The sequence below is a fragment of the Anguilla rostrata genome, chromosome 14 (genome assembly GCF_018555375.3).
Source record: "Anguilla rostrata isolate EN2019 chromosome 14, ASM1855537v3, whole genome shotgun sequence".
NCBI classification, from domain to species: domain Eukaryota; kingdom Metazoa; phylum Chordata; class Actinopteri; order Anguilliformes; family Anguillidae; genus Anguilla; species Anguilla rostrata.
This window is the reverse complement of record NC_057946.1, coordinates 15,907,192-15,978,954: the sequence shown is the minus strand read 5'-3', so window position 1 is coordinate 15,978,954 and position 71,763 is coordinate 15,907,192. Positions and strand designations below refer to the sequence as shown.

General features: G+C 38.7%; 5 protein-coding genes and 3 non-coding genes across 13 annotated transcripts in view; 2 read left to right on the top strand and 6 right to left on the bottom strand.

Annotated features, from left to right (window-relative positions):
- egfl7 (EGF-like-domain, multiple 7) overlaps window positions 1–504 on the top strand; it is a 15,349-nt gene extending 14,845 nt beyond the window's left edge. For both annotated transcript variants that reach the window (XM_064308565.1, XM_064308566.1), the window contains exon 9: window positions 1–504. This exon is cut by the window's left edge and continues 209 nt beyond it. The gene's annotated coding sequence lies outside the window, so the exon portion shown is untranslated.
- A 216-nt stretch (window positions 505–720) lies between these two features.
- Window positions 721–22,280, bottom strand: agpat2 (1-acylglycerol-3-phosphate O-acyltransferase 2 (lysophosphatidic acid acyltransferase, beta)). 2 transcript variants are annotated; one of them, XM_064308567.1, is made up of 6 exons: window positions 21,795–22,280; window positions 14,800–14,933; window positions 10,738–10,913; window positions 10,169–10,264; window positions 7,118–7,190; window positions 721–4,826 (listed from the first exon to the last, which is right to left on the bottom strand). In XM_064308567.1, the coding sequence occupies exons 1-6, from the start codon at window positions 21,968–21,970 to the stop codon at window positions 4,669–4,671; spliced, it is 813 nt and encodes a 270-aa protein (XP_064164637.1). In that variant the 5' UTR covers window positions 21,971–22,280; the 3' UTR covers window positions 721–4,668. The 2 variants fall into 2 exon arrangements, with proteins under 2 accessions (XP_064164637.1, XP_064164639.1); XM_064308569.1 differs by lacking the exon at window positions 21,795–22,280 and adding an exon at window positions 17,262–19,393.
- A 9,674-nt stretch (window positions 22,281–31,954) lies between these two features.
- On the top strand, window positions 31,955–45,190 carry dipk1b (divergent protein kinase domain 1B). 3 transcript variants are annotated; one of them, XM_064309112.1, is made up of 5 exons: window positions 31,955–32,009; window positions 36,978–37,112; window positions 40,898–41,005; window positions 41,355–41,531; window positions 42,048–45,190. In XM_064309112.1, exons 2-5 carry the CDS (start codon window positions 37,056–37,058, stop codon window positions 42,858–42,860), a joined length of 1,155 nt encoding a protein of 384 aa, XP_064165182.1. In that variant the 5' UTR covers window positions 31,955–32,009; window positions 36,978–37,055; the 3' UTR covers window positions 42,861–45,190. The 3 variants fall into 3 exon arrangements, with proteins under 3 accessions (XP_064165182.1, XP_064165180.1, XP_064165181.1); XM_064309110.1 differs by having other exon boundaries at window positions 32,003–32,728; XM_064309111.1 differs by having other exon boundaries at window positions 32,005–32,099.
- A 341-nt stretch (window positions 45,191–45,531) lies between these two features.
- Window positions 45,532–52,557, bottom strand: mrps2 (mitochondrial ribosomal protein S2). 2 transcript variants are annotated; one of them, XM_064309115.1, is made up of 8 exons: window positions 52,398–52,557; window positions 52,023–52,130; window positions 51,732–51,861; window positions 48,613–51,337; window positions 47,593–47,659; window positions 47,230–47,299; window positions 46,573–46,979; window positions 45,532–46,105 (listed from the first exon to the last, which is right to left on the bottom strand). In XM_064309115.1, the coding sequence occupies exons 1-4, from the start codon at window positions 52,420–52,422 to the stop codon at window positions 50,800–50,802; spliced, it is 801 nt and encodes a 266-aa protein (XP_064165185.1). In that variant the 5' UTR covers window positions 52,423–52,557; the 3' UTR covers window positions 45,532–46,105; window positions 46,573–46,979; window positions 47,230–47,299; window positions 47,593–47,659; window positions 48,613–50,799. The 2 variants fall into 2 exon arrangements, with proteins under 2 accessions (XP_064165185.1, XP_064165184.1); XM_064309114.1 differs by having other exon boundaries at window positions 46,573–46,624.
- Window positions 46,802–46,928, bottom strand: LOC135240250 (small nucleolar RNA SNORA17). The gene has a single exon (XR_010325638.1). It is a non-coding gene; the product is annotated as a small nucleolar RNA SNORA17 (small nucleolar RNA).
- On the bottom strand, window positions 47,424–47,557 carry LOC135240249 (small nucleolar RNA SNORA17). The gene has a single exon (XR_010325637.1). It is a non-coding gene; the product is annotated as a small nucleolar RNA SNORA17 (small nucleolar RNA).
- On the bottom strand, window positions 47,761–47,894 carry LOC135240248 (small nucleolar RNA SNORA17). The gene has a single exon (XR_010325636.1). It is a non-coding gene; the product is annotated as a small nucleolar RNA SNORA17 (small nucleolar RNA).
- Window positions 52,558–54,497: 1,940 nt separating the features above from the next.
- ppp1r26 (protein phosphatase 1, regulatory subunit 26) lies at window positions 54,498–67,711 on the bottom strand (the record flags this gene model as incomplete). The annotated part of the gene is made up of 4 exons (XM_064308842.1): window positions 67,328–67,711; window positions 60,145–63,697; window positions 56,121–56,235; window positions 54,498–54,608 (listed from the first exon to the last, which is right to left on the bottom strand). Coding segments are annotated over exons 2-4 (3,720 nt in total), but the record flags the coding sequence as incomplete, so codon positions are not given.
- Between the last annotated feature and the right edge of the window lie 4,052 nt (window positions 67,712–71,763).

Sequence of the window (71,763 nt, the reverse complement as noted above, 5' to 3'; positions counted from 1 at the left end):
CTGTTACCCTGAAACTGAAATAGCCAAAAATGGCCTTTTTTCCATTCAACACCTCATATGTTTTTAGTTTTTTTAAGTTAGTGTTGATGATGCTGTAAATGTGACAAGTTTTGTCACACCCACATAATTTGGACAGCGGCACCAGATCTAGTTTTGTCCTGTAGTTTATGTTCCTCAGCACCCCCTGAACAGACAGCTTTAACACTGAACAGCGTGGTGCGGCATTTACTGATTTACTGTAGGTCTGATAAATTCCAAAAAGAAAGCAGGATCAAACTGGAACCTTGTGCTGCTTTCCGTTTTTATTGTCTCCATTTCACCGTCTTTATTCCATTTTTATGCGTCTGGCCCTTAGTCAGAACTAGACCCCTTTCTGAAGGGCAGACTTGGATGTCTGTATTTATGTATTTAAGTTATAAATTCATGTGCTTGTGTAGATGTGATAGATGAATTGTGTCTGTCTTTTTTATAATAAAACAAATTTGCCAGAAAAGAGCAAAAAAATTCCTCTGTGAGTTCCTTTATCAAATTCTACATTAGTTTCAGCAGGAAAAGAAGAAAAATATTTGGTCTTTAAAACAACAAGGAGGCATAATAAGCCAAATGACTTATTGTGCTGATATTTTAAGGTAATCCCAGGAGAGGTTCATTTGAGAACATTACTCTTAATTAAAACCGCATGTGTAAGGCAAGAAAAAACACAGAAAGGGGAGCACTGCATTCCCATAGGAAAAATGAACTTTATTTTTTCAAGGCATTCTTAAACAGGTTTAGCCAGATTCTGTGAAATCAAGACCATTACATCTTCAATATAACCAGATACTACTATGGGTTTATACATCACGTATATGTGCCGTGTATGTACATGTACACAGATTGGACCATACACACACAAGGCTCTGTTTTATTTGAAATGCAGACACTTCTGACAGTTTGTCTAAAGCTACCACAAAGTCTACACTTTTAATAGCTTTGGTGAACTTGATAGAGTATTTTGCAAATTTGACATATTTCCAATACATTCTTTGTTCACTTTTACTTTCTTCACTACCTCCCTATGAATGGAAAGAAAAATTCAAAGTGCTTCACAACTTTATTCAAAACAAAACCACATTAAATCTATTTCAGCAGACAGCCTAGGCTCTTACACACAAGACCACATGATTTATTTGAAATTTGTAGGCAAATTGTCAGAAACGATGAGGTAGGCAAAACACTAATCACTGGTTTGTTAGAGTTGCACAGAAGCAAAAAACAAAAAAACTTGAATAGCAGAATCAAAATGGATACTTCTAGTTAAATAGCTACAATTTGTATTCAGTCAGCTACCTAATGATTCCAGAATTTCATAATCCATTTACTTGCTTTTTGGCGAGATAGCTTTTTTTTGGGAAACATTTGAATGACTGTGTAACAATCAAAATTAACACAGATTTTACTCAATTTTATACTGGGAGCTAATTTTTTCACGTCGCACAATGTCACAGTAACTAGTAAGCTAAAACTGTAGAATTTCACTTGATACACAGCCCAATTTTCATTGAAACAAATACAAAATTACTTCAGTTACATGACAGAAACAGACACAACATAATATAATAGTTCAATAAACTTATCTTAGGCTTGTTTGTAGATCTGATAATCATGTGCATGCATTATAAATATTTCACCCATGACTAATGGTGGTAATAATATATTTTAAGAACCAGTGTTTAAAATGAAAATAAGATCAATAAAAATTGACAAAAAGTGCAAAATACTAAGTGAAATATGCATGCTCCTTTTAATGTTTCCTTGTGAAACCTTCATATATATATACATATATATATATATATACGCCGTCAATCACATCAACCTTAGAAAAATTGCTCCCGTGACTCTACTCATGCTTAACAATGACCAATGTGTTTTGCCTACAAAAATGTTATGAAAATCATAAAGATCATGTGATACATTACATACAAGCAACAGGTTAACTGGTGCCATAAACGTTCACTGGCATAGTAGTTACAACTCCTGTTACTGCAGAATAATGTTAGCTGTTATATCTGAAAAACTTTTGGGTGTGCAGAACAGTCAGGAAAGACAGTCTGTTCACTTTCTTCATCCAAAATAAATATAAATACAAGTGTTTTGTTATGAATGTGTTGAGAATCAAGGTTACACTGCATTCCATTCAATTAGATCAGTTAGAATACAATACAGTTTATTGCAATTAGCAAATCCAAATTTGTTATACAATACAGTTTATTGCAATTAGCAATTTCAAATTTGTTTTAAATTAGATCATAGATTCTAAGAGGAACCTCAAAAGCCCAAAAATTTGTTTTTCCACTTCACCACCAACCAGACTGTAATGTTATCGTACAGAAGTAAATGTAAATTATATGTGCTTGCACAATGGTCTTTCATATAATAGGTTCAGCACTACACTGCAGAAACACTCCCTTTTAAGAGGATCTTCTTATTCTGGCATTGAATTACGATGACATTTCTATTAAGAACACGCTGCCAAAATATCATAGAATTAAGAATTATTCTAATTTCAAAATATGGTATATTACTATTGTTTTAAATAAATATTAAAATGTTTTTTTTTCAATAGACTCTTTAATTGTAACAAATTTGTCGGATTATATATTCTATATGATTTCATTCTCTACTGACGATATCTCGGCAGATAACCAAGTGTTTATAGGCATTCCATTGTGGCTAATTGCTCTTCATCACTCAATTCAAAAAAGTTAAAATTATGTTATGGAATAATATCTGCTGTACATTTGCAACACATTGTGTTGCCTGCAATGGATTTGAGTTATTTCAGGTTCAGCAGTGATGACATGGCTCACTTAACCTGATTACATGTACCCAGTGAAAAGGTGAGACAGGACACAATCTAATCGTATCAACTCCTAGCACCGGCACCAAAATATTAAAGTGATCATAAATTAATTCTGAATTCACCATTTTCACGAATCTGTAAATTTCCCGCAAGGTTTCAGTGTGCATGGATAGTCTTGGTCTTTATGGTAGCTCTGCCCCGCACTGCTCATTACTCCCTATAGCCAATTGAAACACTTGAAACATGTATGTTCTGCACACAATTTCTGTGCAGGAGTGAGAGCAGAATATTTATCAGCAAAATAAACAGGGCACATGGTCACTGCTAAAAATTCAAGTTTCAAGTAAAATGAAAATATTTGAGCCCTAGGAAGGAGACCCCAACTGAATCATGGGGGGGGGGGGGGAAGTAGCTGCAACAATCTGCTTTTTACAGCAATGAAACCACTGTTTGTCATTTTGAACATTCTGGCAATGTCTTTTCACCATGCTTAAACCCTTTCTGTGTTACATAGTAGTAAAGCACCTGTAACTAAAGGTTTGACATGGCACAACTGGAAGCTTGTACTTTGGAATGGTAACATTGGTACAGTGTAATCTGTACTTGACTAAATTACCTTTGACACTTCAAGCAGGTTCACTGTTGGGGCTCTTCTACGAAGAGGAAAAATGCTAATTTTATAAAAACATGAATCTATAAGTACACCGTTTGGAAACACTTGCATTAGGTTACATGCAGAATCTTGCAAGATTGTTGGGAAACACTGTGGTGCACAAACTATGCAGAATATTAGAATAAACTAGTCCAATTAATGGTTGATCTTTTTCCTTGCAGTTTGGCTTAATATGTTGACATTAACCATTCAGTTGGATTGCTTTCATGATAACTGAGAATAGATGTGGTAAAAGGATGTTGGTTTGCTCTAGTCACCTTTAACTACTCCCACTCATCCCCTTCCTCATCCTCTTTCTTCACTCTAACCCACTCCTCTTCTCTTTCATAGTAGAGAAAATCTGGAATGTAGTCAGCCGTAGGGGGGGAAGACTAGAGAGGGAGATAATGTGTGCGTGTGTGTGTGTGTGTGTGTGTGTGCATGTGTTTGGAGGGTATGTGTGTGTAAGGCGCAAAAAGAAAGTAATACAAATATACACTGAAATTTTACAACTAAAAACAAATGCTTATAAATCTGGCTAGGACAATAAACTTGGAACTACAATGGAAAAGCAAAAGCACAACCATTGATAAACAAAATAAAACAGCTTGGACCGAATGGTCCAAAGGCATGCATGATGAACGCACATCCATAAAGAGTCCTTACAGCAGGACGGGGCCCCACCCGACCCAACTGGACCCAACAAGCAATAGTATTCCTGGAGGATGGGTTAAGGACAAGGCTGACGAGAGTCCAGGCCCAGGACAGGCTCACAGAGCAAGTTGGTGGCTGAAATTGAGAGTCTGAAACCAAGCACTTCAAACGGCCTCCCAAAAAACCCCAAGCCCTCACCCCCCACCCTCAAAAAAACTCACAAAGTCCACTAAAAGACCCCGTGGGGATGGCGAAAACGTTGTGTTCTGTACCTCTAGCGCTGCCGCGATTGTAGCTCTGGAAATAAAAACGGTTGGTTGGTTGGTTGGTTGATCGGTTGGTTGGTTGGTCGTCCTCGTCAGTGCCGCGTCTCGTTCGGGAGAAAACCTGCCACTGCTCTGCCCTGCGTGTCCTAGGAGCTGCTGGAGAAAGGTGGGGCGGGGCGGGGTGAGGTGGGTTGAGGTGGGCGGGAGGTCAGGGGTGTGGGAGAGGGTGGGGGTTCTGGGTACCAGTGGAATGCTCAGTGACCTAAAGGCCCGTTGCTCTGACTGGCTGATCCCGAGATCTCCATGAAAACAGAGCGCATGATGTTGTAGGATTTGTCAGAAAGGGCAGACACATCGTCTGTCGTCATGCCCTTTGTCTCAATCTTTGGCAGGATCTTCAGCGTGATGGTACCTACACACAGGGAGACAAAATGCACAAATGCATGGTTTCAACATGATGAAAAACATCAACAAAACCTGAAGTATTTTAAAAATTATAACATGCACTGAACCCACATATACAGTACGTATTATGTTAATATACATCCTTCACGTAACACATGACCTTATGCAGCTACATTACCAGAAGCTGGTGTGGGCAGAGGCCCAGGCGACTATAGAGCATCACTCTGTATGTCCTCCTGCTGGTGAGTTATTAGTATTGCAGGACACCAGTGACATGTTCTGATTCCCAGATGCATGAGGATGTAGGAAACAGGTCATCATCTGGCTTCAAGGCTGCTTGCTTTGTTTTTATTCATTTGTTTAATTAATTTATAGATTTGTTGTACGTTGCTCTGGATAAGAGCGTCTGCCAAATGCCTGTAATGTAATGTAATATTTATTTATTTACTAGATATTGGAATTTGGGTTTAAAAAAAGATTTACTAATATAATACATTGTGCGCTGAGCAAACCTTCTTACCAGATGCTAGTGTGACTGCTAGCTTTCATTTTAAATTAAAATGAATGTGTTTTGCATTTCACTGTTAACATGCCTTTTTATCATTAGCATGCCTTTTGTAACCTTTTATGTATCAATGTTCTGCATTTCAAAGAAAGGGAAATGAACAAAGAAATAAAACCTCTAAATTCATGGACATTAATATTCACTGGACAAAAGTGAGCACCTGTTTCTCAGCTGTAGAATATGTAAATTAAATATAGCGTGGTCACATCTATGTACACACATTTCAGAGGGCCTTGCAGTTTGAGCACAGTCCACTCTATCAGAAACTATTTTAACAGGGAGTCTTGGAAGGAAATACAGTATACTGAGTGATAACATCTCAATGTACACACAGGGACAACATTTGGAATAAATGAAATGGATGCGTAGCCTCAATAGACATAGTAAATTGTTCTTCAATCCTACGTACACAACTAAGAAATGTGATATATTTTCATATTTCTTTAACTGCTTCCTTTCATTTTTTGTAAGTTGGAAAGCTCTTTTATCGGTAATTTATGTAATTTGTATTGTTTAACAATCATAATGTAACTGAGGGAAAACCATAAAAACAGCTGTGGTTTAAAAGCTATAGTTTGTCTACTTCATATCTGATATATTGAAATAAACCAATTTTACCTGCAAATAACTGCGCAACAGATTTTTGTTGTTTTAACAAGATGTTTTGACTGTTAAAATACTGCCACCCCCTGTGATGCAAGCTACTGCACCTTGTTTGCACAGTTACAATGACTGGACGCATCATTTCCCTACATGCATATACAAGCCCCCTCTGTTGCACAATGACATCATCAACTGTGGATGCTTACGTTCTCACTACCAGCCTTTAGGCAGTTAAACAAACCACAAGTGCACTATAGTGCTGAGACTAACCTCTTGACAAAGAGTCCATTGTTGGCCTAAGAGAGGAAAATACCCCAACCTCATTATTCCTACACGTGCACGTGAGAACAAATCAAAATGTCATGCTCAGACTCAGTCAAGAAACATTTAATTTGTCCTCCAAGTTCCCTAGGCGGCTCATATCCCCAAACCGCAGACCAGTGTAAGCATGGTGTTAAAGGAGCACATTCTCTGAGTATTTCCCTGGGTTAGTGGTGCCTCTGTACCCACAGCTTTCACACAGGCCACTGACGGAATGATGAAGAAATGAGTGTAATGAGTCTGTTATCATAGGATAATGGATATGCTGTGGATGAATACAAAATAAACAGTTTTCAAACTGTAGGGGAAAAACAGTTTTCTTATCATTACAAAGTTCCTAGTTGCGTCAATCAACTATCTCCAAGCACTTGGATCATCCTGAATTTAAATATTTAATACTGAACATTATACACATTCTACATAAACTACATTTAGAAAATAAAAAAGATAGATATTCCATACTGGGAAAATGCGATTATGCTTGAAATAAGCACTGCTACAGAGTACTGCTAACTGCCAAAATATACTGAATGAAATTATTTCAGACTATTTTTTTTTCTTAGACTGACCACATGCTTAACATTATGTAGCTGCTAATGGGCAACTTAATTAACTGCATGTCTTCTGAGGTTTCCCTCATTTATTTTTCCAAAATCAAGCTATAACTACACATTATACAACTGCCACATGCTGTGAGATGCAATTAACTTTTTGAAATTCAAAACCTCTCTCACACAAACAAAATCTTATAAACATTGGACCTTCCAATTGTATTAGTACATTTACAAAAAAGCAAACAAGATTCATACCAGATTTGAACTGCTTTTCTTTCCGTAAGTAGAAGTTGCTGTAGGAGGAGAACACAATTGGTATGATGGGGGCCTAAAAAGAGAGTGAGAGAGAGCACATTAAAAAGCAGACACAGCCCATTTCAAAGGAGGGGGGAGGAGGGTGTCTGAGGATAAGACCCATAACAGAGTTTAACTATCAAGAGTATCAACTCTACCACAGGACTGTGACCACCAGACTACTTTGTCTGCCTCCTGCTCTTACCAAATCACATACTCTAGATCGGAAAATAAATACTGGGAGCAGATTCTTGGAAGTGAAACAAACATCCACACACATGCGCTCACACAAACAAAGGAATTCCCAAGTACAGAAGGATAGATCTCCTCTTCAGCTAATAATAGAGCTGGAAAAGTTCTCACAAGGACGAAGCCCGCCCCAGACACTCCACCGTCTGGGGGTTTGCTCAGCATGACATGCGCTCCCCCTGGGGGCACCCTGCATATATCCAGCCCTTTGGACATGAACACATGTTAGTCTTGGCACGGCGCTAACCCTTTCTCACGTGAGTCGTGGGGGCTGGAGGGTTCACTTGGCCCGACCGTGTACTGTGGCAATTTGAGGGCCTCGCCAGTTGGTTCTCAAGCCCCTGAGGTCAGTGCACATGCTCTGGCTAATAAACCTCAGGGCTGGTACAGCATTATGCCAATGTTGCCCCCCTGCCCCCCTCCCTTTTTTCTGTCAGCCCTGGCGGAGCTAATGGAAACAGAACGGAAGCCTCGTTTAACCAAATGAGCAGCCGGGGGACATTGCAGACCCAGATAAGCATCGGAGGCAGGCACAGAAAACCCCCTGTCAAAATAAAAGTCTTCCTGTCAATGTTGTGCCATGAGAAGTGCTCATAAGACAACCATTTAGGGACAAGGAATTCCAGATGTGCATTATGAGACAAATAAAAACCTTCATCTGAGATCTCTAACCACGTGTTTAAAAAAGCAGAGACAGCAGATTTTTTTTGGTTTAAAATTTTCATTACATCTTTACACAAATAAAGCTCATACATAATTTAACAGACCATAATTGAAAGCAGCAATTTTAGCAGCACCCAAGTTACTCATGTAATGATGTGAAGTATACAAACATAAATGTATGTATGTATGTGTGACTGTGTGTAAACAATATACTGCATATAATATGACTGCATGAGCTGACACACTCTACACACGTCAGTGAAGTGTAGCCAAATACTCGTACTATTGTGAGTAATAATAATAATACTACGAGGTCAGGTACATCAGAAGCAAATGCAGTGCAGAAGAGGTACTACCCCTGGAACTACACTGCTTATGTGCAGCTTGCATAGAACATGCATGTAATAGTAAAATGACTCCAGCTGAAGAGATCCCTGCTCATCCTAGCGCTAACAAAAGGTCAAGCACCTTTCATTCCTACTGTGAAAAGCAGAAGCATTCTCATCAAATTGTGTGAAATTCAGTGATATCACAGTGATATCTTCCTATCACGTGTAACTTTTCAAAAGAATGGTGTTGATTCTTTAGCCTTGTATGAACCCCCCCCCCCATGTTTTGCGGCTGTATTGCGCTTTCATTAATTCCTTCCACCTGTGTTTCACTCTAGTGATCTGCAAGAATGCACCTACCGCTGCATAGACGTCACACAGCCGTTTGGGTGGCTGAATATCCCACAGTCCTTTGCTCTCAACAACACTGTAAAGCCAACTCTAAGCATTCCCCAACCTGAAATGTTTGCTGATGTTCAAGCCACTGGGTCTTCAGTTCAAATGATATTCATGCTTTCATCTGGCTGTAAACATGCAGAATGTAATGTAATCTAGTTCAATCATATAAGAACTGGGTTCTCAAGTTGCAGAGGACTATTTGCCTATTTTTCTGGACATTGATGGATTGGTAGGAACAGATCAAAGCAGGCTCCAATATTAGTATACCAAATGTACAAAATGTGTGCTCATTAAATTGTGTAAATGAGCCATTAGAGATTTTTACCAGAGGCAAGTTAGAGGGCAACACCACAAAGGGAGTAAAACAGTGTTGCTTTCATATTTGGAAATTTATTTGGTGTTTGTCTTCATTTTGTGGCCCTGTGTAAAACTACCAGCCATAATGACTGAGCCTGTGACAAGAATGTTGGTGAAGAAGCCAAAGTGTTTAAAAGCATCGGGTTCACAAGTCACCCTGAACATGAGGTTACCATTTGTGTTAAAATGCACTGGGGTATACGCAAAATGTATAAAATAAACTGTCAAATCCTTTTTTTTTTTTAACTGTAAAAAAGTTAAAGTATATATTGGGAAAAATACATCTCTGAAGATTGGTGAACTCCTTTAATTGTATTTCCTTTAAAAATGTTATGCTTTACTTTCATTCATCAGTGTGTTATTAATTTGTGCAGTCATTTCCAACATGGACAGTACAAAATTGTCTAGCTCCCTCTAGTGTTTGGCATTGGCACTGTGTCGCTATTATGGAACCTAACCTAATGCAATAAACTAAACAAGCCTGCTACTAGTAGACTTAAGTCTGATTCATGAATATCTATTTTCACAATTACAATATTTTATTATTTGCTATTCCAACCCCAGCTGCAAAGCCATTTAATTCACATATCTTGGTCCCAGAGCCCCAAAAAGTTCTTTACAGTGTAATTCTCCTCTTGTAGACCACTTTTGGCACAGATACCATATTAATACTAGCCAATGTACTGCTGCTCTAATGGATCGCTGTTTGGCACCATGTGAATCTTATGAAATAATGCAATATTGCTCTATAAACAGATTATAATTAAGTAGGAATCTAACTCTTGCTATGGATAAAGAAATCTGCTAAATAAAGAAACAACAGCAATGGGAAAACTAGCATACCTCAGCATCAGAACTGGGAATCTCTTAGACAAATAAAAAGCTGAAACACTTAGGACAAGCATAAGTGAGGGCAGGACAGAACTTGCAGGGAGAGGTGGGACATGTTTTAGTGTTCTGGGCTGATATGCTGTTACACCCCCCCCAGCACTTTTCTCCAGGAGAGAGCTCTAACCTGCGCCTGTATCGCCAGGTGGAATGCGCCTTTCTTGAACGGCAGGAGGTCGCCCTTTTGGTTGCGCGTGCCTTCGGGGAACACCCAGAGACGGATCTGCAGGGAAAGCATAGTGAGAGAGTGAGAGAGACGCACAGCGAGAGGAGAGAAGAAGCACTATCAACTATTAAAATAATCCAGCCATTCAGTCATTTATGAAAATAAACATACATTTCTCAGCAAGTAACTTGCCAAAAAGTGTAGGTTTACCATGTTATTAGTTATAATACAGTCAAACCTACTAATGTTATTAGTATGTTTATAATGTTATTAGTTATAATGTTTCAATAAGTGCTGCATTAAATTTCTTGCATATAAAAAAAAATTATGGATACTGGAATACTGGATCTATAACTTTGCTTTTACTTGCATGATTTTTCATCTACATTTTCCTGACATGTTTTCATCAGCTTTACTTTTGTAGTGGTAGCCCTCACTGTCATACCATCCAATAAACACTTTGTCAATATGTGAGGGTCATGGCAGCTGGAACACAGGGGAGGCGAGGAGGCGAGGAGGCGAGGAGCTACCTGGTCTTTCAGCATGGTCTTGGCAGCATCACCCATCACGCTCTTGGCGTCGTTGGTCTTCTTGCGGTTTATGAAGACGATGCCACCTAGCCAGCACACAATGCCCACTGTGCCTGCATACACCAGCTCCTTCTTAGCGACCATGGTGCAACGGTCAGGAAGGATCTCCATCAGGCCTAAGGAAAATGTGGTGAGAGACGGTCACCCAAATCACCGCCAAACAGTGTATGGTCATAGCCATCACAACTACAGAGTAAAAAGGTTCTGTAATCCAGTCATTATACATTTTATCGGCCTCCCTCCATGGCTTTCCTGTGCAGTCGCTGTCCTGCCTACACAACAGCTGTTTCAGGGCATCGGAGAGTGATTGATTGGAAGCCCATTTCTGGCTCATCACGAGGAACTTCCCTGTGGATCTCTCATAATAGCCCACCGCCTTTCTACCGAAATAGCAACTGAGCTCAGCAGTAGAACACTGTTCATAAAACTCATTTTCACTACCAAATCTTCAACAGAAAAAAAGAACAACGCCTGAGTCCAAGTAAAACATTGACTCAATAAGGAGTTGACCCATCTGGTGCACATCACAAGTGGTGACGGGTGGAACTAAAAAAAGAAAAACATCTCAGGGGCATGACTGCCATTACTTTAAATCAAATGATTCAAGAGATTGATGTAAATCCAAACCTAAGTGAATGCAGCAGTTCAGACAACAGGTGTGTGTTAAACTCATTACAGCAGTAAAATGACTGTTCAGATATTCCCATGTCAACAACAGTGCAACACTATCCAATGTTACCCTGAGGGAACAGTGAATCTGGAATCCTCAAAAAAAAAAAAAAAAAAAATCTGGTTACAATTACTACACTTTTACCAGGAATAGATTAGATAAAAAGAACACATTGAAGGACCTTTAACTAAACTGTTACCTCACTACCCCAAACTGTTCACACGGGTTTACAATCACAATTTAGAGGTTGTGTATGAGTTGTGCTTGAAGGATAGTCCAGGTGAGAACAGACGGGCCTTCTCTAGGATATACCAGTGAAGGAGACAAAAGGTGTCAGATAAACAGTGCCACTGCATCAGCAGTCCTGTAGGCCTCACGTCTCATTGTCAGCTCCAGGGACAGCCAATGGCAAATTCCATTACCTTTCTGACAGGCTGAACAGGGCACTGGTGGTGGTGGTAATGATAATAATAATAATAATAATAATAATCACAATTACTATTTTTATTTATTGAATTTCACGAGCCCAAAGGAACTTCACATTATCCAGAGACACAAATAACAGAAAGTATCCTACAAGTTTAAAAACAAATAAATAAATGAAACATTGAATATTGGTGTAACTGGCTAGTAAGGTAACCCAGTTTACGCCTTATGACACCGCGGCTGATCTGTGGCCCACAGATGCAGGGGCCCCCGGTAGAACGAGGGCCAACGCACTGCTTTCAGTTCTAATTAATTGCCCAAATCTCTCTTGCCATCTTCTGGCAATGAGCCCGTCTGCATCCTTCACCATTGTAACACTTTCCTTCTCAAGCAGTAAATTCAATGGGGCAGAATTAGCAAGGTCACTACAATGCTCGGCAGAAGTAAAAAAAAAAAAAAAAAAAGCAAGCCTTTAGATTCCCACAGTCATCAGCTTCCTGGATTGAAATCCAAACATCAAAAACTGGACCAGGATGTGTGAAACCTGCACAGAAGTCACCAATGTACACAGGGCTTGGGGCAGAAGTACGCACAAACCAAGGAAAAATTTGGGGCAAAACTGCTGATATAACCACATTTTCTGAAATATATAAAGTGAAAAAATCACACACTCTGTTCTTGGCTCTCATTTTCTTTGAGTGGTCCTTGGCTGAGGAATAAGGCTCTCCTATAGCATACGATGGCTTTGTTTCCTTTCTCATCATTTAGGCACTTTCCTTTTAGCCTTCCATGAATAATATGAAGGGTTAAAAGTCTTTCTCAGATGAGTTACCTTCAGACAGAGCAGATAGAGAAACCGCCACAATAGAACTTAACAAGGTACTCAATAGATCAATGCAGCTGATTTCTTAGGCTTTAGTTCACAATATTCCTTGACACACAATAATCACAGACATGCCTTCCCTCAGGACCCTACACAGGGACCAACAGGACAGCCCCATCCTACCTACAGGACATAATTCAACCTTACACGACAACACGACCACTCCGCTCTTCCTGCATTCCAGGTGTTCGGTGCTGACCATGGAGCTTCTCCACCCTAGCTCCCCAGTGGTGGAAAAAACTCTATTCCTCTACGTACCACTCGGTCCCTGCCCATTTTCTGATGCAGTCTGAAGACGCATCTTTTCAGACTGTACCAGGGTTAACTCCATCACTACTCTGCAGGGCACTCCCAATACAGAATCATTGTATTCTTCTATCTTGATCCTCTAGCACATTCATGTTACACTTGTATCTTCATCCAGCACTTATATTGCACTGTGTCATTATCTTGATGTTGTAGGTCTATCATACCTTGTCTTCATGCCTCATTCTAGTTTGACTTGTCATAACACTCTGACCTAGGCTATGCTATGTTTATGGCTATGGCTATGGATAACTGTTACATAATACATAGTACCTTATCAAACCTGTGTTTTGTAGTTGTTCCAATGACCTTCGGTATGCACTTGCGGTGTGCATCCAAATAAATGTAATGACCCTAGTGGTCTTGTCTACCAGTTTTCCCTGGTATAAACCTGGGAATAAAATTCCTATCACATCCACACTTCCACTGGTGCATTTTCAAGCAGTCAAATAGGAGACTGAAATGATTTTATCTTTGTGAATATCTGGGGAAAAATGGAAACCTGTTGTATCTTATATACTCACACATGTAACAGCTTTTACAAGTGATAGGCTAATTTTCGATCCACACAATCCAAAAAATAAAGAAAAATCCATCTAAATCAAGGGAAACGTTTAAAAATTGACTCTGAGGAAGGACACACAACTGCATTTGCACAAAAAATTGGAGTTAAGACATCATTATTAAGATTGGTACAACTACAGCTAACCTCCACCCAAGGGCACGTTAATCATAAAATTATGTTCCAATCCAAATGCCTGGCATGAATCAGCCTTTGATTCAATTACACAGTCTTTAGTGCCATTGATCAGAGCCACTTTGATCCCATGTCATTTGGCAGTCAATTCTCCCACTTTGCCTCAAGTGAAGATTTAATGTGAGGTGTTTCCAGCATGCCGCTGACAGTTCAGTTTTATAATGCTCTTGCAATTAGAAAGCAATGCCCCCTCATTATGAGAACATTATGAGCATGCCATCCCTTTCAATGCCTGTGGTGATCAAATACATTTTTTAAATTTATTTGCTTTTTTCTAGAAGACCATTCTGTGCACATGAATCATTTATCATATATGTAGCCTATACTGGTATAAGAAAAACAATAAAAGAAAAATTTAGGTTAGGAGCAGCCTTTTACAGCATGGCAAAGCAAGCGTCAAAATCCACATAAATCAAATGATCCCTTCTTTCATTGCTCATAACACTGTTCCACACTACAATAAGACTAAAAGAAGTGCTGTTTAAAAGATAAACCACGTCAATTTAAACTTGTGGCTGTTCTTATCTATCTTCCAGGGAATCCAAGGCCTTTGAGCCTGTAGATTCTGCACAGGTGATCTGTTATGTTTTCATAGGCTGTGATCCAGATCTCAGCTTCACACTGTCATTATCAGAATGGATGTTCTAGCTCTTTATCTTTACTGAGATATTCCCTGTCAGGAACACTGCAGCATATATCTCCTATTTACACAATCGACAGCACAAATACAGAAAAGTAGACAAATAGATTTTGAATGGCTGCTCTTTATGTAATACTGAAGAGGATTGGTAGGGACAGTTGAAAGGATAAAGGGAACACTAGAGGCATTTCATGTTGATGGAAGAAGAAACAGAAAAGCAGATGAGGGTGGTTTGGGAGGGGACACACTCATGGATTATGCAACCTTGATAGGTGAAGGGGGCATAGTGTCTGGAAGGTGGTGGTAGATTAAGTACATACCCAAGACATCCAGTGAGCTCTGGTGGTTGGAGATGATTACGTAGGGTCCCTCTGTCTGCAGGTGCTCCCAGCCGCTCACCTCAAACCTCAGACCCAAGAAGTACTTCACATGTCTCACCAGGGAGCGAATAACTCTAGCAAAAAAAAAAAAAGAAAATGTATAGCCTATAAGTTTCCTAGGATGTGAAAATTCTTGATGTTACTTGATGTTTCTTATGTTATCTTAATGTTGTAGCTCGTTGTCATGCCTCCTTGTTTGATATACCATAACTTTCTGACCTAGCCTATGTTTATTGTGTGAACTGGACTTAATGTGTTCATGCCTATGAATAACTGTCACACAATGAGTATTGTACCTTATCAGACCTGTGTTTTGTAGTTGTTCAAATGACCTTTGGTATGCATTTATTGTTTGTCGTTTTGTAAAAGAGCGTCTGCCAAATAAATGTAATGCAATGAAAAATTGATATGCAATAACTACTACAGACAATGAGGAAAAGGCGTTGATGTCCCTCACGGAAACCCCCATGCGAAGCTAATATTATTAAACATAACACAAAACAGGTATCCAAACAGATTCTGAAAAACCACAAGAACTTCTTGGAGTAACTGGTAACTACACACTTATTATTGCATATCACTGTTCAAAAATTAAAGGAAGCAACCATAAGCTGATTTTAACAGGACTTTGGTAGTTCTTTGAGTTTACCCTAGCTGTTACAATCCACTCAAGGCTTTAAACCTGTCCTATGTCACGACGAGATTTGCTTATTATCTGTGGCCGGTCATTTTGTAACCCTGCTTCAAGTCCAATAACTGAAAACTGCTATGTTTGCAATATGGGTGAAAATAGGCCTAACTCTCTCCAATTTTACATAACAAGATATTGACAATGCACTGGGCATACTGCCAAGTTTAAAACTATAAAGAAGAAAAGGTCTGATTAAATTATGCAACTTAGAGTGTTTGCATAGTGTGCTATACTGAACAGTACTGAGACCACAAAAGAAGCAATCAAAACTGAGCTCAACGGCCAAGACAACTGGGTGGCTACGTTTAACCTTCAGCTGAAGACACTAAAATATACACACTCTAAGCAGTACTGCCAATTTGACACCTGCATTTGACATTTACTAAAAATTTCTATGCTAAAAAAATCATAGCTTGAATCATGACTGAATAACAAGGCCAAGCATTAAGTAAAGACTTCTGACTTGTTTTGTTTGAAATCCTTATTTGTGATAAATATCATCCAGATAAATCTATGATTCTGGCTTTAAACTGGCTGAAAAACTGTAACTGTAAACTGAAAATGTATGACAGGGATTTAAAAACTGCCATGTCATTTGACCTTTGAGCTCAAAAAATCACAATATAGCATAACTAGATGATTTCCCACTCTTATGCGAATACAGTTCCATGTACAATTTTAGTGGGCATGAGCCTGTGAGCCACATGTCAAAAAAGTTGTAATGTTATTGGAAATGGATACTCCTGAACCTGAATACTTTTACTCTTTTCCCTTCTCTTCTAAAGTAGCCTGATTGTACCTCTACTATAATAATAATAATAATAATAATAATAATAATAATACTTTAAAATGTAGCTACTGATATTTTTAATAAGATTTGCGTGTGTCGAAAATAAAGGAAAAAACTGCATGCACCGCTAGCCTGTTTGGGTGGAACTGAGAATAGCAGTGCCATTTCACAATCAGTTTATCTCCATTTAACACAATTCTGGGTCAACCATAATAAACATGACTGCAATTCATAACTGGGCAATAGGTTACATACTGAGGCAGTGATCTCATTTTAAAAGATGCAAGCCAACAGTGGGACAAAATAACATCAGCAGATAATACATAGCCTAATACTTAGAAATGTATAAAGTTCATGCAGCATAAAGGAATTAGGCTATGTCTAATACTGACACTTCATTAGTGAAACAGTGACCTTGAGTTTAAAACATTAAAACTGTCATGTGCATGCTCTCGTTCCTTGTTTTCAACTAATATTTTATCCCTTTTTGTCCTCTCAATCTGTAATGTCCTGTTACCAACAGACATGTCCAATAACGGCTTCATCCTCCATCTAAAGGGACAGCCAGCTTGTTTCACTCTGCAATCAACCGCCTAAGCTGTGCAGACACAGTGTTGCACAACTAGACTGCATGCACGCACCTGAGCAATAAGAAAACCTACCGACTGAAACCCTCCATCCCTAAGTGAGGTTCTGTCAAATCTTGCATTGCACCCAGGGCTTTTGGCCTCAGTGTGCACTGCCAGTTAGCCTATATGAAACCACATCAGCATACCTGTTCCCTGAAATCACAAAGGAACTCGTGAACTGATGGCTGATTTCCAGTGCTGTGATTTGCATTTGAAAACTTTCAATTTGCATCGATGCTGAATCGCTGAACAAATCTTCATTGTCTCAGATTTTTTCCCCTATAACTCTCACCTGCGGTATTCCAGATCATTCTCTTTTTCTGACAAACATGGTACAAGACTTCTTCTCTGATGTAAGGTACATTGGCAATGCATACCACCACTTGTTCAAGATTGTTTAAAAATTAAAAATAAAAAACAAGCATATCAGCATTAAGTTCATTTGGTGGGAAAATGACAAACAGTAGACCTGAGGCAGCTAGCTAATGTAGGCTAATTCAGATATTCATAGTAATCTAAAGCTAGCAAGCTAACAGCCATTCCCTGCAACTCTCCAACAACTTTTTTGTGTTTTCTGTAAACCTTTGTTCTTTAACTGCATTTGATGGTACAGTTGATAAAGTTCTGTTTAAGAATTGCTGGTCCTTTTGCGGTGTTTACAGATAAATTTATTTCCAGACAAGCATTGCGTAAGGTAGCCGTCAAATAGCCTCAAGAAACCAAACAAAAAGGGCAGATTAAAGGCCACTACGAAGAGAATGCCATACCTACGTGCTGGTGCAAGGTGACTGTGACATTAGACTATTCCAAGTACTGTTGTGACAAGAACAAAAAGGCCAAAGTTCCAGCTCAGCTGACCAGCAGGGCTTTTCCGTTAGGCTGGGGATCGGTTTGTTTGAACTGGGTGTGAAGGGGGGCATAGAGAAGGGGATTTGTACTCTTTTACAAGAGAGTGGATTGATGGCTTCCATCAAGGGGTTTATGCATTCCAAACCAAGCCAGTCATAGCAATGTGCACATTCTACTTCGGAATCAGCTGGAATTCAGGGTAGAATTTGCCTACATCTCGCAATGAAGATTCAAGATTGGTACCTGGGCACCAGCAGTTGTACCATTATACGGCCAGTCACCAGAAACCTTGGTGCTATGACACAAGGGGCCATACCTTTCAAGCTGGCAATTCAAACGTAGGCTCACAGTTTTCTGTGGCATTTTCAGAGTGTACTGAACCACTCTTTGCCTCATCAGAATATCCAATCCAAAAACCAGATTATACTTTCATTCTACAAACTGGGACAGCAGAATAGGAGAGACTGCTGGCTAGCGGTGGAGCTTCACATTAGACATGTTTCTTTCAGAGATATGTGGGTGTTTAAGACACAGTTCTATATATTGAATCATTAAACCCACAAACAACCACATAACAGACTTTTTGTCTATACCAATGATCTCAAACGCCAACAGCCTCAAATTCAGGTTAAAATAGAATGCTGTGCTGATATGACATGATCGTACCACAGTCTTTACACAGTTGTACAACAACTTGGTTATCCTAGCACTAAATAAGACTGTCTTTGCTAACCAAGATAAATTACTGTATTAATTATCCAGGCAAAATTTCAGTGCTGATTTTTAAATAAATGGTCAATTCAAACAGCTCAATTTTTTTCTTAAGCAATTTGAGGAAAGCACCTTGCGCAAGGGAACAACAGCAGTGTGCCACTAAGAGACTCATATCTGTGTGACCTTTGGGTTACAAATTAAGTTTCACAACACCACACTGCTACTAGAAAATGGTTTTCTCCTGATCATATCCCCCTAACAAGGAAGTCAATTAATAAATTAATAAATAAAGACACATTTTCCATGCCCTCCACACCAAAAAACACAAAACTAAAACCTCAAGCACCAACATAATTAAAGTTAAACGTGAGAAATTCTATGAGTAGACTACACAACATTTTGTTTGTCAAAGTTCTGCTAACAGGACATTCCATCTTATCATTCTACCAATTTTATCTACAGGATGAAGTCACTTGTGTTCTGTTAGCTTAACTTTCTAGACCAGAACTCAGTTAAGCTATAGTATCCTCGAGTGGACTAAACTAACCCCCAAAAATTAAACTTATGTTGAGCCCATTTCTGGCCCAAACAAAGCCATGCACTTTATTGATAATGTTAGCAACAGCCTACAATGCATACTGAAAGAATTCAAGTCGTACAGAAAACAGAAAATGAACAAATAATCTTTAACAGATGCAGCCTACACAATAATAGTGGGGTTGTATCTGTATCAGCCAATATGACGACAGCATACATGCACAAGAAAGGTGATGTATTTATTGTGCCTCTGTTCTTGTAATGCTAAGGACAGTGCCAAGCTCAAACAGTAGCACACTCATAGCAATCTAAACCTCTTTCAATTATTTTGCATTTTTAATGTACAATGTTTTACCAGTCAAACTCGCAAGTAATTATGCAGACCTCTATAGGCTCTCGGCTTAACCATAAAATAAGCAAGGTGAAATATTGTTTTACAAATTAAACTTTTATAGATTCCCTTCACAGACTGATGTCTGTGTTCATCCACTTAAAAAAAAAAAAAAATTGGAAATTTGGTTGCAGTTTGCATTTCTGCTCTAATGTAAAAACAGAGGCATCGGATGGACAGCCAAATACCCGTCATTGACATCAGCCATGACAGAATTTTTATATCGTGCTTTTTTAAGGGAGAACATTTCGCTGAGCGACTTCCACTCCGAAAATTCTTGTGAAAACTCCACTCAGTTTTTATTAGATTTTCGAGCCTCCAATAAAGGACGAGTGGCACATCACTCCACAGTTGCACCAACTATCTCGGATCCCATGAATGCAATAAAATGTGACTGAAGGAATGGAAAGAAGGCTAGTTCAAATGTATCGGCTCCTTGTTTGCGATAACAATAAAGCTGTGTGTAGCGTAACGATTTCTGGCTGGAATTCATCATCATTCAGCTCTTGATATTAAATTATGCACATCTACTGGACCCAAAGCATTGCCCCGTCTTCAGTGCACATGACTGCACTGACATTTTATTAGCTGTATTTCAGATTTTCCATATAATTATATAACAATCTGCCCATCGTTAAAAAAATAAATAAATGTTTCTCGAGATACACAATGTGCTAGTCTGAAAAGAATCGTCTAACATGCTTAGTTAGGCAGGTATAGTTAAAATGTTGCATCCGAAACCTGTATCTTAATCTACATTTAGCTAATGTAATCAGTTGTGCCATAGAGCAAAGACATATTTACATTATGACTCATATTGCCATATTATTACTATTCCCAATGTCTTAATGAGAAAAAAAAAACTTTACATATTTCACAGCTGCTGGTGAAAAGAGGAATTAAACATGTTGCTATTCCACAACAACCCAACTGGCTAACGGTCAACGGAAATATGAACTCCCCTGCTCCCACTAGCACTTTAAACGCATTTCTCCAAGTACTGGCCTGGCAACCACATTTTAAAACATGTCTGTACGTTTGTTGCTCCACGAAGTATGTTTGTTGCTATTCTAAGCTTTTTAGATACGGTTTGTTTTCAGTCTGGAAACCTGCTTCAATCAGTTGCTAACAACCACTGATAGATCACAAACATTTCCGGCAAATTCTAAGCGCCCTGCTACTAGCTAACTACGTCAAATTTATTGAATGTCAATTGTTAGCTTAGTTAGTCTACCTAACTATTCATCAAGCCAGATACAAGTATGATAATTAGCTACCTTCAGAAGCATCTAAATGTACAGTTACACAGGTAAAGCAATTACACGCCAGATAACGTTACCGTTATTTTGATTTACTGTACAGTTCAAAACAAGTACGTGTGAATAATATTCGTGCAGCAATAGTATTAGCCATCAATACATGTTCTTGCGATGAGACCGCAATCTCGCTACATATTATTGCATAGATGGTCAACAAATGCTACCGACCAAACTGACAGTAAGTTGGCCGATTAGCTAGACATGGTATCACTGATGTAGCCAAGATACCTATAGCTACCTCAAAAATAAATATGCTCATTTTACAGTTATGTTACATGCGACATAATGTAACGCTAAACAAGGTACCAATTAGCAATGCATTGCAGATAGACTACTACCAGAAGTGTAGCTGATCAGCTACCATTGGATAATTGTGTTACAATAGGCTATGAAGCAGAAAAATTACAATTTTAAATAAAATATTTTATATTTGTGATGGTCAGCAATATGATCCCAGCTGCTATGATTTGCCAAATCTATTTTAAAGTTATCGATAGTCGATATAGCTACATCATTAGGCCCAAAACCACGAGTCATGTCTTCATGGAAAATAAATGTAGATAACGTTAGCTAGCCAGCTAGCAAACCAACCCTTAGGAAGACTGTACAACAGTGAACTAGCTAATCCACATGTTTTGCAAACACCGCTGGATTTAGCAAATTTATCTAGCCGTTCAACATAAACATCAAACACAATTACCGTTATGTATCTAGCTATCATTTAAAAGAGGACTACACAGGAAGCCAGTGTTAACCATCGTTAATTGGCTGGTTAGTCGGGATACTAGCGGCGGTGTTTGAAAAAATAAATTAAGCATGTGATTCATAATTACACTGCTAGCAAAGCAAGCTAAACCTTACGCCGTATTTTGAATATTTGCACCCCTATCAAAGATAAAGCTGTGTTATTTTCCACACAATGTCAGTAACGTTAGCAAACTACCCATCTCACAGGCAGCTGTGATAGCTAGCGGCAATTTATCATGGCTCGCCGTGTTCCGGGTAGCTAACTTACCTCATGTTTTCTATGTCCCTGCCTCCGCTTTTCAGAATACAAATCGGAATAGCAAGTACGGCCAAACCCATCATCCATGCCACATAGAAACACTTTTTGAAATAAAACGCAAATGTACTGCTGGTCCATAAGAGAACTGGGATCAGCAGCAGCAGTAACATCCAAAAAGCATCCATTCTGATCCACGAGAGCAGAAATGTTTAGTGGTACTGTGTCTGTGCTGCTGCTACCGCGATCGGCAACACAGCTCTGGCTGACATTACAACTTCCTAGACAAACACTTGAGCAACTTTGGTGGTGTACAGTTCGACCTTTTCCCCCAATATAGTGCAGTCCAAAAACGTAAGGAGCAGGAGCGCTTTACCAAATGTTTGATTTTAGCACATTAAATTTATTTTTAACGTGCAACACGGGTCTTACGTTTACCCTGTTACAAGAGGAAACTGCCATTGTGAAAAAAACACCAGTTTTCTTCTGTTTCCGGTTCTTGCTCATGATATTTCCTCTTCCCTGAAGAGCTTCACATGTACTGCTACGCAATGGCTAATGCTTTACACAACGAGTGGACGATGAGGACGGACAAAAATAGAATTGTGTCAGCTGTAAATAAAAATACAGACAGTTTGATGGACAGAATTAACCAGTAAATGAACACCATTGTTAATGTAATTTAACCTACAATCCAACGCCATTGCAAGAGAAGGGGAAAACAAGGCAAACCATGGTTATTTAGTATTATTATTATTATTATTATTATTATTATTATTATTAATAATAATATTATTATGACATTCATAGCTTAAACTAATTGCCTGTGATAATTGTAGGAATTGCGATCAAAGTGGCATTGAAAGTAATATTTCTTAACTAGTTTGTCTAGTTTAATCTTCTTAAAAAGCTTAATTAGTGAGAGTCAATACAACAGATTACAATAGGCGATGGTTAATAAGATTAACTTCAGAAGTACTGCAGAACACTGCAGAGGTCTTCAGATGTTAAACCCTCCAAACAAGGGTTTAAACACCTCTAAACAAGAGAGGCTCGATAGCGCAGACTGGGGACTCTGCCCTGCAGATCAGTAAAAAAACAGACAAAACAAACAAACAAAAAAAAAAACATTCAATTACACGTTGATTTTTCTCTGTTTCTGCATATGTACCAAGGTACCAAAAATTAATGCATACCCTTGATAAAAATTAACAATACAAGTAATAGTATATTTTGCTAAAATGGGAAAGTTATATTATTTTAATACTAACACTGTTCTCTCTCAGAAATAAAAGTACAGTGGAGGTACATTTTAGTTTTTTTAGGGAACTAATTTCCCAAATATACCCTGAAAGTGCAACAGTCTTCTATTTGCATACTACCTTTTACAAGCAAAAAAGGATAAATGAATTTCTGAAAGATGAACAAGTTATGAAGGTACTGCTGGCTAGGGGGTAATATAATTTTATGTACTTATTGGGTACCAGTGAAAAAATAAATAATTACTGGCACACCTATTTTCAGTCATTCGTGTACCCTCCATTCACAAGGATAACATTACTTATGTGTATTCTATAGTGAGTTTAGTTTATAGTTTATGAGTCTGCTGAAGTAATTGTTTTGGGGGTGGGGGTCCCCGATACAAGATCTTTAAATGTCCTTTTTTTGTCAGCTAACCAACATTTTGTTGTCTCCTAACAATTTCTTGGTTGATTTTAAAGTATGTTTGAGTTCCTTTTCTTGCTGTACAGTCAGCTTGTGGCCAAATTTGAGATGCTTACCATTGGGAACTAGTATTTTTTTTTTTTACCAAAGTATGTGGATACTTGCAGGAAATAATGATTCCATTGAGCTTTGAAAGAGCCCCATGACCAGTAAATGCAAAGCAACACTGTCACATCAAATATCCATCCCATAATTCTGTAAGTACTGTATGTATTCTGTTCAGCATAAGAGCCTTCTTCATACACAAAACCCACAGCTGGTGTGACTCAATTTTGGTGTCATGTGACCATAACACCCTGTCAGACATCTAGTTTTTATATTATCACCTTTGAGAAACAGACTACAATAATTTGATCAGGCAAACCTGTGCTGTGTAACCATAGGAATGTTGTCTGTTCTCTATCCCTGTTCTTCCATCCACAAACATCAAAGATCAAAGGAAATGTCTTTGAGGCAATTTAAAGTCACACTACCCTAATCTAGGCATGCATTCTATGGGTTCATCCTCCTACAAAGTTTGTCTCTGAAGAGACCCTAGAACATAAAGCTGTTTAGGGGCCATCAGGGCCCAGTGTGGCTACAAAACGCACAAAGATCATGTTCCTTTTGATTTTAAGTTTGATGGCAATCTGTGGCATTTAATTGAAATCACTGATTGAAAATATTAATGTCTGTATATATTATCATTGTTGAGGCCTGATAGTTGAAATCTACATTCTTCCAGGCAGAAATTTGGTTTTGTTACATGTTATTGTTGTCTTACAGCTCATCTGGCGTTTTTAAATTTTCTCCTATGGCTTTTTGGAATATTCTGCTGTCTGTTGGTTTTTGAACTTTGGACTTGTCTGCATTATCTTTATTATTAGTTTAAGTTAGTCAACCTTTATCTTTAGATTAGGCATAGCCTGTTGTGAGTTGTATATTTTGATATGGGTTAATCCAACAGGTTGCTCTGGCGACCAACACATTTGTTTAATTGATCATTTATATCTTTAGTAATAATTAACCAATTAAATTAAATACATTTATTTTACATGTTGGATAAGTGAGGAGTTTTAACTGTAGATGCACTTGTGTGCGGTATTCAGAATGGCAGACTTTAAACAAGAGTGTTAGTGGATTCAGGTTAAAAGTTAAAAAAATTCAAGTTAAAAAAATGGACTTAATCCTCACTTCCCCGACAACCCACGTCCAATTGAAGTTTCAGGGTCATCTAGTGGTTGTTTTTTGTTTTGTTTTTTTTTTTTGTTTTTTTTGGAGAATTGTGGCCCCAAAACACAGCCACTTCATACTCTATATTACATTATTTAACTGATTTAACTTGTGGACATAACAATTGATTGATTGAGCATTGGATTAACTATTGAATAAATTTATCTGCCAAACAATTAAACAAGTTTTGAAGTATATGTACACTCCTGGGCAAAAAAGAAAATGGGCCAAGCCCAAAATGGCAAACAATGAAGCTTTTAATGGTCTTAACAACAAATCATTGGTCAGAAAATTAGCAAGAATTAAACAAATGCGCTCCTGAGACCTCCTGAGGCCTCAAACCACCGTGCTGCTGCCAGATATGCAGTAGATACTACAAGCATTGTTTCTCCTGATTAATTTTCCTGTTGAACTCAATGGAAAAAATATTCAGAAGAAACAATGAATATCAGGAGTGACATTTCTGTTTTACAAGAAATGTAAACATTAAGATTAGGAATTTTAATTTTTTTAATTTTCCAGTGCTTGCTTGATTCTCTGCCTTCAGTAGAGTTAAAGTTGCAATCTATATTACAAGACAACCCCAGTATGAACCACAAGGAGGAGCTGTGCAGCCAGAGAAGAGGTGACTCATTTTGCAAACAGAACGGCCACCAAAAGTTCTCAGCTGTGAGAAGAGATGATGCTGAGCGTGTTTCTGAATTCTGAAAAAGTCAAGGAAGTATAGTTATTAAAACTCACAATTTGAAATTCAGAAAATTAATTGTCCCAAATTCAGTTCAGATGAACATTAAATTTGTGCAAGATGATTCCTGGTTTTATATAGACAACTGATTGCCCTTTTCTGTTTGTGCACAAGTATGTGTGTGTGTGCATGTGTGTGTGTGTGTCTATAGCTTCACTTGTGCAAGCCCATTTAGAGAAACAAATACATTTATTGGGATGTGTAATTTGTAATAATTCACTGTGTTGCTCCTGTCTGTTTGGCTCCCTCTGTTGGTAATACAATCTGAAGCATTCACGATTTTCAAACAACGATTTTTCCCAATATTTAGTTTCTTAAATGGGGAACATGTTTGCCACCAAGGGAATTACTTGATATTTTCTCAGTATACATGGATACATAATGTTAACAGTATTGGTTAGTTAAAAAAAGATTTTATGCTTCACATTCTCAGCTAAAGTGATCATGTTGATGTAAGGTGCATTCAGTGCTATGCCAATATACAGATATTTGGTATTGTAGCAATGCCTTGCAATCCTCTGCAAAAAAGTGTATTTTATAAGTTTGTTTATTCCCGAGCAGGGTTGCAGGGTCCAATGAGAGGCAGGAATACACCCAGCCAGGCCGCCAATCTATTGCATGGCATGCATACCATTCACTCACACCTATGGCCAATTTAGAGTCTCTAATTAGCCTGCATGTCTTTGGACTGTGGGAGGGAACTGGAATACCCAGAGAAAACGGGGACAAAGGGAGAACATGCAAACTCCACACAGAAGGGCCATTTCAGTACAGTCATAAAACATCATTTTTTTGCATAACATTTCACTGCATGGCTTGGCTGGGCTCAAGTCTTTCCACACGTTTTTCTACATTTTCATAAAATAAGTTACATTGTCACTTATAATAGTTACATGGTCCAAGGCCACTGCTGCCAAACACAATCGCATGAACTGGTCATGTCTCTTGGTTCTTGGCGATGAACAATTATGGCCAGAAAACCCAAATAATTTCTTTAGATGTGCATTAATTAATTTCTTACAATATGGCTTGTTTGAACAGTGTCATAGAGTCTATCTACCTACATCTGGAATTCTACTGTAAGAATACAGCACTACTCTTCAGTGAGAATTTCAATAACCTCACACTTTGTTGATGGGAAGGGAAAATGGTCTTATTCCAGAATATCATATTAAAAAATATCATACTGTAGGTACCATTAATCTTGAAACATCAGACAGTCAAGCTGCCTTGATCACTGAAGCTCCCACCAATTTGCCCTAATAGGCACACTAAGGTCACATACTTTTTCTCCACAAATTTGGAAGCCATAGTTAGAGGCAGCCAGGCCTGTCCAGCATATTCATCTTACGCATGCTAAGACATCATTTGCTTAATTAAGCCACACATGTATGTTATACTCTGCATATACTTGCTATACCACATTTATCCAGATATTTTCATTTCTTGGGCCATCTATATCATCCATTCCTTTCTTCAAAGAGAACATTATTATGACTTGCTAATTGTTCAACACTATTCCAACAAGACGGTTTACTCCATTGAATTGTATAACTTGAACCTGCCTCAATAACCTCTTTTGCACAGTTCAAAACAGCAATATTTTTAGTTCAGATTTTATAAGCATTACGAGACTATCTGACTCCGGGCGCATTGAAATATAAGCCAAAAATATAAGCCCACTATGATTACAAAAATTAGAATAAAATAAATTTTACAGTAAATCAATTAGGAGATGCCACCTGCAAATGCAAATAAATAGGATATTACAATAAGAGTATATACCATAGAGGAAACCCCTTACTTTATCTTTGCCCTTTAATGCTAAATGCATAAATACTATCCCTGCTATGGGTTCAAAATCTCATAACTGATCAATTCTTAATCAATTCTTTCAGCCTTTGCAGTGGCTTTGGCACAGCAACAATATTGTTCATGAAAGAAATGCATGGCATCCTATTTGATATCATACAAGGGAGACTGTCAATTCCCCTGTCCCTGCAGTTTGATTGTCTAATTTTAAAACAGGACTACAACATTGCAATACTTGACAAGGAAAAGTGTGAGAGTGATATTGATTTAAGAATGGGTTCAAATTACATTGTTATCACTGTATGTATAATATATTTTTCTTCATTCTTTCAATTTTTCTGTACTGCTTATAAGGTAGTCTTCACCTGATACTAATAAAATACCTCTCTCCAGTTCTTATGACTGCATTTCAGATTTTAAGAAAACTTGAAATGCAGATGGCATACCAGATAGGCCAAAAAACAATTGAATCCACAACAAAACTATTGTTTACTTGACTAAACTTTGTTTCCATTTATCATAGCCTGTTTGGGAATGATTACAAATATTTCTGGTGATGTTGTTTCTCAATAACTGAGTATTTCTCAGGCATGGAAGGATTTCAGAGTTGTTTTCATCAGAGTGGAATTACTACAAGACCACAGTATTTTCACGTATCTAGTCATTTTACAAAGCAATATTTGTATCCACAGTGTTTATGGTTTGGACTCAACCAGTCACCCTTGTATTTTAGAGTCCATATAACAGGTATTTCACCCACCCACACATAAACACATTAGAAATACACAAGAGTGACCTTCAAGACATTATTACTGGTGTGCAGAAATAGGGACATACTGCTGTGTGTCAATGTACTAAAAAGATGTACCATTAATAAAATTATGACATTTTGCCCCTTTTTGACCTCTAAAACCTTTTGTTCAAGAGAAAGAGTTCCTCCAAGTCTCACTTTAGGACTTGGAAGAGCAGTCTTCTTTTCCACAGAAGTCTCCATCCAAGCACAGATCAAGGGCAGCCTGTTCACTTTTGCTGAAAAATGTAAATCTAATAAAATTGTGCCGGGAACGGTTTGCGTATGATAACTGCAGTTTTCACTCTGCATGTCAGAAAAATCAAACAAAGTTTGGCATCTTAATAAGAGAATGCTGTGTAGGTGACAGAGGGGGATTGAAATGGCATGCAACTTTATTTCTTTTTTAAACCCCATGTATATTACACACTGCGTGTTTGACAAGCAAAAGATGCTTGCCGGTATGTCTGTTGAGAGCACTGCTACCTGCCCTATTTGTCACCACAGTGACTCAGGCATTTGTCTGTCAGGGAGTGATATATCAAGGATGCCTAAAAATGATCAGATTCCCATTGCCCTCATCTCCTCCATGAATAATAAATAGACTATTCTTGTATGTAATGAACACCCAACGATAAGCATAACACAAAGCATATTAAGTTTCTGTGCAGATGCAGACAACTTTGACCAAAATAAAGAATACTAGAAGACAGCATGCATGAAAAGAATATGGAGGCTAATGGCGATTTAACTCAACAGGTCAGTGCTGGTGGGAGTTGATGAAAACTGAGATAATAGGCCTCCTCACCATCTCTGTCCTGATGGTAAAACAATGCCAAAAAACTTTGCCCCCAATTATATAGAGTCAAAAAAGAATACAGGAAGAAATGTAGAGTCATTGTCTTAGCAAGCTAACGTTGCCATACCAGACAGATAAACAGCCGTGACTGACTACCATGATCTTGTCACACAATAGGTGGATGGCCTTTATAAAACTATATGTGGCTTAATGTCATGAAAAATTTTATGTCCTTGTCACGCTTGACTCATAATGGTAGCATTTATGTAAAGATAATCTTATCCATTGTCAGTGTCCAATCTGTTGCCACTTTCCTTCTGCTGTGATTGTAATGCTTTAAATCCTGAGGTAAACGCAAACTAAGGCTCTGATCTGTATTCACTCTCTGAGACAATTAACAAGCTACATGTATCCTGCTCCAAACTGATCTTTTGACATTCACATTTTGGCTTTTAGATTTTTCTCATCTTCAGAAATGTTTGCACTTTATTATCTAAGGCATTATTCTAAGCTTTTCAAAAGCTCTCTACATTCAGTCTAGTAATTGCACCTGCTCACTTAATAGCTTTGTTTATTAAACATTACAAAAATATCCTGATGAGGCCTCCTAAGTACTTTTTCCAACTGACAAGCATATTAGTGTGACTCACCTTATGCCCTGTCACCCCATGTCCTGTGGAGAGTTGAGACTACTCAATTAATTTACTACAATTGCATTTACATTTTATCCTGTGCACACACACACACACACACACATGGTTGGGTCTGACTTAGCACTTCGTGCTCTGTATGAACAGACACTGGAATATTTAGGGATGAGTTGACATAGGATATAGAGTGAGAAAGGAATGAAATTATAGTAAAGACTGGTGACACAGGGCTCACGTGAAAGAGCTTAGTTTGCTGACAGCAGGCTGCCTTCCTTAAGCAACCCTCAGTGAGTCACTGCACTAGCCCTCATTGCCAACATGTCTGCCCAGCATCTTAGCAGGCGAGGAAGTGAACAAGCTCCTCTGAGCTTGGAGGATTAGTAATAGAGAGGCATTGGCAGCCAATGTGATATGAATCTTAACAATTTAAGACCCAGAGCCCATATGCTCAGCAGACTTTGACTGCATGCCAGTTTCACTGAGCACAGGGATCACAGCCCATTCCACCAAGAGGGTTATTTTCATTGTTCCTGAACATTACCCAGCATGGAAGGATAAGCCCTATTTTCTCTTCTTGGAAGCCCCTATTCCATTTTAATTCGAGACGGCCAGTTATCAACAACATGTTTATTTCGAGACACGATTATTAAGTTGTCACAAGCTATGTGCAGAGGATGCAGACAGTGTCCATTAGGAAGGCATTAAATTATACATGAGGAATGTAGGGGAAAGATCCCTAAATTGAAAAGAAAAGTGGATGAGAGAGAGTGAGAGAAATTGTGTGCGCATGTGTGTGTGTGTGTGTGTGAGAGAGAGAGAGAGAAAGAGTGGGAGAGAGGAAATCAAAACTGTTGCCTTGAGGATTTACTAATCACCCTGGGTTCTCTTTCTTAGAATGTCATCACCTGAAATCTCTAGTGGATCGGTACAATGGAACTTCTCAATAAAGAAAAAAATTGTCTTAATGTCCAAATATATCACATTATAGGATAACTGCACTGAATTGGTGCTATTTTGGTTATTACAGGCAAATGAAAAGCGTGTTCTGTTGTGTTCCAGTTCACTGGGGTAGATCAAATGATCATGCTGTTCTGGGCACTGAAGTACAGGCTCTCAGTCAACAGCACCAGAACTACCCAGCAAACTGCCAACTATACTGGATGTAGTGCTGTGGAATACAGAACAACAGTGGTTTGTGGGTGTGCATTTGCTGATTGCACCACTAGGGTGCTTCTACAGAACAGGAGAAGCAACAGGGTCTGTAGGTGCATTAGTGTATATCCTTATAACACTGGCATTTTAAACATATCACTATGGGAATGACAGAGCAAAAGTACCCTCTTGAACCACATACCTACCAGATTAATAATAAGGATCACATTACATGTAGACTCCTGTCCATGGATGTATAAAGGTGCTGGCCGGAGTGTTAATGTCCCTGTCCAATGAAAAGTCTATTTCAGCCAAGGGGCTAAATAATGATTTGGACTCCCTTCAGCCCCACAAGAGTGCTGTTCAATTACTGTACAGTGATTGTGAAAATGACTGTTCTACTGACCTTGTGCTACTGAACGTGGTGGTGGGGGGTAGAGTGATATAGCCCATCAGGAGGTATTAGCTAGGCAAAAATCGTAAATACTGTCAGTATTGAAATATTGCATGAATCACTTGCATGCAGAGGCAATAAACAGCAAACAAGCAAGATGGTGACCATTCTCTTCAGCTTTGAGACTTTCGCTTTAATTTATTCTAAATTATCATTCATTTTGCTTTTAAAATTCCATTATTATAAACTGATAGGGTTATGCTCACCGGGCAGACGAAACAGATAGCTTTTTAAATAAAGGTAGAGTTGTCTGAATGGCAATAGGTTGATGTGTTCTATAACGACTTGAATTAGGGAATTATGCTCCAGGACGTACTATGCCATTCTTATTATTAGTGTATTGTTATGTTTCAAATATTTATAAAAAATAATACCTTCAGAAGTGAATTTTCAAGGGAATGTCACATTTCTTGTCTTTAACCTCTATTAAATAGAATTTTACTTTGTAATTATCAGATTTATTTACATAATACATATTTGTGAAGAAAAAAATATATAGGCTATTATGAAATAAGGTATTCTTGTGAAAAAAAAAAAATAAGATGCCAGCGGCCAGTGACTTTTCAGCAATAGGCTACTTTGCATGTTACAAGGCATTTATGATTGCTTAATTTATTTAACGCAATGTTTCTTTGCCCACTGCAACATTAAACACGGGACGAAAGATGACTTTCTTTACTGTCGCCGTCCAAATATCGCTTGACCACTGACTAAAAGGAACATTTACTTTCCTGTTTGGAGTCGGAGGATCGGGCATCTTGTTCGAGCATCACTTCCCCTTTAATTAAAGCTTCACGTCTGATTCCGTGAAACGCAGCCGCTGCAGAACGGAGGGTTGTGATGTATCAGCGCAGTACCCAGATGCTTCCCTGACGGTACTCAAACGCGGTAGCTATTACACCTAACCACAAGCATTTGGAAGAGCTCGACTGATGAAACTGGCGATCTGAAAGCGATGGGGAAATCGTCCCGTCAACAGTACTTAGTGTTTGCTCCTTGTGGAATTTAAAAAGAACCCTGACTTCACTGAAGAGGGATATGTTACTTCCATTGCTAACATAATCTATTTATTTGCCACTAGCTCTCTCTCTTAGTGAAAGAAATGTAGCTAGCAAATAATTTTCCCCCTATTTTAAAGGGATTGCTTTGAAATTATTTTTTTCACGGTGATCTACGTTGTGATGTGACTAGTAATCCCGCTGGATCTTGATGTTCTTGTCATCTCACCCCGCGTGTCAGAGAATCCTTGCTTGTTGACCCGGCAACCAGACCATTTCTTCTACTAGTAGGCTACTAGACGCAGTGTTGTAAGGTTGTCGTTATTGGATTTTTTTTATTCATCAAAATAACGACATTTTAAACCACATGCGCATGTCGGGCGAAATTGACTCCTTTGGAAACTGTCAATTCAGTAATCTTGGAGGAATTGGGTGATGAATTATGTTTTGCGTGGACAATGCCATGAGATGTGACTCAATTGGAATAAAGGTACACTGATTTGCCCATCATCTGCATCCCTGAAAGCCTCTCCGGACCTAAACATGACGAGGAGTTTGCGAAGATTCGTGCATTTAGTGTTGTTTTGCCCCTTGTCGAAAGGTTTACAGGTAAGGACAGTTGTTTAAAACCATGGGGATGATGACGTTTGATGACAATTTGCAAGCTAGCTAAAATGTTTGCTAGTGAGGTAGCTAAGACACGCATTTCAAAAGGACAATTTGCATTAGCCCATTCTGCAATAACCTTAACATTAACGTACCTGACATTAAGTAGCTAGGTCGTTTTTGTAGAGTTATTATTTATGAGCATCCAATGAAGGAAGTAACAGCTATTGTTAATACTTAATAATAAGGGGCACTTCTGCATTGGTACATAGCTAGCTTGCTTGTTATGTGATGATAAAGTCCGCTCACCCAGCATGCAATGGCAAATGGCCTATTAGCTACGTCGAATTAGCTGTTTTTTGTGTTGATGGATCCAACCTCGTTTGGATCAACGTAATAATCGACATTAATATACAACGCTTACTCTAGTAATTTAGAAAGCGCGCGCGTACACACACGCACACACACGCACACACACATGTGGTGATGACCAAGTCTGGAATAAATTTAATAAATTACCCAACTATTTGGGGGGAATAAAGTATCTGAATAAAATATGAAAAGTATGTAGAATCTATATGCAGCCGCCATCATTTACTGTGATGTTCACTTTATAACATGACTCGGTTTTCAGAGCAATCTATGGATTAAGCCAATTAACAAGCTGCGGTTTTTTTTTTTTTTTTTTGAATGATCTACATACCGTATCAAGTTTGTGTGTAGAGTATGGTATGTTTCTTTGGCCTGCTCTAAATATTATGCTTTGAGGAGACAACCATGACGTCTATTAATGATAGGAGTAATATCCAGGTAATTAATTTAATTGTAATTAGGGTTCATGAATTGTACGATGATGTTGCATTCTTCCTCATTATTCAGGATGGATGCGTCTATTTAAGAATTTATGCCCTCATTATGTCAGCGTCATGTTCACTTCCCCTACTGACAAACAGAAGATGCAAGCTCAGTGTGGTTTTGATGCCAATAAAAATGTGAAACAAAGAAATCCAGCTCCTCAGAACACAGACACAACAGAAAGCATGTGACTGAACATTTTTGCACATATTTATTTGTTTTTAGCATCCAAGTTGTGTAGTTATATTGAGTAACTATGGTGTACAGCACATTTTAAACACTATGACCACTAATACTTCTGCAGATACTTCCAAAGCATAGCACAATTGTAGTTAAATGTGATTAAATATTGTTACCAATAGACTGGTATGTAGTGTATGTTGTGTGTATATATATCATGGGAACATCAGCATGCATTTCATGAGAAGAAAAATGTTGTACAATGTTGTAAGTTAATGTTTTTTGTGAGAGCTTATTCAATCGTGGAGTGGTATATATTGTTACAATAATATGCTATTTTCTATTGTCAGAATTTTCACTTATCAGTATGGATTATCACTGTTCATTATCACTAATACCAGAGAAATGAACAGTTTCACATTGGTTTGAAGATACATAACAAGTGTTTAGACATTAGCCTATACATATACTCAAATATTAGGCCAACATTCCACAAATGTGACCATTACAGGCACAAAAAAATTTGTCTTTGCCTTCAGCACCAATTGATATTTTGCATCTTCTTTCAGTTAAAAAGACCCAAAGCATCTTATAATAGACAAGACAAGGAAATTTGTCAGAAGCCTTTTATAATACATTGCTTACTGTGACTAATTGATCATAATTTGGTTTTATTAAATCCAATTTTTGATTGGATGGTGTAGTTATGTACATTTAGTGATATGTAAATTAATTGGGTCTCTACTTTGTAAACCTGTTTAAATTTCAAGATGTTTCTTTTCTTGCAAAGTCTGTGGATAAATGTCAGTAGCTACCAAAATAACAAAACATGCACTGGGCATGCTATCAATAAGAAAGAAACAACAGAACTTGGAAACATAGATTATGCAATCTGCCCTAAGTTCACAATTTGTGTACATTTTATAAAATCTTGTGAATCATCTTCATTCAGTGATAAATTGATGTAATGTTGAGAATAAAGGTATAGAAGGAATAATTGTCATATTGATTGTAGTCTGTTCAGGAGAGTACAAATGCTCGTTCAAAATCTAGTTTGTTTTTTCCTCCACTGTCTTTGACATTATAACTTCTTTCAAAGTTATTTTGGAAAAAAATCCATCCCCGAAGTGGCAAAGCAAGGCTACAGAAATTGCAAACATAGAAAAAACATGCAGACTTTACTGGCCTAAGAGTAGGGAAAGAGAGGCTGTTGTAGGCAGTATGCTATGTAATGCATATTGGTGTAGTCATGGGTGTTGTTAACGTTAACCTTGTACCTGTGATGCCAAGTCATGCCAACATTTAACGAATACGGATTGCCATTTCCTCATCTGATACACTATGGAGTTAGCCTCAACTGTTTGTTGTCTCTGGACTTGAACTAAATTCTACCCATGTGCCCTATGGCATTAGACTATCCCACAGTTTTTTCCCACTATGACTAGAGTCATGGTTGGAGCATGACCTAGTTTAGAGATGTGCAAATTAGGATATTCATTTAAAACGAGTGCACAGAATGCTTAGGGTGCTTAATATGCAGTTTGTTCATTACAGGTGTAATTAACAGTAATCTGGGAAAGAATATGACTTCAGCCTTAGCTGGTGGATGGCAGTGGTAACTAAAGCTGTGCATTTAGAAGGTCAGTCAGCTTGAAGATGCATTTGCACTGCTAAAGACAATGGGTAGTATGATCACATTTGGGACAGAGGGAGGCGCTGGCCATAGAGATAACAGCACGTGAAAAACACGGGTCAGTTGTGATGAATTAACGGGAGGGGGAAACACAGTGTCCTTTGTGCCCGGCGGCACGTCTCTCGTGCATGCGGTGACTTGTTCGTCCCTCCCAGCGGGCTTTGTTGTGCTCGGGCACGCCGCCCTGTGTGCTGAGGGAGAAGCCGCTCGCTCTGCTCTGTACTGCGGTCACTTCTCGGGACAGTTCCCAGATGGCGTGGGCCCAGGAGGGACTGATCACCCACATACACAGTGTAAGGGCAGGTAATAAGATGTCTTTACCTTCAGCAGACTCACCTTCTGAATGAAAGATAAGGGGGAAGAAGTCAGAGGAAGAAAGGGCATTCACTTTGCCTGTGACAGCACTCACTGCTAATCTTCGTTAAGGTCAAAGTCATTGTTAGAGCTGTCCACCGAAGCCACACTTAAATAGGGTTTATTAACTAAAGACTGGCTGCCTTATATTTTTTGTCACACATTTACACATTAATAAATAAATAATTCTGTATCTTCAAAACTCATCCGATAAGAGAAAAACAGCAGCTCAGTGCAAAATGTTTCCATTGATCTATAAGTCAGGTTTCAGCTGATTTGTCATTTGTCCTATTTTTTTTTCTTTGAGTGAATATTGTCAACCTCCGATGTTCTCCATGTGCTTGTTGCTGATTGGTCGAAAGTGTAAATCACACTACCCATGCTGCTCAAGGAGCTGAAGTCACTTTTTTTTTATTTTTTTTTTTAGAAAAAATGTAATTACCTGACAGAGCAAGAGGTTGTGATTACATTTTGTTCAGGATCTCATTGTATAGAGCCAGCCATAGGGCATCCATCACAAAGTTATTTCTATATGTCGGAAAATGAATTGCATGTATCAGGAGAACTATTTGTTTTATTGACTTGAAGCTTGGTTGATTTAACAGCTCCCCCAATGTGCATTCGCTTTTGATTTAGAAACAAATTAAATCTGGAGATATTGGGTCACACATTTCAGGTGCTGAAGTCCATAAACGGCGCTACCAAAACTAGCATTGACAAAGTGTGTGATCTTTTGTGAAGCTGAAGTGTTGAATCTTTGGTGTATGAAATGTGGTTTTTCCCAATTGAGCTAGCTAATCCCTGTACTTTGCATGAGGCTGTCAGTTTTTAAGTATGCCTTCTGGACAAGACACCAGGCCAAGACAGAAATATGCCTCTTTAGTGCTCAGTGTGAAGCAGAGAAGCAACCAAACTATAGAGGTTGTGATGCATCATTCTACAGGGTGGCATCTCATCTTCCCTGTTCCTTTCTATTCTAATTATCTTGTATCATGAAATTAAAAGTAAGGGTGGAGATCACAATCATGAATGGATATTGTGTGTTTGAGTATGTAAAACAATTGTATTTTGCTCTGCCTGTTGTAAACCTACCAGAGTGCTTCCATATTGTTTCAGACGTTATTGATGACTTTGCTTCAGCTGGCCCTCTTTCACCTCTTTTCCCTGCAGAGTCGTCTCCCAGCCATCAAGGTGAAATACCTATTCCTGGCGTGGCTGGGTATCCTAGTGGGAAGCTGGGTCATTTACATGCATTACTCAACCTATTCTGAGCTCTGCCGTGGACATGTCTGTCACATGGTCATTGTAAGTAGACTTCATTTCTTGTCGCTGCTTTCTCTAGTCATGTTCCAAAGTGTGGTGTGAGACAGTAGCTATCTGAAAGAAGACTGCCATTCAGCAGTTTCCAGAAAGAGTAAATATAAAATCAACTGTTCAACTTAAAAAAAATCAACTTTACTGAATCAAGTCATGATCTCATTTTACAAAATTATACAGGGAACAAAAACACATAAATGCAAATGGTAGTCCTCTGGGCTAGTTTGGTAGCCCAGCCCAATATTTGGTAGCTCAGGTATGTACTGTACTTCTGTACTGGAATATACTTCTGCATATCTGTACGATTTCTGCAGACAATAATGTAACAAACTTACTACATCCTTTATGCTGTTTTATTTACTGAGCATTGCACTGTATTAAAAAGTATTTGTAATCTTTGTTGAACTAAACTATGTAGCCATTTATAAATGCAATGTATATTTTCAAATGTGGTATTACGTCCAGTTTAGGCATTTTTCTATAGTTCATTGAGCTCATTTGGAGAATGAGAATGGCAGGAACAATAGTGAGGTGATTAAGATGAAGCCCCAAAAGATCCATCTATCTCATCATGTGGAAATGGCCCGCACAGAGCCATCTGCGTCTTCCAGCAGCCAGGTCCACAGTTTCAGAAGACAGGGCGTCGTGTGACACACTGCGCCCAAGCACTGAGTAAGAGCGTCCTAGCAGACTAGCTATTTCCACATCTAGTCTGACAGGAGTGACAGCAGGCTGGGGAACCTAGGTTTCCCGAGCCATCTCACTGCAACCAGAGTTAGCTGAATTAGGCCTCTTGGGCACATCTGGCCTTCAGTGGCTGAAGGCATTGAAAATAAGGGTGCAATGGAGTCATTGAGACCTTCAGTGGCAGTATCCATTCTCTTTTGATGTGAGACGAACTGATGATGTTGATGTCCTATATTGAAAGCATATCATCAGGGCCGTAGTTGGAACAAAGTGTCCACTCTCCTGAACAGAGTATCTGCTGCTACATATGGCCTGAGCAAGTGATTTGTTTTTAGAAAGCAATGTATGGTGTTTCTGTGACTATAACAGTGAATATATATATCATCATCAGAAGAAGTCATGGGGATCAAAAGATAATTTTCTTTTCAGTCTGATGATGATCAGTGGATGTAATTCAGGACAATCAGTGATTGAATCCCCAGAAGGAGATGTGCATATACATGTCCTGCCTAGCTTATGTTATGAACTACTCATGGGATTGATATTGATTTGTTATCTTTGAGAACTAAAATGGATCAAAACAGTTAACAGTTTTCTTGTTAAGATACTTTTTTTATAGCATGAACAAATAAATCCACCCACTAGTGCTGGGCAATATCAGTTACAAATATTTGATCATACCATTCTATAATTATGTAGACCTGCTCAGCTATGTATGCCTGTAGCAAACCAGCAGCCTCTCTACCATAAAGCCCACCAGGTCTCCCAACCAGGTACTACAAGGAATACTTTCTTACAGGCATCAGACAGAAACTTCACCACATTATAACTGCAGTAGAACAGTACAGACATCATGTAATTAGTTGCATTAATATGTAGACTTTTGAGTAATTTGCTGTTAATGTCTTGAATGTAACATCAATCTGTGCCATCTATGAACTAAACCGAGTCACAGAATTCACATTTTAGCAAGCCCCAGTTATGTAGCTAGCTGAAGCTCCTATGACTTCTTTGATTATATCCAGTAGAACTCATGTATTCATGTTTTCACTTTGTAATGTTTTTTGTCTGTTGTTAGTGATATTGATGACAGTAAAGTGCTGCCTTCTGTGAGGTGCATGCTGATGTTGTTAATGTTTAGTGTTTAATGTTCCAGCATTAGAAAATGGCAGCTGAAAACCAGACTCAGCCCTTCAGTGTAACCTAGTATTACCAATGTTCCATTTGAACCATTTTTGTTGCCATTATTGTGTTTTTGAAACAATAAGCCAGCTGTCCTGAGCAATTGTATTCGTGATGGGGTCAACTTCTGGTCAGTGAGATTCGATAAAATGCCCATTACCTCAGTCGACTCTTATGTCATGTAGTTGTCAATATGGTGCAGTCTGGATACAGTGCATGCTAAAGCATATCATGACCAGCACTATCAGCCTTTCTCCTCATTACAGATTTAGGCTGTCAGCTGGCATGAATGTAGCGGGGATTCAGGTTACCCAGGATTAATAACATTGTCCTGCAGTGAGGGTGAACATGGGCCCGATACCCTGCTCCTGGGGGTCCTTCTCTGGCAGCAGGATAAGAAGGAGGACAGCTGTACTCCGCAATGGGGCCTTCAGACGTGCCACTGTGTCTGTGGGCTAGAAAAAGAACACTTACAGAATTTGTGATTTGTATTGTTCTTAAAAGCCTCTTGTACAAGGATAGTGTGGAGTGGACCACTGTAGTACAGACTGAAGGACAATGTAAGACAGACTCTCTCAATTCATTTTTTAATGTCAACTTTTATTCCACTTCAGCTCTGAATTACCTATACTGAGTTAACAACTGAAGTTGTTTTTACAGTTAGTGAAGCATGTCATGGGTTTCTACTGTTCAGTTTGCAACATCACTGGAAAACAAGTTATTAAGTAGCTAAATGATGGCATTGCAATGTGTCAGACAAATAAACATTTAAAAAACATGCCAAATTTTTGGTGAGAATATTTAGCGTTACACATATATGTGAGAATGAAGCAGCACTTTCAACACTTTGGTTATGCAGTATTTAATGACAACTACACTTTTTATTCCTATTTATATAAAAAGGAATATATATATATATATATATATATATATATATATATATATATATTTTTTTTTGCTAGTAAGGTTGTTTGTACTTTGTTTAATCCCAGCTGCTATTTTTCTGTTTTTGTAAATGTTAGTTCATTAGGGTTCATCTTACCTCTAGTACAGCATTGAATAATGTGGCTTGTGGTAGAGTTGTTTACTCCAGCGATATAAGTAAATTTGTGAGGATGTCCAAAGTGTTGTTTCCTGCGAAAATGCAGTGAAATATATGCTGCCGGGTGTCCCACACTTCATTTTCGGTCATGATTGCAATCACGGCAAATGGCAGCATTGTCTTTCTAGTGAATAATTTATGCAACACACAAAAGGCCGATATTGTGGCTCTCTCCTGATGAGACAGGCTTGCTTAACGTCATAAAAAGGAATATAAAAATTGTTGTAAAGGTCATTTCAAGAGTGAAAGGTAATGTCTTTTGTTCATTGCAGGGTGTATGTGTTAAAAGAGCAAAAGACAAGCCAGAAGAGATGCGTCTTTATAAACAATTGATGAAAATAGTGAGAGTAGAGCACCTTCTGATTAGCTGGGTAATGGATGTAGTGAGTGAACTCGTCTCTGAGTGTTTTTATCAGAATTAATGTGCTCAAAGTAAGCTGTCATTGCTTCTAAATATCATTGGAGTGGCCTGTGTACATAAAACACCATTGTGCTTGGCAAGGTCTGAAATCAATGTCCTTATTGGATAACTGAGCTGGAGAGCTATCTTCCAGTAGGATAATTCATGTCAAATAAGCCAGAAAAAGCTTACTATTGCTGTGGCAACAGTAGCACACTGCAGGAGGTCACAATTCATAGCCTTAATGTCATTTTTGCCTAACAGATCCAGAGGATGAAAATTCAGAAGTAGAGGTAGGAAGTATAAAGTGCATTTCCCAGAAGGTAATCCATATGGCATTCATCTGACAGAGTGATTCTATTGCGGAAGCCATTCCACTGCCTGGTTTTGTTTTCTCCCCAGTGTGACCACTATAGGAGGGGAATCATTTCCGGGTCATCCTGCAAGTCCCTGTGTGAGCAGAACACCCTGACACTGCAGCGCTGCATGTCCACCTCCCCAACCCACCAGGTGCTCTACACAACAAATGAAACCAAATACTCTGCATAACGTAACAAACCCCTGTAAAACACACAAGAAAGGAATCATACTAGGGCAGATTTTGCTTATATGCAAACTGACAAATATGCTTATCTCCACATAGATTAGATACTAAAGTACATAGAGTAAGTTGGAGCGCTAAAACATGGCAACTACAAAAAAACAAGCTTTGCTCCATCTTCCCAATCTCCATGAAGTAAAAGGCTGATTAAGATAGAATGATGTCAATAATATCTCTTGCTGTCCTCATTCACAAAAATCATTATGCTCAGACCAGGTGGCACTGTATGTAACACTAATGTGGTGTCTGGGCTTGCAGGTGTATGGTGGAGTCTGGAAGGAAAAGCCGGTGATTATAAAGTGTGGTATTGAGGAGACATTTAGGGGTGATGGGAGTCCAGACTCTGTGCTTCGACAAGAGATGACACTGTTTGATAAACCAACCCGGGGCACGTCCATGGATGAGTTCCGAGAAATGCTTCACAGTTTCCTTAAGGTTTGTGATAGTAATCTTCGTACTCACAGTAATCTGATGTATTTCATAAATCAATCTCTAAAATTGAATCACGTTGAATACTTTTTAACATTTATGGTCCAGAGCTTAGCAATGACAATATGACCCCAAGAGTGATGCATACTGTATTGTAAAAAGGCTGATGCTGTCAGACATGATGTATTTCACCTGCTACCCTCAAAGAGCAGGACACAGCAGGTTGAAGCTGTGTGCCAAAAATAGCCAAATAGAAAAAGCATGTATTGACAACAGCACAATGTGTTTTGCAGCATTTTGCACTGAATGGAGTCAGATTGCCTCATTTGTATCGCTAATTTACTACCAGTGGAGTTGAAGGCAGCCATAGTAGAGCTTCATCACAAAAGGACTTTCATTCATCTTAATTAGGCATTCATCTAATTGAAAAGATTGCTAAAGTAAGGCTTCACAATATTTAGTGTCCATTTCAGGAACTGGGCTTGGTACACTCACACTTTGTTGTTTGCATTCCATCTGCAGTCAAATTTGGGGGAGCAGCCCTCACTGGGGACCCTGGTGGGACGCATCATCACCCTGGCTGATGTCAACCAGGATGGGAAGGTATCTTTGGCGGAGGCGAAATCGGTGTGGGCACTGCTCCAGGTCAACGAATTTCTCCTAATGGTGGCGCTGCAAGAGAAGGAGCACACACCAAAGCTGCTGGGCTTCTGTGGGGACCTTTATGTGACAGAGCGTGTGGCCCACAGCTCCCTCTACAGGCTGGAGGTTCCACGCTACCTGCAGCCGCTGGTCCCCACTGCCATCAGCACCAGTTTGAACCGGTGGCTGGCGCCAGCCTGGCCCCGGCGCGCTCGCATCACCATTGGACTCCTGGAGTTTGTGGAGGAGGTATTCCATGGCTCCTATGGCAGCTTCTTCATGTGCGATGCGAGCCCGCGCCATGTGGGCTACAACAGCAAGTACGACTGCAAGATGGCTGACCTGCGCAGTGTGGCGTCTGAAATGGCAGTGCGTGGTTTTCTGAAGGGCCGCCGATGCGAGACCAACATCGACTGCACCTACGGCAAAGACTGCACAGCCACCTGTGACAAGCTGGTGAAGCAGTGCAACACAGAGGTGGTGCAGCCCAACCTTGCTAAGGTGTGCCAGCTCCTTCAGGAATATCTGCTGTTTGGGGCCCCGCCCGATCTGCGGCAGGACCTGGAAAAACAGTTACGCACCTGTGTGACGCTCAGCGGTCTCGCCAGCCAAATGGAAGTGCACCACTCACTTGTTCTTAATAACCTCAAGACCCTTCTGTGGAAGAAGATCTCCAACACAAAATACTCCTGAAGCACAACAGGGTCCCCACTGAGGGGTCACTAATAGCCCTCTCACTCTTTTCAGGATTTTTTATAAAGACATCTGAGCATCTGTAAAATTCCACTGTACCACCAGTACTTCAAACTAAAATGACAACGTATTACGAATTCAGCAGTTCCATGTTTTATCTTAACCTAACCGTTATTTGCCAGAATCGTTTGAAGAATTATCTGTTCTTAAATTGTGGAGTTTAACCTAGAGGAACTACATGAATTCAGTGCATTATACTAGATAAATCTCTTATTTCGACCGACAACCTTTAGAGTTTTTAGTGTTTGTCAAAGGAAAACCATAAATTATGTTTTCTGTTAACTGTGTATCTGTTGTTGAGTTTCTCAGGGCCATGCCTCTATGGTATTTATTAACGGTCTTGGTAAAGCAAAGCCTTTAGTTTCCATAAAAAATGGATAACAATGGACACAGCTTTCAGACAATTATTTGGATATATTGTTCTATTCTGCCTTGGGGAAATTGTTTCTCTGTATTTGTCTGTAAGAGGAATATCAAGAAAGTGTAGGCGTATGTGTGTGTTTGTACAAAAGGCAAGTTTTTCTTAGGCAAGTTTTTCAGTGTGCAGTATGTTGTGAAGGAAGGACCATTTTTACACACAGAATCTGAGTGTAGGTTTAGGCTGCTTATAGATAAACTCTGACTGAATCTGGGGAAGAACCCAGTTCATTAGTATTGGCATCACTATTGCCAAATGTATTCTACCAGTGAAGGTGAATTGCCTGGTAGATATTACCAAACCTGGAAATAATGTGTTAACCTTTTTCCAAGAGCTTACAGACTGTACATATTTTTATTCAAAGCCAATTATCTAAGAGTTAATCTTTACTCTCTCTAAACTATAGAGAATGCAGATAGCAGAGTAGGATGTAGGTGGTCATATTCCTTGTTTTGTTGAATTGTATTTCTCTACATCTGTCTGACATAATTTATCATCACATTATGATCTCACCATAAAGTCTCAGGATGGATGGGACATTTAAAAATGACTCCCTCCACATCTTGTCTGTTTTGTTTCTGACCAAGCTGATGTCTTGAGGCAAGTCTTCTGAAAACCACCTCACATTTTTTTCTCTCCAATGGACTATTAAAAATCAAGACTAATGAATTGTATGATACTATTTCATAGAGTTAGCAGTCAGTTCCTTTCCTACTGGTAAGGTACACTCAGTGGCCAATTCATTAGGGTCACCCATCTAGTAACGGGTAGGACCCCCTTTTGGCTCCAGAACAGCCTAAGCCTAAATTCATTGCAGCAATGGATTAAATTAGGTGCTCAAAACATTCCATAGGGATCTTGGTTCATGCTGACTTGAAACCATCACTTTCAGCTACACATTCATGCTGGGAACATCCCGTTTCACCTCATCCCAAGGGTTGGATTGAGATTATGTTGGATTAAGATCCTAGGGACTGATGGTGATGGAGTAAACTGAAGTCACTGTCATTTGTGGAACCAGCTTGAGATGATGCGTGCTTTGTGAAATGGTACATTATCCTGCTGGAAACGTGCATTTGAAAACGGCAAGGTGTGGCCATAAAGTGATTCACATGGTCAGCAACAATACTTACATTTGCCGTGGAATTCAAATGATGCCAAATTGGTATTAAAGGAGCCTAAGAAAACATTCCCCACACCAAAATATCACCACCACCGGCCTGCACCATTGACACAAGGCAAGATCCATTGATTCATGCAGTTTACACCAAATTCTGAGAATCTGCATGTTGCAGCAGAAATCAAGATTCATAAGACCAGGTAGTGTTTTTACTAAATTTAATAGTCCAGTTTTGGTGATCATGTGTTCGCTTTAGTCCCATCTCCCTGTTCTAAGAGGACAGGAGGACAACCCACCTGCAGCTGTAACCCATCCGCTTCAAGGTTTGACATTGCGCATTCAGAGATGCCCTTCTGTTATAAACAGCTATTTCAGCATTTGTGACCTTGCCATTATCTTTAAAAAGTCAGGCCATTCTCTAACCTCTCATTAGAAGTGTTTTTGCCCACAAAACTGTTATTGAATGTTTTTGTTTTTTTTTTGTTGTTGATTGCACCATTCTTTGTGACCTCTAGAGACTGTAGTCCATGAAAATCCCAAGAAGGCAGCAGTTTGAGATGCTGGAAACCCCACACGTGTCACCAACAATCATAAGTGGTTTAGATCCGCATTTCCATCTTTTGGTTACCATATGTCTGCTTCCTTTATAAAGAGAGTTGCAGCCACATGATTTTCTGTAGCAGGCTATTTGCATTACTGAGCAGGTCTACCTAATAAAGTGGTCACTGAGTGGTAGTATGCATGTTGTCAACATTTTTTAAAATGCATTACGAAGGGTACATTCTAAAAATGTATTGCAGTTTCCTATAATATGCATCTTAGTGGGAATAGGCTTAATGGCATTCATGATCAAGTGGTTATGTAAAGTCCCAAAAGCTAACTTCCAACAAGGGATTTAAGATTCTTGGGCCCAGAAGATTTCTGAATGAGACTTGTTCCTTCTCAAAGCAAAAGATATTCCATAGAAAATGCCACATTTAAGAATTTTAGGAGTAGGCGACTCTTTACAAACACAATTCAACATAAGAGCCAGAGACTTAGTGGTTAAGGTTTTTAAACGAGTCCAAAAACAGTTTGAGAATAGAATCAGTTTTAATCGATTTGCAATTTTCCCCACATCAGAAGCAAAGGTTAAACTCAATGACACAGGCAAAATGTACAGTATCACAACATTTCAGAGAGCATACTGAAAGGTAAAGTATAGAGAATGTTATTTTTTAGATTGAAACAGACTCCACCACAGCTGCAATCTTTGTTAAAGATTACATAAAGCTTGACCTGAATGTACCCCAGTGTCACTGCAGCGTTTCAACATCAATAAATGTACAAAATGGATGGTGAAAGCCCTACCCCATTTCCCCCCAATGAGCCAAACTACATTACAGCTTAAGGGACACCCATTACCAAACTGGTCAATAAAAGGCAAGCAATTTAGCTTTGTAGCTAAACTCCTGAAGGTCAACAGTAGTTATATATGTATCAAAGGGATAATTTAGTCAAGATGGAAATGGGCACTATATACAAAACAAATACCATGTTCACAGAAACTAAATGTTTAATGCATCACATCTCTGAATGTTTCAACACGGCTGTGATCCAATTTCAGACTTCAGTTTCAGGAGAATAAAGTATAAACAAACTCACCACCTGTCAAAACAAAATGTGAGAATTAAGTTAGCAATCAGATCCATTCCCTCAAAGCATGCATTTAAAATTGAGCTTTAAAAACCATCCCTAAAGTATCCATGTTCTCAGTGTAAACTTTAATTTCAAAGAATCTTGTTTGTGGTCATTAAAACCAACCAAGGTCATTTTTGATGTCAATACCTACTATACAAAAGCATTTGAAACTGAAATCAAGTATTCCTTCAAAACCAGTTCGATTTTGCCCCCCTCCCCAGTCTACTGCCACAATTTAAAAAGGAGAACATTTCTTCTGGCAGGCTATCAATCAGTCTGCGCACCAACTGCTTTCTGGATACTGAACAGACATAGGGTAACCCCCTTACGGTCTGCCACCAAATGACACACATTTGCACTACAATGTCACTTTAGGGCAGTACATGGTAGAAAAATAAGCTTCTTTTGAAATCAGAGCTGCAGAATGCACTCACCATTTCGCTCTAAAATGCTTCCGTGCTTGTGTCTGCCAGTCTTGACCATTTGCTGATGAAAAAGAAATGAGCAGGGTAGTTGGTAAGGGACAATAGAAACTGCATGGTCAAATAGCCTATGAACAGGATTTATGTTAACAGATTCGACAAGGGTCCTGATTTTACACACCTGCAATATTTGTTGTTAGTGGCAACACACTTACCTCTAAAGCATGCATCTGAAATACAGAGACTCTGGCCATGTACCATACCTAATGCCCACTGCAGGGCACTTAGGCCATTTATAGCCAGTTTCTGTTTGCCCTCTTATAGCATAACCGCGACACTTAGGCCAGGGTTACGTCTCATGGGGCAAAACTGTAACAGGTAGAGAACACTGGTCCTGAACTGCATCTGTTCCAAGGCATCTACAATTATGAAATCCATGTTTCATTAACAGGTTATCCAACCTTGGACAATAGAACACACAAAATACTTCTCTCCTCTCCGCTCCGCTCTCTCCCCCCCCACCCACCCGAGTTATTTCACATCTACAGGGAGTGCAATATTTAGCCCACATGTTGCTTGGAAAACAAACTTAGGTTCCATACTACAGTAACTTGCAGTAGATACAATGTGTATAATACACCAATGTCTTAAAAATGTGGCACAATCTACCTGGTTTGTGTGTGTCCAGTTTCATGGTGGCATCCATTGTTCAACTATGCAACTCACTTCCACAAAGTTGCTAAAAAAGCAAAGCAAAACAAATCAGACTTGTCAGCATTCCAAATTAAAATCCAAATATGGATGAGAACTTTGTGGCTTTCATCAATGACTTCCAAGAAATTCCTACTCGGACTTGGTAAAAAGATGTTTGGCCATCAATCATTCTGAGCACCCACTGCATGCTGGGTACTGAGCGTAGACATGGTCAGATATTCTCAGCCAACTAATGACACAGAGACGACACCGTCAGTCGCACTGCAACGCCTCTAGTGGCTATATTACAAGTATACAAACTTATGAAGTTTCATTTACCTGATTTATGGTTGTCAGATTCATGATTGTATCCATTGTTCAACAATGCAACACTTCCACAAAGAGGCTAAAGACAAAAGGAAAACAAATGAGACTCGTCAGCATTTCAAAATCAAAATGGTGTGATTTCCATCAGTGAATTCAATCCCTACTCAGTCTTGTCAAATTGATGTTCGGCCATCAATCATTCTGAACACCCACGATTTGCTGGGTATTGAGCGTAGACATGGCCGGATATTCTCAGCCAACTAATGACACAGACACGACACCGGAAGTCGTACTGCAACGCCTCTAGTGGCTATATAACAAGTATTCACAAGGCAAAATCATTTAAGTTAGTATCATTTTTCTAAAATGAAAAGACTTAACTAGCGGCAAAAATATAATATGCCATTTTTACACATGGTAAATCAATACAAGTATACAGCCAAGCCATACAGAACAAACCAACTAGGTTTCATTTTTTTAATTCACCATTTCATGCGGAACGTTGCCCAATTGGGGGGGGGAACACGTGCTCACAAACTACGTTGAACATCAATTACTAGCAAATTGCAATTTAAATTTTAAAATGGAAACTCTGGACGCCGTGAACCTACAATTTGATAGTCGTCCGTGTTCAACATAGTAACTACGTGTTTTTTTACGTCCAACTCAGACCATCCACATCGAGCAACAATATAGCCTACTTACATGTCATGAGCATTAACTTAAATCACCAGCTAAAGAAGCCATTATGTAATTGTTACTGCAAATCCAGAAACTAGCTACTTAACCGGGGACAACACAAGATAAAGGGTTACCAGTATATAAAGCCTAGAGTTCACCAAGTAGCCTTCACTAACACCAACATTAACAAATGGAATGGAAACTCGATCTGACTGCTGATAAAAAGGCTACACGCAGTTGCCGAGCCAACTAATGTGGTTATAATGGCTATATTAAACTCGTCTGATAAGTTAAAATACGTTGCAACAATGTAGCTCAGTAGGTAAAATATTGACACAATTATCTACTCACCAGCATACTACTACCGCGAATGACGAAGAGACTTACTTGCGCTTGTCGCTCCTTTTTAAAGGGAGGAGTACTACTTCGTAAGCCAACGTATCCTCCAATAAAATTCGGCCTTGACAAATATAAAGGGGCCTCATTGGTTATCGGGATCTGCACAAACTCAGAACAGTAAGGGAGGGGACAGTAACAAGACTTGCCTACCCACAGGACCGTGTATGGACGGTATGCAGTTATGTGAGCCTACCAAACTGATTAAGGAAATGGTGAGATGGATTAAGTTTGCGCGTCAGTTGAGAGCTCTCTCCGCAAGTAGTAGTTCCAAAATGTATGCATTGTTTCAGGAACTGAATGAACATGGCACTACAATTAGTAAAATAATAAGGCTGCGAGCACGTTGCAGACCGTCTAGGAACTTGGCAACGGTTGAAACCGGATAATTTTGATTGGTGAACATTCACATGTGCAACAAAAGTGCACGGCGTTAAGACGAAACGATCTTAAGACCCTGCTGTCAATACTGCCGACTGCCACATTTTTAATGCCAAATATTTTACCTTGTCCCCTTTATTTGTATTATGTTATGGCAGAAGGTGCACCAACATAGGTTATTTAATCACAAATAATCTACCTTAAAAGGCTAATAGTCTCAAAAGCTGATTATATAATGTATGGCTGAGAATAAAGCAAGACATAATGCTAAATTTGATTAGAAAACAGGACCGGGCAAGTTCATGAATAGAACATTACAGGCCTTAATGCTCAATTACGATTTCTAGCTCAGATCTGATCTTTTTGCATTAGCTCTTCACATTAATTTGTAAGCGACCGTTATCTGACGTAGTCTTAAGTGTGAACAGAGCTCTGCCCTAAAACAACCAGCATTAACAACAAAAAAAAGTAGGCTAATGCTTGTGAAACAGTCCATCATGGAATCATGAAATAGCAGTGCAAGTGTTGATCAAAGATGTGTCTGAAACAACTTACTTGCCTACTACTGAGTATACAAGTTGCATACAAGCTATATAAAACTTGTATACTCAATAGTAGGCAAGTAACTGGACACGTCCCAAGATTGTTTGCTGTGGAGGTCGAATGATGCTTCAGTGATGTTGAGGATGAAGACATGAAGGCGGAGGAAGACCAAAGGAGTGATGATGAATGTGATCTGCACCTGCACAGTGAACTGTAGCTTTGAAAATAAATAAATAAATGACACATGAATTATGATCTGACCGTTCTCATAGCGGTCGCATGGCCACAGGTGGGATATGTATCCAATCTAGGAACGCATCTGGAAGTGGCCCAAATATGAAAAGATCAGATTTTTGTGTTCAGACAGCTTAGAAAAAAAAAAGATCGGTGTCAAATGTAGGCAAAAAAAAAAAAATCGGATTTGGGCCACTTCAGCCTGTAATCTGAACATAACCAAAGAATGGTACAATTTAAACAGATTCAGGACTGACCAAGCCCCCAATCTACACTGGTGGTTATCTGTGCAAACTGAAATTAAAAATAACTAAAATAATGGAAGATATTGTGTGGTTTTTCAAAAATGAGCATCTTCATTAAATCTTAACAATGACAAAACATTACACAGTTCCATCTGCAAGTGCACCCCTTAAAAAACACCTATATAGTAACATTTAGCTGATGAATGGAGTACTAATTTTTTGAAAAATTATTATTAAAAAAACTGCAAATAATTAGTAGACAAGGCTTAGAACTAATAATTTTGTTTTGACATGCTAAAGGTCCCAATTACACAGCTTTTAATTATATTTTATTTTTTGTTTCCGTGACGCACAAGTAATATTTAATCAACATGCATTTAAAGCAACTAAATCACAAAACAATGAAAAGACCGGATACAGAAATGGTTAATTAAAATTAACCTGTTGAGTTCTGATTCAGGACAGCTGACATAATAAGAAGCTGATATGCAAACAACAGCAGTAAACCTTTCCGCACATAATGTACAATAATATAAGTTACATCATTATATCACTGCTTTTTATCATATCATTCCATCCTATGTAATGCAGTCTTATTCAAACAGGAAATGAAAGGAAATGCTCAAGACTGGACATAACACGGCCTCTAGGACAGCCAGCACAGGGCCTCTCTTTTCGAGTCACTAAAGGTGAGTGAGTTTTGGGTTACTGAGTGAATCTACACAGGAGGCCCACATTCTCATGAGCTAGGGCTGACGAGGCCTTGTAACAACTCCATCTGCTTCCTTTTGTCCTTGGCACGGTTAATGGTCATCTTAAAAAGCTTGCAGTAGAGCTCCACGGAGGAGGGCGAGTCGTCATTGCCAGGGATAGGGAAGGTAACCAGGCTAGGGTTGCAATCAGAGTCCACCACACCCACAGTAGGGATGTTCATTTTTGCGGCATCTCGGATGCCGACATGCTGCTGGAATACATTATTGAGGGCGGAGAGGAAGATTATAAGGTCAGGGAGACGGACGCCTGGGCCGTACTGAACAGGCGCATTGGTCAGCAGGCCACCTTGCCAATAGCGAGTGTGGGCGTACTCCCCACATTCCCGTGCGGTATTCTCTATCAGGTGGCCGAACTGCCTGCGCCGGCTGACAAGTAGGATCACACCACCTCGGTATGCCACATGGGCGGTGAAGTTGAGCGCTTGCTGCAGGTGCTCCACTGTTTTATCTAGGTCAATAATGTCCTGCTCCAGCCGACAACCAAATAAGTATGGCTCCATTAACCTGGGGGAGAACATACACCCAACTATAATGACAGTTTCTGAACTGATGGAATTTTTACAGTTTAATTTGTGTTACAATCAATACATTATATTAAAACTTGTACATGTACAGTAAACTGGATGGTTTAAACTGAAAGTGAATCGAAACAGTAGCATTAAGATATATAGCATTAATAAACATGGATAATGATGTCAAAAGTACACAACTACTGCTATCAGAACATCTACTACTGCTACTATTTATGTTAATTGTAGTACTGACAATTAATTGGTCAATACAATGTATGAAATACTACAAGTATGAATAACAAACACTAGTGGTATGCTATTTTAATACATGAATGCAATGCACAGAACGAACATGAAAAAGTAAAGCTCACTCAGTCTCACCATACCTATGTCTGCAGCCTCTTTTGTGGCCAAGGTGAACCCTAGCCTCAAATAGGTCCTTTAGGGAAAACAGTTCTGACAGGCGGAAGTAGTCAGGGTGCTTCAAGGGCTGGGTGAGAATCTTGTCGTTTACACCTAAGGACAGAATTTCAACAAAGAGGTGATAACCTGACAAGTACAAACTAAAGGTCTAATTACAATATTTATTATCACAGGATTACTATTTAACAGAACATTAAATCAACTTTATTTTAAACACTAATAACACAGAAAGGGCAATGATTCCAAATCTTTACCTCTGCTGTCATTCTGCACGTCATGAGTTTGCGCGACAACCGCAGTCCCATGCATACGGCTGTGAACGTGTATGACCGAGAAGGGTCTACGGCAGCCAACCCGTAAGGCTGAAATATGCACAAAAATATCCAGATCATGTTAGCATGTACTTATAATCTGCAGTCACTAATAGTCTAACTACTCTCGCTTCATATCAAGTAAAATGTCGCCGGCTAATATATAATTTTCCGATATAGCCAGTGGATTCTACAGTCCAGTGCCTAATCGAATAAGACAGAAACGAAAGGAAAGAATTAACGTAAGTAGCCTATTCATTAACTTAGCAATCATTTAACTCTATTTGTGAAACAATAATGTTAATAAAACAATTTCACCTTTTGCGAGATGCCCTGATGCCATGCCGATCTCCTTCTTCCCACCTTGGGTTAAACGGCAGCGCCAGTATGGTATATGTAGTCCATAGCTAATTTAAATGCGGTTTACACGTAGAACTCATGCTCAAAATTGGACTTCAGCACCCACCAACCCTACGTATTTCGTAATGTCGACGATATTTCCGGTACATGTACAACTTTATTTAAACTCTTCCAAAGCAGTGCATATAAAACTAAGTAGAGCTGTGCATTTTTGTTTTGGAAAATGACTTCATAGCGAAGAACTGGACAAGAGCAGACGCTAAGTGAATGTAATGTAAGAGGATTTTCTGTAATTAACTGTTTTACAACACAACATATAATACTAAGAAAGCAACATGCAAACGTGCTATGTATTAAAACGACGTTTTGTCTTAAATCTAGACATATTCGTTTATATCAGAGAATGAGTACTTGGTCCCTGATGAAAATTCCTGCAAAAACCAGCTAGGATTTTGGTGTCTAGCTGGTCATAGCTAGTCTGTGACTGGTCCATGCTGGTCTCTACCTGGACAAAGCTAGCCAAAGCAAGCTGCTAGAGTAAGCTAGTGGTAAAACTGGACTAGCTGACTATATAGGCTGGTCAACTGGTGAACATCTGTTCGACCAGTTAAAAGAGTGAAAAACACAGCTTAAATCAGCGTGACCATTTTATGCTGATTAAACTAGAATTGTAAACAGGGATAACTCTCCTCCCTGCAAGCTCTCTCTTGTAGCACTATAAAGACTGGCACAGTCACACATACGCACACACATATGCCCACTTCAGCCGTTTTCCTTGTGTGGTTGTAGGAGGCACTGTGGGGATTGTTTGTGTGTGTGTGTGTGTGTGTGTGTGAAGGTGAAGGAGGGGCACTGCTGGGTTCCAACCACTGATCTCAAATTTGAGAGAAGGAAAAAAAAATGTAAATGTATTCCCAAAAAAGACAGAAACACACTGTACGAGTCAAAACAAAGTTTATTTAAACGTGGAAAAAAAAAAAAAAAAATGCGAAATGTTAATTGTACAAGCAGTGTAACAACGAATGCTTGGATTCATTTAATGAACTTCAGTTATTAATATCATACTTGAACATATTAAACACAACAGTACTCTCTGCTTTATTTTTTTTAAAGATGTGCAATGTGGATATGTAATAGCCTTTACACAAACTTTTTTATTGATTTAGCCAAGAAGAGATTGCGTGAACCATGGGAACTCATGTTGGTAAAATTCAGAAAAACTAGCTTTATTCATATTTCCAACAATTCTATTCAAACTTTGTATGCACATCTGAATACTTAGGACTAGACTTCACTCTCAAACACAAATTATCACATGGGTAAACATAACAACATTAATTCTTGAAGGATTTGGTATACCATAAATCAGAGATGGGCATTTTTAATGTTGCAATTGTTTCTTCTCTTCTGGGGAAAAAAAGGGAAAGGTTATTACTTGGAAATGCAGTACAAAATTTGCATGGCAACTTACACAATTACCAAAACCACTGGAAATACTTTTATGTTTATGTTTTATTTAATGCTAATAATATATGAGTGTGAGAAGTTTTACAAAGTCAGTTCTAGCAAGACTATTATTTACCTTGACTAGTATTTGTGAAACTGAAGTTTTCTTTTAACAAGCTTTTTCTTCTTGGCCTTCTGTGGAAGAAAGGCAAGAAAAATACTGCTTCATGGAAGCCGCAATCATGTTTAATCATAAAAGTGGTTTTGCTGCTGTACATTAATTGCTGAAATGTATGCAGCACTAGAAAATAGACTACACCCCTTTTCAATAAAACCACACCCCACAAGTATATATCTCTTTTGTGGCAGCTCAAGCACACAAAACCAGAATCCATGCATCCAGAAAAGAAGCATTTCAATCATTTGGCATGAGAAAAAAACAGTTGTGCACATAAGTAAAGTCAGAAAAGACCCATACATTACATTGTAAAATAATGGTAGTGATTCTTAAATATCAGAAACTATATTTTTTAATTTGCCCAAAATAAATGTTTATTGTATTATCATGAATGAACAGCAATGTGGCAATAGTAGATATGAACCAATATTAACCTTCCTGGAATAGAATGTGCTGACATTCACAGCATAGTTTGGATGTATTCTTTCAGGGCCTTTTTGGGACATTTGTTTCTGAGTGTCAGCATGCATCTTCAGATTATGACTCTGTAAATAAGAAAACAAACATAATTCACTGTGTTTAGGCCTTACATGAGAAATCAAATAAGTTACTGGACAAATAAAACTGAAGCTGCATCCGGCTGTCTGTGCTTAGCCTATGTGTTATGTATGTTCTTTTATGTTCCTTAAACCATCAACCTGCCCAGGGACTACAGATGAAAATGAACATGTATGGCTAAATCTGGCACATTTACATGGTGCATCTAAGTTATCCTGTTTATTAATGTGCACTGTCCCTTTCTTAAATAAAATAAACCATAAACCTTAAATCTCTCAGACATCTAAAATATGGACTATGGATGAAAAAAGCTTTTTAGAAAAATCTGGTACTTCTACATAGGCACAGCACATCTGTAGAAATGTTGTTTGGTGTATATTGTCCCTTTCAAATAACTGTAATAACCATTAATACAAGATTATTGCCATTACTACTGTACGTAACTTTCTGAGGTAAGAGTGTGACTGGGGTACCTGATGAAGAGCGCTGTGACAGAACCTGCATGTCTTTCCTGTGCTCTGCAGTTTTTGCATATGCTCCTGTAATTAACTGACGATGAGCCGCAACTGTGCAGTAATTGCTGTTTTTGCATGTGCAAATAAAATACTTCCTAATTTACCCAGGTAAACTACCTAAAATCAAGTAGGCCTACTTTTAGTATAACTGCATCAAAACCTCTCCAAAAATGGATAAAATGCTTTGTGTCCATTATAAAGCATATAAATGGCCCCTTATTGTGGCTTAAGATGAAACATTGATATAACATTGGGACACAATGTGGTACACATGCATAAAAATGTAATAATTAAAAAATGTATTATTCCGCCATCAGAAAACTTTTGGCGATGTTCAAGCTTCACAGTAAATCGGTGCATCAAACAACACGACTGAGCCACCTATGAACGCTTACACTGCAGTATGTGAAATCCCTGAATTACAGAATAGTGCAATCCTCTTGACAGACACTCAAATTTCATTGAGAGAAGTATGAACTTGGAGGGTGTAGTTGCAGATGAGACTGCAGGGAGGGGGTGCTTGTTAAATAGTCGACCTATGCAACAATCTTGGCACTCCATGTTTGGCAGTTGTGGTGTATCGTCAACTAATAAAGCTAGAACATAGTTTGTAGTTTCAACTCATAGTTTGGTTGCAGGACCACTGAATGTCTGAGTTGAGCAATATCAGGATCCGGTGTTCTGGTCACTAGGGGACTTGCGCAAAGGGGTAAATCAATGCGTTATTCCATTTAAAAAATATATTTTAAATGGGAAACCTGCACTTTTGTGACAGTGATCTTTGCCCTTATATAGAGTTAACTATAATGCTAATTATAAAATAGATTGCTTTCAAAACTGTTAAAAAAATTATACAATTATACAGTGTAATATGAATTACTCCATTTTGAGGAAAAGAAAAGGACAGAAAACAATCAAGAAAAGCATGCGTACACAGACACAATCTGTTGTATTGCTCAAATAAATTTTCTTTGGTACCTGTACCTGTTGGTCCTCTGAAAATATGCTTCTCCTGGGGTGTCTCAGGTTCCTCTCAGGTGAATTCAGTATGATGTAGGGTCTAAAACTCTCTCCAGGATCAATGGTGGTGGACAAAATCCTGGGCATATGCAGGCCAGAACAAGTGACATGTCAGACATCTCAAACATTACCTCACTTATTTGTATTGTTCTACTCATGTAATTATCACCTGTGTCTTCCCTCTGTGAGGACTACAAAGTATTTTATATTTAGGTTAAGTCCATCAGTTTGATTTACTGAGAAGGGGGAGGACACAGGCTCACAGTGGTGTAAGTTTAAACATGTTGAACAGGGGAAAATACTTGTACGGAGATAGCAAAACAGTGTGTGTGTGTGTGTGTGAAATGAGGCTGTTATGAAGGTACGGTTTTCTCATAACTGAAGAATGGCTTTGGTTTGCCCTGGGATATCAAAAGCATGATCCAAAGTAAAGACCACCTTCTGTGCACTCCACTCAAAGTGATGCAAAGCACTAGCTTGAATGCACCATTAAAATACTGGGCTGGCAGAGCAACAGGAGTATTAAATGTTCCTTGGTTGCAACACTCACTACAGAGTTCCAAGCTACCTGTGGAAACAGCGTTAAAATAGAACTGTTCATCAAGAGATTCATGAAATGGGTTTCCATGGCAGAACAGCTGTACACAAGCCTAAGATCACCATGCGCAATGCCAAGCATCGGCTGGAGTGGTGTAAAGCACACTGCCATTGAACTCTGGAGCAGTGGAAGCGTGTTCTCTGGAGCGATGAATCTGGGTTTGGTGGAATGTATAATGCCAACTTTCCTGCCAACTCTATAATTTGGTGGAGAAGAAATAATAATCTGGGGCTGGTCTTTATGGTTTGGGCTAGACCCCTTAGTTCAAATGAAGGAAAATCTTAATGCTGCAGCATACAATGATGTTCTTGAGAATTGTGTGCTTCCAACTTTGTGGAAACAGTTTGGGGGAGGCCCTTTCCTGTTTCAGCATGACAATGCCCCCATGCACAAAGTGAGGTCTATAAAAAAATGGTTTGCTGAGTTTGGTAGGGAAGAACTTGACTGGCCTGCACAGAGCCCTGACCTCTACCCCATAAAACGCCTGCACCTGTGCTGCAGTTGGAACACATTTGATCTTTGCTAAGCCTGTTGGATACAGAAATGTTCTTCAAAACACAGTATGCACATGTAAACACCAGTCAGTCAGTACATATCAATAGTCTTGTTGAAATTCATTCTTTATTCCACAGCTGCACTTTAAAGATACAGTCAGATTTTCGCTCCTCCTTACACAGGGAAAAGGAAAAAAATGTTTCATATTTGCAAAATATTTATGAAAACTGGCAATGCGCAGCATGGTCAGTAAAGTCTTTATCTCTTTTTTGTATAAACAAAAATAAATAACATTCTTCTCACAATAGAAATTCAAGAAAACTTCTCTAAAGACATACCACACTTAAAGAAAATTACAATTGAGTTAGAGAGGTGAATTGAGAAATTATGCAAGGAGCTAACTAACCCCACTAGTGAATTGCTAAGAGGCCATGTGGCTAAAACTGCAATTTATACCATTTATTTACTAATGGGCAGGGATACTTTTTTATTCATTATTATCATTATCATTCTACTACTGTTGTCATTTTTACAAATAGTAAGTAATGAACTTTGAAGAACTGTGCTTGCTGGGTATACCATCTGCTGCAGTAAATAATGCAGAAACATATTTCACACTGCTTCAACATCCTGCTATTGGACAGGTTGAGAACACAGTACCGTTTGGGGGAGAATGCCACAGAAGTGTGTGTGTGTGTGTGAGTGTGTGTGTGTGTGAGAGAGAAAGAAATGAGAAGCCGCATGAATACACGTGTTCCAATTCACAAAGATAAATAACTACATGAGAACGAACACAAATAAAGGCCACAGAAGGACAATATATATAGAAGGGCTGAGTGCATTCAGGAGAAGAGACAGAAGAAAACTTAGTCAAGTAAGCATGACTTTTACAAAAGGCTATGCAAAACTACATACATACATAAAGTGATTCATAAGTCAGTAAAGTGTGCAAGGAATTCTCTGAGCAAGAAACACATTTTTGGATAGGACTATCACTCATATCTCAGAGCCAGTGCTAAAACTTTGCCCTCATGCATTTAGGCCATGTCCACTTCTTATACAATTGCATTATTTCACAATTACAATGACATCACTTTTCTCATCAGCCTTTAATCTTATAAAAAATGCAGTTTGGGCTACTTCAAAACTACAGTGGTATTAGTTAAGTGCAACCCAGCCTTCAGCAATGAGGATGCAGTAAATCACTTCACCTAAAAACTGCCTGTGCCGTTTCAATATTACTCAGAAATAATTTGCCTTTTTTGTGTTATACGACCTTGCCTGATATGAAAATGCTATTTCCTTTTACAGCGCAAAGCTGTGCTAAGACAATGCATTGTGGTTGGCCTAGCTGTTTTGATTGAGTTCCATAGGTTGACTCAAATTTTCATAACTGAAAGTTCAACACTTGCCAGATGAACAGATGTTTTTGGACTGCTGAGTTCTTGTATACTAAACAAATGAGGAAACCTGATGAGGGCTTGATTCCCAGTCCAAGTCTCAATGTTACCAATACAAGAATGACTACCACAATACCACAAAAGCAGAGGCACCTATTTCCTGTTGCACCATTACTATGGCACAGTAGTTATCAATCAGACCATTTCACTAAAGAGAAATAATCAATCTGATGCAAACTGCAAGTTTAGAAGTAAATCCCACTGTTTGCACATGGGTTTAAATTATGTTCCCCTTGATGTGGTACTGTACAATTTACATTGCACGATAGCGATCGGGGTAGTGGCAGGTAATTATTGTATACAGTATAATATACTTATTATGAGCCCTTGTTATGCTGCCTTTTGAATTATCCATAGTATAAACGCGAAATCTATCAGTGGTCCCTCAATGACCCCACAAACAAATACCACTACACCAAACATGTATAAAAAAGAAACTTTAAGCCAATATGGATCTTACAGACAATATCACAAGTACAGTATATTGGAAAACAAAACTAGTATTGCTTCTCAATGAAAAAAGAGTTTCAACACACACATCATACTTAAGACAGATTTATGACAATGTTATTAACTGACATTAATTAGTCCTAGTGACCTAGTCAATAATAATAATAATAATAATAATAATAAAACAAATGGCATGGATCCAAGAATGTTCTGTACTGAAGAGTCTTAAGAGTGAACAGTGACAAGTTTGTGTGGTCAGTTTAAAACTGCTATAGACAACATGGAATTACAGATCATATCCAATATACAGTTGAAATAAAGCGCAGGATTAACACCACACTGTATATACTATACACATTACAAAATCATTTGACAAATGTTCAGGTATTTTGAGAAGCGCACATTTTATTTTGGTCTAATTTATTCTAATGTAAAAAAGGTTTTATTGATTAGTAGTTAATCCTAGTCCCAAAAAGAATGCAAAAAAAATCATACCAGCAGCTCAACACAAGTGATCACCCAAGTAAACTGCTGATCATCTGATACTGTGATTGGGTAAATTTAAGGTGTTTTGTGTGGACAAAAACAAGGTATGATGATCTGCATTGGCTTCCTTTACCAGAGACGTCCTGCATGTATATAGTGCACAGAAAATAAATGTACTGACTGCTTTTCTTGCCTCTATTATGCATTCCACAATTCCGAGAACAACAAGAACAGGAAAAATAAAAATATTTCACCCACTGAACAACATGTATGTGTTTTAAATATAAATGTACAAATAAGCATACAAAAATCCTGTGTACTACACCTATTCTCTAAACTAAAATTCCTTGCAATCTTAAATACGAAAGTACTGGAATTTACAAACATCTGAAGAAGGCATAATCGGAAGGAAGATTTACCATGAGAGAAGAATGAAGAAAAAAAAAAACCAATGTGTGAAATGATAAACAAAATTAAACGAGACAAGGTCAATACTCACAATCTAGGAAACTGTTTCTTCGCCCTTGACCTCTGACTAGCACTTGGGCTCTCTTCTGATTCATCACCTGTCTCATCTATACATTCCTCAGATCCTTCTCTCACAAGGTCTCCTCCCTCTCCCTTGCTCTCTTCCCTTTCTCTGGTGCAAACTATTTTGTCACAACCCTTACTCAGATCCCTACTCTTGATCTCAACATAGTTACTGCTACGGGAGGACAGCTCTAAGAACAAGGGCTGGCCCATTTTGATGTGCACCACATTCCTTGGTGGACAAGGGGCTGCTTTTTGTTCAAGGCTGTTCCCTCTCGTCTCTTCTAACACAAAGTCCTCATCAGCCTGCCTGGCTGGAGTTGGTGTAGCGAAAGAGGGGACGGCAACAATGGACGTATTTGGGGACTGGGGAGAAGGTTCTAGGGATTCAACTTTGTTGACATTCTTATGGTTTCCTGCTGCTGGACATACAGAGTCGCGTGTTTCACGTGCAAGGACATGCAGATCAGATAGGTTTGTCACATGGACATCTCTGACCCTCATGGGTGAACTGATATGGAATGGGCTCTGTGACACAGGCACCCCCGTCTGTATCAGTGGAAGTGTTGCCCGGTGTGTGTAAATATTTCCTGTTTTATAGCTAGGTGAAACTGGATTGATTTTGGAGACTGACATAACCTTTTCCATGCCTGGACCAGTTTTATCAGTGCTGCTGTTTTTCAGGCTTACTCTCCCCATTTTCACTGCCTTCACGGTGTTCACTTCCTTATCTGGCTTCAGGCTGGATGGGGAGTTGGAAGTACTGGCCACCGAAGGAGATAACCCCTTATCGGCTGACTGAGGAACGTGACACCCTAAGCCTAGGGATGTACTTTTTAGGACCTCCCTTTCCCAACATCCTGGCTGTCCTAACACATCACTGTAAGGAAGTACTTCGTACAGATTTTCTGTGGTGGGTGGAATCTCAGCCTGCTGAGCTTCCATCTTTACTCCCTCCTTTGTCATGGAATCAGTGGGGTTGTTACTAATATTCTTTACATCTTCCCCATCCTTTCTCACCATAGACAACTTAGCCTTTTCTGCCAAGAATTTCCTAATCTCCTGCTCAATGCTGTCATCACTGTCCACTGAGCTGCTATCGTGTTCTACCTGAGCTGCACCCAGATGACTGCCACTTGATAGGAGTTCTACATCAGTGTGACCTTTCTTTTGACCTATTTGTTCAAACTGGCAGGAGTGTTTCACCTGCTTATCGGCCTTCAGCTGCTCTGATGAGTTTTTACACAATTTTGGTTTTATACTTCCGCCATTTGTGTTCTGCTTAGGAGCTTCTTTACTACTTTTAGAAATACAACTCTTAGTGATCTTAGAGCTGGGAAAAGTTTTACAATCCATGACAGTTTTCTTTTTCTCAGACTCTAATTCGTCCACAAGGCACAGCTCTACAGCTCCAAATTGAACACACTTTTTTGACTTCAACTTTCGGTCTCTTGTCTTCCTCTTCACCTTTTTCTTAGTCAGCAGCAAGTCTTTTATTGCAGCATCTAGGTCTTCATCACTGTCCAATGAGCTGCTCTTGTCTCCAGTCTGCGCCCTTCTCTCTGCCAACATTAATGATTTTGATACTTCATTTTTTAAAATGGATCGATGTGAATCTACCTCTCTCCCCAAATCTTTGGCATCCTTCAAGCTGACAGTGGTGGTATGTTTCTGCTCACCGTTTTTTGTGGGCTCTTCGGTTTTTGTAGTTGTGGCCACATGGAGAGCAACACCAGCCTTTTCTGATGCATCTGCTTGAGTCTTAAGTGTGTTATTATTGTCCTGCACTGCCAAAGGCTGTGGGTGATGTTCGTCTTGTAATTTGGAATCCATTACTTCTGCTATGCAAATATTACCACCTTCCTCCTTACGTTTTCTTTTATGTGACAAAGAAAGCCTCAGCTTCTTATTTTGGGAAGGGTCAGCCTTCCTCTTTTGCTGTGGTGACATGGCATGCTCTTGTGTACCTGGAAAGTTGGTTGTGCCAGATGATTGGCTGTGCATTTGTGCCTTAAGTTCCAAGAACTTTCTGATCTCTTGTTCAATTCCATCATCGCTGTCAATTGAGCTTTCATCAGTTTTGTTTTCTACACAGTTCATTCTGTCCTGACTGTGAAAAGTAGATGAAACACAGTTATTTGGAAGTGCTGTAAAAGCCTCAGGCATGACAGCTTTAGAAATATCCAATATAGCCTCTGCGCACATTAGCTCAGCAGTAGTGTTCACCTTCAAAGGAGCTGGAGTTAGCTTTTCTGAAAGAATTTTGCTTTTTGTTAAAGAAATACCATTGTCTGTAATGTCAGGGTTGTCTAATGATTTACTCAAAGTGTGACGGGATGCTACAGGTGTGGACAGTACAGGTTTAGAGTTTCTCTCGGTTTTCCTTTTCTTTGTAAACACTTTCTGTTTTTTGATAGCTTGAGTGCCTGAATGATCCAAACACAGTGAAGGAGCTTTACTCCCATGGGCTTGCTTAGGATGAGAGTTCTTAAAGGCTTTTGAGACATGCTTGCCCTCCTCCTTTTGCTTCTCCAGCTGGTAATGACGAATAGCTTCTTCAATGCCATCATCACTGCTAGAATCAGATTCCTCATTTGGTTGCAAAAATGTGCAAGGTTTTTTTAAGTCTTCAGAATTTTCCTTTATTTTCTCAAGCTGATAATGGCGAATTGCTTCTTCAATTCCATCATCACTGCTTGAGTCAGGCGACTCTTCCTCCAGTTTAACTGTGCTGAGATTTTGCCCTTTATTAGATTGAGAACATACATTAATATGACATTTCTTTGTTTCAAAGGAGGGGAATGTTTTTACAGCCTTAATGATGTCCCCTTTTTTCACCAGCAGAGAGTTCTCCTCAGAGGGTCTCTCGCTGCTCGTTTTCTTCACATTTTTTGGGATGTGGTTGCTCCTGGCAGTTAAGATTATATTGCCGTCTAAATTTTTGGGGGTATCTGAAAAGGGACATTCTTTCTTCAGGTGCTTGGGAACCTGTGATGGACTTGCAGTCGGCTCAAGCTTCCGCTTGTGGTCACCCTTTTTCTTCAGGTACTCTTGAATTGCCTCCTCAATTCCTCTGTCAACTGAGTCATCACTGTCAGAGTCCTGACTCTGAGTGCCAAAATCCATGGAATCCACATGTTTGTTGTCTTCTCTTGCAACTCCCAATGTGCCCCTTCGCCTTGCCTTATGCACAACACCAACTGTCTTGCTGGTGCATCCTGGGGATGGGGCCTGACCTGTCTGGAGAGTTCCCTCATACTCATCGCTCATGTCGATGGAGGACTCTGTGTTTCTTAGGCTTTCAATAATCATCTGGACCTTCTCGGGGATTGGTGTGCCAGTGGTGGATATGTCACTGTCAGAGTCATTGAAGCACAAAGGCAGGCTAAAGTTTCTTGTTGGACCATATGACCTCCATTCTGTATGCAGTGCAACCACAGGTGGAACATTCTTCAGGAACATTCTAATGTGCTGGGGTATGATGTGGTCATGGGAGGGATGACTCTGGCCACGTTCACATCCTGGAAAATAATCAAAGACAAATTTTTATTATTTGCTTGTCAACACAGCCCAGTTATGTAATCCTTTAAAATATAAAGAGCTTCTATTGTTTTGCTCAACGCATTCAGAGTTTATATCACTAGGCAACTTTAACTAAACTGCCTCAGTTTCTGTTTACTAAAGACACAGAAAAACTATAATGTAGCCAACATTTTGCTAAATGGTGGTTAGCCAACAAGGGGGCTCATTTCAGTGGATACGGACATCTGATGCACGTAATATCTTTGTTTAAAACCAGTATTGAAAAAGTAAATACTCTGAGACAAGGGAGTGACTTGGATACCCTTCTCCTTAGATGTGAATCTGCATGGATCCACAGGCTAAGGCCACAACAAGAGTAGGGGTCCGAAAATCTAGCTTAAAAAGTTGGTATAGGTTAGACAAGACACTTAATGCCTAATTCTACTTATCAAGGTCTTGGTTGAAGCCCATGATTAGTTAATTGGTTCAATCAGGTGTCAGTGCTAGGCAAAAATAACCAGCACCCACACTGGCCCTTTTTAGATAAGACTGGACACCTCTGATCTAAGCATAGGCTATATTATTACAGGCATCTATATAAACACTTTCAGGAAAGCTACCCACTATTACCCTGATCAGCTAATGCAGTTATTTCAGCCAGCTTGTGAACTAAACAAAACTTAAGCCTACATATTTTTGATCACAAGTGTGCAGTATTTTCACCAATTTATATCGGATTCATTGTCTGTCCCTATTGTTAAGTAAAAAAGCAGGCTAAGTGTCAGTGCAGTACACACTTTTAGCCTACTTATTAAATGGTAAATAAATTCATATTCTTAGAAGCTTCATTTCTGGTACTTAGATTTTTTTTTTTTGGTATTTAGTGCCATGTCAGCATCTAAGGCCATTTCATGGCAAGACCATGGTAATGATAACATTTCAATATATAGAAAATAGTAATAGATCAATAGCAAACCATAAAATTAAATAAAACCTATATAAGATGTTTCAAATGTACTTGTGATAACAGCTCTACAATTCTTTCAGGGGACACCTTGTTAAAAACATCTTTCATGGAACTTTCTGAATAAAACTGTTGTCTTGTGGCATTAAAGGCAGGGCAGTTCAGTAAAATGTGCGTGCCAGTCAAGGGAATGCTGCAAAAGTCGCATGATGGTGGTTCTTCACCCTTTAATAAAAAGGGGTGAGTCTTGAGTGACCGATCCGGCACCTTGTAAAAGGTACTTAGATAATCGAGATGATTACACCACTATATGATTATAGTTAAATGACAGGTATGGAGACTTTCATGACCTTCTAGTACTGGGGGAGGGAACTACAAGTTACAAAATAAGTCATAAAATGATGTAGGTCCTAATAATCTGATTTAGCAATCAAGATAAATCATTCCAGTTTCTGATATGGTTATGATTTGTGGCAACATCTCCTGTGCACTAAAAATTGTTTATTTTTTTCATTTACCACACAAGTACATTCGAGGCCAGAACCCTATCATATATTCAGAAATGTCTAGCAAAAAAGGAAGTTATAATCGTTCTCACTCAAACTCTTCATTTCCAGTTCCAGTTATATTTCAAATACCACATTTGTGGATCATGTCCTTTCTCTATTTATATTACTGGGCAAATTCAATGCACATTTTTCCAGGTCTAAATTAAATTACGCCAAACATATTTTTCAAGGTGAATTACTACAAGTCTTATATTGACACTCTGTAGTCTTCTAATAGTTAAACATGGAATAATTCCTAAAAAATATATAACTTTTACAGTCTTAATGAGTGATTTCCCAGTTTACCAATTTAATACCATAGGCCCTATCTATTGGCCTTATTTCTTACCTATAGTCTCTTTCTGTTCAGGGCCTTTCCCCCATCGTATTTTGATGTAAATGGTTGAATTGTGGGATAGTTTCTGGTATGAGTGAGTTAGATGGAGTGATCAAGGTGCTATTGTATTAGCAGTTAATGTTCCCTGTTCTGTGCAGGAACATTCCCTTCCTCTGGCTTTTGTCAAGTTGTCAAATTCGAACAAAAAGTTTTGAAACCTCCAGTGTTTAAACGACTATGAAAAACGACACAGTTCCATTGTCGATTTACCATGAATTGTTACCAAATATGGATATTTTGTTTAATCTAGAAAGGACAATGTATATGAGAAGTTTCACAGCGTTCACATTTATTTTAGCTAGTTAATATTTATGTGTAGTTCGTGGAATTTTGGTAGCCCAGCAAGGTAACATTTTTAGTTTCATCCAGCTATCTCATTATCAAAACTCTCAAATATAAATCCAGAGGTTTGCAATGTTGGCAACACATTTATGAACAATTGTATCCTTAATAATAAAATAATGATGCAATTGACCAATTTAAAAAGGTCTGAGGATTGGACGCACTTTTAATGTCCTGTGTTTGGTTTAGGGCTAGAATAGCTCTGACCATTCAGCAGGCCTGACATAGCCAAATGAGTTACGTTACAATACAATACATGTTACAAATACAAACCCTTTGTCAACTACAGGCAGAAGCCAAATCGCCCCCAGTCCACCCACACAGACAAGGAGGCATCAAACGGTCGCAACAGTATGACAAGCTGATTTCAAGAATGAATTTTTGGTTTGTTTTGAAGGCTTGTACAGATATTCTGTTGACGCAACGTTGGTGATTTGAGGTTCAACTATAAGCGCTTTCCCTTTCTCTCTCAGCCGCCGAACCTGTACACTAAAGTCGCTAGCTAGCCTTCAACCAAGCTAAAGAACGCTAGTTAGCTTTGCTAATAACAATCAGGGAAGTCCAACCAAATTAAACAAAAACGTGACACACTACGAAACCTTACAGCTTACTTACGACCATACTATATAAACATAATTACAGGTTTTGACAAAAGCAAGCTACAGTAATATGACCATCACTAATTACCAAAATGAGAAAAATAACTGACGGTGTAGCTCGAGGGCTACATCTAGTTATCGATACTCAACCAGCTAGCTAACGTTAGCTATCTTCAGCATCATAGTACATTAGCAAGCCCGCTAGGTAGTTAGCGAAGTGTGGAGGACTTGTAAAAGCAACGTGGTGATAAGCTAACCATCCCCCGTTGAAATAATACATTTTTGCTTCATACAGTGATGCATTCTGACGTCATTCTGGTCTTACATTTATGTTCAAAACATTGCCTCCATTCGCAATCCCGCACCGGGATGTTCCCGTATCCTTTCTGCGGCTAGGACTGCACTGATGCCGGGGGAGTATCACTAAGAGACACCGCAGAGCAACCAGCCGCGGTTGCAGCACGGCCACACTGAATCCTGATGAATTCACCACCGTTAAGTTGCTGATTTTAACTGCTATCGAAATAAACTAGTTATATATGAACAATATCTGCTTTATAAAAGATAAAGACATTGCAATACATTTCCAAATTAAAAGTTATAATTACTTCCAGTTGAGTGTCTTGAGAAATACAACACTTATGGGCCTGTTCACTTCACTTCGCACCGGCAATTTGTCGGCAAATAGCTTAAAACCTTTGTATTGTGTTGCTCAGCAGCCAATCGATATTTATTTCAGAATAATTCTACCGGAACGAAAAGCAAGGTATCGAACTTACCTGATATCAGATGGCTCCTTTTCAACGTTTCAGTTGTTTAAAGTGTATTTTTCGTGTTTAATTCGATAGCTTGCAAGTGTCCACACAGCTCGGGTGCGCGCAGTAAGTGCACGGCATCAACAACCCCAGCCAGCCCGCTTAGGCTACCTAGGGAGACTGAGTTAAAGGCACCGTTGACACATTTTCCGAAGATACACTAGACATGGAGTAGGCTATCCTACGCTTCGTGGTTTAGCCTACGAAAATGTTATGTTTATTTACCTCTGAATATTGCATTACATTTTGCATATAAGTGACCGCCTTGCTACTGTATTGCCTGGATCAAATAAGTATCAACGACAAATTACACTTGCTACAGCCGGATACAATGGCATGAGGGAGGACTGGGCTTGAGACCCAAAGGCTGCAGGTAAGAATCCCAGACAGTTGTTGTGCCCTTAAATGACGCAAGTGACCTAGATAACTTTTACGTTAAAACTTTACTTTTTAAAGGTACGATATACTTTAACTAAAAATAAAATAAATACTATATATACACACATGAAGGCTGAGAACGTGAAGGCAGGGTTTTCTAAAAATAAGGGAGTAACTTGTTCCAAAAGTAACGGCTTATTTACCAATTGCCATTCAACTTATTCCTTGATATTTATCGTTTTGAACTGACATTTTCAATTATTTTTCATCTTTATCTTATTATATTCAAATAAAATATATAGCCAAAAAGACTAAAAGTAAATGCAGACAATGAACAACAAATAGGAAAACAAAACAAAAACCAAATGTACAGTTTTGTCACAGGTTATTAAATATATCTCTCACAAGTGTCGTTCTTCTTTTACTAGAAGTTTAAAATGATTCAATTTGACCAAAACGGAACACAAGGGTTAATATGACTTGTACAGCTGCCTTTCTAATTGTGCTTTAGTAACTTCAAAGTTAAAACGAAAAAAACAGTTAAGATTTCTTTGTAAATTAGGCAATTTTGCATCCCCACTGTTCAATTTGTGTTCTAAAGGATTCAATATGTTGAATCGCATCCCTTCTCTAAATGTTCCTTGCTGAAGTCTGATGTGAGTCCTTGCAAATATTAGAACCTTTGCCTTTTGAGCTTGGGACCCAAAATGAAAACATCCATCAATACAGTTTGGCATTTATAGATGTAATTGTTTTTCCGTTTCAGCGCTCTGTGATGCTATAATTAATCAATTTCCTCACAATCAGAGAGATTGTATAGAGTGTTATGCATAAATTAACAGCCAGTGTGTGCACTGTTTATATTGTCAAATTCCTCACAGGGTGCTTTCAACTTACCTTGCCCGGGCCATGCCCCATCCTGGTTTGAGCACATTAAGCATAAAGAGAACAAAAGCCTTGCCCACCACTCCACATCCTCAATACGGCTCTGCTTTTTTTTGGTCTAAACTTCTGAGCAGATTTTACCATCTGATCCAAGCAAGGCACCTGGCTCACTTTGCAGGTCAGCCTGTTTTCAAATTGAATGACATCATAACGCACGCGTTGTGCTCCCTGGTGAAGGATTTCTTTTTTTCTTATTCAGATAAATTCTTTATCTGGCTAACAGATGAGAAGGAACTTAATAGTGGTTATTTGAGTTACTGTTGCCTTTCTATTAGCTCGAACCAGTCTGGCTATTCTCCTCGGACCTCTGCCATCAACAAGGCATTTTTGCCCAGAGAACTGCCGCTCACTGGATATTTCCAGCCTCTTTTTCGGACCATTCTCTGTAAACCCTAGAGATGGTTGTGCGTGAAAATCCCAGTAGATCAGCAGTTTCTGAAATACTCAAACCAGCCTGTCTGGCACCAACAACCATGCCACGTTCAAAGTCACTTAAATCACCTTTCTTCCCCATTCTGATGATTGGTTTGAACTTCAGCAGATCGTCTTGACCATGTCTACATGCCTACATGCATTGAGTTGCTGCCACATGATTGGCTGATTAGATATTTGTGTTAACGGGTGCAGTTTGCAGTTGAACCTAATGACCTAATGAAGTGGCCGGTGAGTGTATATGTCAGCCATACTTCATGGGCCTGCTGTCCACAGTCAATGCTGGTATAGTCCAGATTTGATATCAGATCATGGAGTATGCCCATTGTATGCCCGTGAAGTATTATCAGACCTCAAAGTTATGCCCATTATACAGTGTACCCTTTTAGATTAGTATTCTAAGGTAAAAATTTTACCCAGTGAAAGAATATTGTACCACAAGAACAAAAACTGACTGCTGCCATACCCCTTTTTCTGACAGTGTATCACACCTAGCAGATTACCATGTTAAATACATGCATCCAATACAATTTTATATAAACGATTTCTAAAGGACGAACTTGGCACACTGAGTATATTGAAAATCTAGTTTAATTAGCTGAGCTTTCGGTCAAAATGACCTTCAGAGCATACCTGAGCCATAATTCTTTGTTCTTGTAGAACCTGAGCCATAATTGGGCTGAATGTGCGGACGTCTTTTCACTATATAAATGATTTCTAAAATATTTTGACTCCCACTAAGCCATTACAAATTTAATCGGTGAAACATAGGTATGACTCGCACTAACTTACAGATATCATAGAAGTGTTTATTTATTTATTTATTTATTTATTTATCTATTTGCCTGAACCAGGTGAACTCTCCCTAATTTTCATTGTTCTAATTTTCATCTTTCTCCCTATGTACATGCTAGCTAACACATTTCATTTAAGTCTGTCTCATTCTGTAGTTGATTTTCAAAATTATTATGCATTTTGCTTGTTTGTAATGCACAACAGTTATGAAACACTGCTGTTCTTTGTAGATAATCGGTATACTGTAGCACATCATTGAAGAACTTCTTTCCCCATATCAGTTAACCTCATTTTGTTTGCTTATTGTCAGCCAGTCCTCCCCCTGTCGATCAATAGTAGAGCAGATCTACCATACTGAGTAAGTTGACACAGTACCTTCCTTTACCTTCCATTACTTAAGCCTGACTTCACAACAACACCAGAGGTGTTTTGTGACGTGAAGCAATCTGTTAAGGTAATGTTTTTTTGTGTGCTTAATTTTGTCTTGTAATTTGGTCAGATCAGTTCAGTATATCTCTAATGGGTTATCTTTACATTTGACTCTATTACAAATATAAAGAAAATATCATAAACCTTGCGTGTCATCTTACAATATTTGGTATTTTCATTTATTCTTGGTTTACTGATTGATTCAAGGTATAGTACATCTGAGAAATCTGGTATACCCTTTGGTAATGGGAATCATGTTTGATTCTGAAATGTTCAAAGATATTCCTTCATTGAAATGGTTACTTGGTTACTTACATTACTGCACACTTGAAAAATGGCAACTCTCATTTTGTAGCTATGATCAAAGGTTAAGTTGCTAAGCAATAGGATAAACGCACATTCAGTGAGTAGGACCTTATTAGAACAATGATACTTTTTTCTGCTTCAGCTTTTAATATAATTTCATTTTTTCAGAGCCCCATATCATCCTTTTAATTAATTTATTTTTTTACAAACTGTGTATTTAAGCACTGCTGTTAGTTTATTTCGGTGTTTTCCCCAGCAAGCAGTTAAGAGGTGCATTTCCAGGTTATATAAATAAGGTTTTATGTTTAATGCTTACCTTTTTCCATCACTGATCATAACAAAGAGAATAGGTGTCTTTTATATTAAGGAGCCTTGTATGGTTTAATTTTGTATGCTACTTCTGGTTTTAAAACCTTCTGGGTTGTCCAGCCAATCTATAACTTCATGGTTCTTCTGTCCTTTATATTGCAATTTATGTCAGGTAGATTTGTATTATAATTATTGATTTGTTGACATGAACAATATATGTATATATATTTTTTACTTGGCACATTAATGCATTTGAACCTAAAATGTGAATATTTAAAATTTATATTTGATCATTTTATAACAATTGCTGTTTTAATATTAACAAAATATTAATTGACACATTCATACATTTTAATCTGACATAGGTCCATGTGTTTCAAAATATCAGCAAATTATTTACATTAATATGCATATATGTAGAAGTATGTACACAAGGGATACTGTCATTGTCTTATGCAGCATGACCTTCCATAGGAAATACTGGAAATATGCAATTTTTTAGCAAGCCACAAGGTGTTGCTGTATACAAGGACAAAAAGAGGACAGAACTGGCTGGTTTTTTTTTGTCTATCAAGGATTGATAGTTCATTAAAGAACAATAAAAACTAAACTCACAAATCGGTATAGCACTGGTAGATGCCTTTGTATTGCAGTGTTTGTTTTACTACTGTTTTATTAAAGCATATTTGAACAGAAAATACCAAAACATAGTATTGCAATCTGATCAACAAGTTATAATGTTTGTCCTCTGGCAAAAGAGTACATTATTTAAAAAAAACAAAAAAAAAAAACAATATTCATTTGTG

Bases quoted from the DNA above. Each gene is read 5' to 3' on its own strand.
- agpat2 (XM_064308567.1), bottom strand. From the start codon at position 21,970: ATGGATGCTTTTTGGATGTTACTGCTGCTGCTGATCCCAGTTCTCTTA. The intron at 14,934-21,794 runs GTAAGTTAGCTA...TTTTTTTGCTAG, and splicing joins AGGGACATAGAAAACATGAG to AGTTATTCGCTCCCTGGTGA. The intron at 7,191-10,168 runs GTTAGAGCTCTC...CTCTCTTTTTAG, and splicing joins ACCTGGCGATACAGGCGCAG to GCCCCCATCATACCAATTGT.
- dipk1b (XM_064309110.1), top strand. From the start codon at position 32,663: ATGACGAGGAGTTTGCGAAGATTCGTGCATTTAGTGTTGTTTTGCCCC. The intron at 32,729-36,977 runs GTAAGGACAGTT...TTTTCCCTGCAG, and splicing joins CCTTGTCGAAAGGTTTACAG to AGTCGTCTCCCAGCCATCAA. The intron at 41,532-42,047 runs GTTTGTGATAGT...TTCCATCTGCAG, and splicing joins TGCTTCACAGTTTCCTTAAG to TCAAATTTGGGGGAGCAGCC.
- mrps2 (XM_064309115.1), bottom strand. From the start codon at position 52,422: ATGGCATCAGGGCATCTCGCAAAAG. The intron at 52,131-52,397 runs GTGAAATTGTTT...TGCATATTTCAG, and splicing joins ATCAGGGCATCTCGCAAAAG to CCTTACGGGTTGGCTGCCGT. The intron at 51,338-51,731 runs GTATGGTGAGAC...GTTCTCCCCCAG, and splicing joins AAAAGAGGCTGCAGACATAG to GTTAATGGAGCCATACTTAT.